Source organism: Corvus hawaiiensis, chromosome 2 (assembly GCF_020740725.1).
Source record: "Corvus hawaiiensis isolate bCorHaw1 chromosome 2, bCorHaw1.pri.cur, whole genome shotgun sequence".
NCBI lineage: Eukaryota > Metazoa > Chordata > Aves > Passeriformes > Corvidae > Corvus > Corvus hawaiiensis.
The window spans coordinates 49908316-49962972 of NC_063214.1; the positions used below are offsets into that span (position 1 = coordinate 49908316).

General features: G+C 44.1%; 1 protein-coding gene and 2 long non-coding RNA genes across 5 annotated transcripts in view; 1 reads left to right on the plus strand and 2 right to left on the minus strand.

Moving 5' to 3' along the window:
- Positions 1 to 10746, minus strand: part of LOC125322248 — a 14240-nt gene extending 3494 nt beyond the window's left edge. The window contains exons 1-2 of one of the 2 annotated variants that reach the window (XR_007201903.1): positions 10290 to 10746; positions 3494 to 3577 (exon numbers count right to left, since the gene is read on the minus strand). This is a non-coding gene — a long non-coding RNA (uncharacterized LOC125322248). Of the gene's footprint in view, positions 1 to 3493; positions 7952 to 10289 lie in introns of those variants that run through there. The other variant, XR_007201902.1, reaches the window with a different exon arrangement.
- A 5206-nt stretch (positions 10747 to 15952) lies between these two features.
- Positions 15953 to 32754, minus strand: AMER2 (APC membrane recruitment protein 2). 2 transcript variants are annotated; one of them, XR_007201648.1, is made up of 4 exons: positions 30428 to 32754; positions 20901 to 21105; positions 17629 to 17775; positions 15953 to 17545 (listed from the first exon to the last, which is right to left on the minus strand). XR_007201648.1 is itself a non-coding variant. In XM_048294908.1 (2 exons), the coding sequence occupies exons 1-2, from the start codon at positions 32654 to 32656 to the stop codon at positions 30800 to 30802; spliced, it is 1683 nt and encodes a 560-aa protein (XP_048150865.1). In that variant the 5' UTR covers positions 32657 to 32754; the 3' UTR covers positions 22445 to 30799. The 2 variants fall into 2 exon arrangements, 1 of the variants encoding a protein (XP_048150865.1); XM_048294908.1 differs by lacking the exons at positions 15953 to 17545; positions 17629 to 17775; positions 20901 to 21105 and having other exon boundaries at positions 22445 to 31677; positions 31852 to 32754.
- Positions 32755 to 32929: 175 nt separating this feature from the next.
- LOC125322158 lies at positions 32930 to 39419 on the plus strand. Its single transcript, XR_007201873.1, has 2 exons — positions 32930 to 33217; positions 35478 to 39419. It is a non-coding gene; the product is annotated as an uncharacterized LOC125322158 (long non-coding RNA).
- Positions 39420 to 54657: the final 15238 nt, after the last annotated feature.

Here is a 54657-nt window from a genome sequence, read left to right on the forward strand (position 1 = left end):
AACCCCATTGGTAGTTTTATATCTTATGTCATCAGGATCCATTGCATCTTCATTAGAGCAAGTAATAAGCAGAGCTTTGTAAAATTAGTTGAATCCTATTGTCTGAACTCTGGAGTAATTCAGTGATGGATCGGGTTACATGTTTGTGTTACCCAGGAGGAGTAAGTGCACAGCAGGGACTTGTAGCTGCCCTCTGAAGCACCCGTGTGCTGTGGGAAGATGCAACTCTCATCATTAGGAGCCCTGAGACTGGGACAGGCAGAAGAATCACAGCTATTCTTCTCCCTGTCTACCAACTGACACACCCCTCACAAATTATTATTTTGACTCGATTACTTAGGTCTTACATGGATTACTAGAGGTATACAGAGTAAGACCATATTAGCTGTGGTTATCGCACAGTTAATCACATGGGATTTGATCTTTGACTGATGTCAGCCTGCTCAGGCTCATTGAGGAAGTTAAGAAACTCTCCCTGGTAGCAGCTGAGCAGCATAAATGTGCTGCACAAGATAAATAACTTCTTATAGAAAATACTATGTGACTATACCAAACTGTTTTCATGTCACCGCCATGAATATAGTTCGAATGTATCAATGTTACAAAATAAAGGCAACACTGGCATGTTGTGCGATTACATATGTATTTTATATCCGGTGAAAACCAGAAATGACTCGGACTCCTGACCCTGTTAACTGAAGACATGTGAATCCTGTCTCTCAGACTAAAGCATATAGCTTAGCCCAGGGAGAAGAAATTGTGCAGAATTCATCCTTCTTAGGGAAGGGCACGCTGCAATGACGCACTGCACAACCAGAGCATTTGAGGAGTTCTGCCTAGAAAAAGGCACCTGGTTCTTCAGTAGTAGTTACAGAAGGTTGTCCCAGGGGAAGTCATCCTCACTGCAGTGAAGAGTGTGAGGTACATGGCTGATGGGAAAACACTGTCATCTACAGACATATTGCACTGGCTTTATACCACAGACAGTATCACACACTGTCAAAACCAGCATCTGGTTTGCTTCACACAGGAGTGCTTCCAGAACCGTCCCCTTAAAGTGACAGAAATGAGTAGATAGAATTGCTTCAAATCTCTCTGAAGTGAGAGTGAAATGCAATGACATTTGCAAGGATACAGCAAAGAGAAGGCAACTGGTTAGGTCAGAACTTGAAGAAGGGCAGGCCTTGTCATGCCAAGGCTCAGCAAGCATATTGACAGTCATGTCAGAGAGTAAACCTTGAGAATACGGTCTAGTAACCATATTAAGTTGTTATTATTGCAGAAGGGGACACAGACTCACTGACAGTGCCTCATTTCTTCGCTTTTCTTTCTGTGACAATGGCCTCAATCAAACACACTGTGTCTTGGCATCACTGTATCCTTTGATAGCTGGCACCCTGCTAAGCTGTGGGTGAAGCTGACAGACTCACAGCCGAAGACATAGAGAATATTCCCACTGCAGACCCTTTCTGCTTTTCCTGAGCTTTAAAGAAATGGGAGAAATGCTTGCAATACAAATAGGGGTTTTTTTAATTTAAAAAAAGAAAGATCCTTGAATTTCAGTAATGTTCACTCTATCGCATAATTATATGTATATGAATTTTACAGAAATATGGGGGGGGTATGGATAGGATGAAACACTAGTTTTCTGATGATATTAGGACAACACGATTTTTTTAAAAGCTCTTACATATAATAAGGTATATTCTGCTCCTGATGCTGGTTTCCATCAGGATGAAAGGCAGTCATGGATTCTCGTCTATTGGAAGGACGCCTGTCATACTTGATGGCACTGTTAAAAATTACACCTTTAAAAAAATCTGCCATTTTTTGGAACAAGAACATGGTTTGGAACAAAGGCCTGTGGACAAAAAAGGCCCTAACCGTGCTTTACTGCTGCCATCTTCCGACTTGCATGCTAAATTGCAGGGGTTTAGAAGAAACCAGCTCAGTGCTTTCCAGTAAATGTCATTACATCGGTGATAAAAGAAGAATAGGATTACGAATACGTGGGTTTGGCTTACAAAGGGACCATGGCTGCACCAAGTACACTCGTATGCTCCAGAGACTCCAAGATAGGAAAAGCAGGATTTGAATTTCATTCTGAATCGTGTTGGTTAGATGTACTCCAATAGGAGCATGAAGCTATAAGGAAAGAGAGACTCTTATGTCCTCTTTTACAACTCTTTTTGTTAATAATTTTCATCTAAAGTTACCTTCTTGGTCACATTTCTAAAAGAAACTGTGAATTCTAGTTGCTGATCATCCACCCTCAAAAGCTTTTTCAACTACACAGTAAAACCAGCTCATCAAACAGGGAAGGATTTAAAGGAGAAGAAAAAAAAGCTGAAAAACTGAAGCCCTCATACCACAAGAAGAGGAAAAATCCCTGGTCTAACTACACCTATGTACTAGAGTTTCCAAGTAGTATTGACTGTGTAGAGGGCTCAGATACCATCGTAAGAGATGATATGAAACCTTGAGATAGGAATAGTTGGTGTGAATTTCATATGAGTGGCATTACCTTGAAGTGTCTGTCACAATGAGATAATGCAGTGACGCAGATGGAGGCTTTCACAGTATCCACTTCCCATATCCTACTCAGATATTTGGGCTCCTAATACTTAGGCTCTAAGAAGATGTCAGGCGATGAATTCAGCAAAAATCTGGGCCAGAGGCTGTGGCCAGATTACTCTCACCCCAGAATATTCATTCCTCTCCTCAAGCAATGCTTGACTTGCAGCCACTTTGTATATGCCTGCCTTGCAGCAAGCTCAGTAAACGCACAGTTCAACGCAGTCTGCACTAATACTTTCCTTTGAACCATTTGTGCTGGAGCCTTGGAAGAAAGAGTGGCGGGGGATTAATCTGTGCTTCTTAGCAAAGCAAAGCCCAAGGCACATTCCACCATAGCTGTGACCAAAAATCTATACAGAGCAACTGATTTACAAAATAACATCTAAAATGTAATGTTTCCCTTGAATATAAGGGAAGATGGTTTAGTTTTCATTTTAAAAGTAATTACTTCAGATATATTGTCAATAAAGCTGTACCAGCCTCGGAAATGAGACAGGGCAGTACATCAGACATCCAGCAGACTCCAGTCAGAGAGAGACAGTACTTCTCCACTTCTAATTGCTCTTCAGTCCTGTTCTCCATGACAAAACCCAGTCTTCTCACTGCTTTGATGCTGTTGGGTATCAGTACATGTTTACCAGTGTTTTGCACAAATTTATTTCTCAGAGGATGTTGTTAAACATCTGTTGTCTTATGGTACCAGCTACAAGCTGTGGCTGGTTTCTGGCAAGTGGTCGAGACTGAAGCCTCCCGGGGAATGTGGTTAGAGGAGGATGCTTCATCTGGACACCTGACTACAGCAAGCACTGGTTCTGCATCATTCATCACACCCATCAGCCAGGTTATTTTAAGGACTGTTCTGACACTTCTGCTCCACTGTGTTTTTAAGGCTCTCTTTTATATCCTATTTTTTTACCATGTGTTCCTTACTCCTCGCCTCTTCTGCCTTTCTCCTCTAACAGGCCAAATGCTTGCTCTCCTTTGTGTTCACATTCAACGTCTGTATAAACACAAAAGGAAATTTTGTAGATAAGAAGTCTATTCACATTTGATTATTTCCTGTCCTTTGTATGTCGTTTTACAAACCTCATGGAGAAAAATAATCCCTTATGGAATGGTGCAGCCCTTGTCAGCCCCCAATCCTGTTTGGAAACAGTGGATTTAGAGCTTCATACATTGTTAATTTCACAGTTAAGAACTGTGTAGAGATTTTGCAGGATGAAGGCTTAGTTTTGCTGGAGATTCCTCTTAACTCCATCGTTTAGCAGAAATCGGTTTCTACTTTCTTTTCTTTGCACACCAGTAAAATCTCTAGTGAAGTAATAATCCCACGTGATTTACTGGCACCTTGGACTGATGCCAGCTTTGTTTTAATCTCAGCTGCTGTTTTATCCTCCGGGTATTTCAGTTCATGGCAAAGTGCACAATACAGTCCCCAGAATCTCGTGTGAGCACAGATTTTATTATTTTTATTCAGTCCCTTTGCTTTGTCCCTCATGGCAGAGCTCTGCTGGTCCTCAAACTTGACCAATTTGATTACATTTAAACTATCTTTAAACAGATGCATCCCCTGGGTGAAACTTCTTCCCTGATTAGTCTGGATGGAAAGCATTTGTTTTCCCTCTGGTAAAGAGAGTTCCTAAAATCAAAGCACAAAGACAGGCACTGGTCATGTCTCGTGGCATTGGCTGAAGTCCAGCAGGCATGTGGTGCAGCAGTGAAACTTGAATTTGGGCAGGTTGACCTAAAGACAATAGCACAACCATCCTAAAAATGAAAAAAAGCAAGAGTAACACACACAGTGATCTCAAGCTGCTGCAATGCTTTTGGCCTTGGTGATGGGGTTTGTAACAACACTGTGATAAATGTCGCAATCCAAAGCATATAAAATGTCTAAACCCAGAAGTATTATTAGTTGAGAGCTACTGCTACAGCAGTCCTGTGTTCTCTTCTATCCCCTTCCCTGCCCAGGGCCTGGGGGTTCCACTCCTTTCCCTTCTAGTGCTGAAATGTACCGCAGTGGGAATGGGTAGGGGATGCAGCCAGGTCCCACTCATCTCCTCCTGCCAATGCTGTGCCCTTCAGGACTCCCTTGGCATTCCTCCAAGGAAAGGCTAGAGCAGAGCAGAGGTGACTTGTGACCTGGAACCATGGGAGAAGTGGGAAGGGGAGACTTGGGGGTGTTCTGCCCTCCACGAGGGGAAAACAAGATCCTGATGCATGCTACAGGGCTCTGCTAGGTTTGCCACCACGAGGTGATACTGCCCAGGGGCAGGTCTTCCAAGGGAAATGGATGAGTCCAGCCAACCCTTGGGGTGCATTTCACCTTGGAGGGAACCTGTTGGCTTACTCTGGAGATGCGTCTGGAATTAGAGTCCCATATGTGTGATGTGAACCGTCTGTCATGGAGCTGTGCAGATATACCCTAAACCTACACAATACATTGAAGAGGACACTGAGCTGCAAACACTTCTTCTGACTCCAGCCTGTCCTTTCAAAATAACTTTTCCTCTTCACCTCTGGAAATAGGCCAGTCTTCTCTCTTGCAGTGATTTTGTGACCCACAAAATTGTCTCTTTGCTCCTCAAATTCTCCTGCTGTCAGGAGTGCACCCTCTCCCCAACCAGACAGAACAATTACCCCAAAATCAGCCCAGTTAGCTGATATGCTGGTGTGTTGCAAGCTGGTGGACACGGGAAGTGAGGAAGGGAGGTGGCCCTGCTGCTGTGCATAAGATGCTGTGTTGCTTATGAGCATGAGAACATGAGATAATCAGTCCATTAGCAGATTGACATCTTGATGTCCTAGTGACCTGCTCAGGACATGGACCCATGTGACTTCATGTGCATGACTGAAGCATCATGAGGGAGATTCTGGAGGGGCCTGAGATGCATTTTCCTCTCACCAAGAAAAATTCAAAGATTTATGGATAATAAAGCCTTGCAAGCTACAGGCTTGATTACAAACCAAATCCCTTGCTGGGTGTTGTAGCTAGGAAACTGTGAGCTGGGGATTCTCCAGGGCACATGTCTTCAAGGGCTGATTTTTCCCAGGAGAGATAGGCATCAGGAGAAGAACCCATACACACAGATGAAATTTCACCTGCTTTTCATTATTCTTAATAGCAAGGTGTGTTTCCTATTTGTTACTTACTTCATGCAGATCTACTCCCATTTTGGTGTGATCCCTCAGAGGCCTTTTTCACTTGCAAACTATTATTGCCTGGTATTTATCTCCTGTGCTAGTTCTTTTGGTCTCCTCTTGCATCCATTTCCCTCCAGTACTGAAGTAGTGGAGAGACAAGGTTAGCACAGACCTCAGTGACATGCAAACCTGGGAACCAACCAGCAGTGCCTTCCCTGGCAGGAGAGTGAGCTGCAATGAAATTTTCAACACAAAACAGTCATTTTGACATCCAGAACCATTCCAGAGTGTCTCCAGAGCAAAGACTTCAAAACTCTTTCAGTGAGGGAGCATTGTGCACACTTGAGGAAAGTCTGGGAGAAAAGAGGCGAGATGTTAGTATTTAATTTGCTGCAGAGCTTGGCCTTGGGGTCCTTCCCATCCTCTCAAAACATGAAAGTGAAATTCTAGGTATGGTGGAAACACACTGTGGTGGAGACAAACAATTTTTGGGAAAGAAACATGGTTTGTCCTTGTTGAAAGAAAGAGTTTTAAAGCAGCAGCAACTGCAAAAAAACTGTAAAGGGAAGCAAAAATGGTTTCAGTCAACTTAAAAGTGAACACATCCTCTTTCTTTTTGTCTGGATTGCTTTTTACAGAGTACCCCTGTGGGTTACATATTAGCAGGGAAAGCCTTAACATTGTCCAACAGGCATAATTTTGCTGGACAACTCTGCATATTTTCCTAATATCCAACATGCTGGACACTTCCAGGTTTTGCTACTAGTCCTCAGCCTTATGTGCCCCTATAGCTGTTCCCACATGAATGTAAACACCCAAAAATAGAAAATGTTTAGATTAAAAAAAAAATCCAGCAGCATCAGGCTCTGAGGAGCATGGGGAGAGTTTCCACTGTGCAAACAGATCCATGGACACATACACTGTAAGTATCTGATTAAATGCCTGCCACAATTAACCCAGAGCCATATGTTGCTGTGGTGGTGATGGGGCATGTCAGGTCCTCTAGTCCATTTGGATCAGATACCACAGATCTTTGTACATTTAAGTGAATCAAGATTATTTGGGAGAAAAATATGACAAAGTGTACACTAAAAAGGCCACACCACAAAGATAGTTTTTTCCAGTATTTGAGGTCTGATGGGGAAATCTGAGTGAAGAGTCAGACCTATGAACCAGAGCAGATCTGCTGGAAGCTGCCAGTGCTCCTGTGACAGGTAACAGAGGGCTGGATCCAGGAAGGCTCTGTTAGCGCTGGTGTGCTTGGACCCCTCCCCACAGCATCCCAACAAGCAGGACAGTTTCCCTTGGAGGTCTCCCTGTCTGAGCTGATGGTTGCCTCTTGTTTAGCTGTTGCTGAAGTCCTCAGGATGGAGAAACTTGGAGGATTGGCACCCATGTTCAGAGGCAAAGAGGCACTTCATGTGGTTTCTGGCCACAGCAAGGAATTATCACACTACTTCAGATGAGATTCTGGGATGAACCAAGCACCTGTAATTCCATTTACTGATATCCATCGCGTCTCAGAAACAGGCGCCATGGCCGAGAAGATGTACATTAAAGAGACACCCATTACATGACTCATACACAGAATCACATTAATTAAATCAGATGCTAAGAAAAAAAGCCAGAAATTATGCAAGGTTATTGTCTGTGCCTTACAGAGCAGCTCCCTGAGCCCATGCTCCCTGGCACCTAGGGCTCTCAGATTGGGGGACAGATGGATTATGTAGATGAAAACAAATCACATGCTGTGTAGCTGCAGGAAGACACAGAATTTTCCCTGGAGCTGCTAGAATTAATAGACCACTGACAACCATCATGGAAAACACACCAAGCAAGATTTTGAGCTGAGACATTCCAAAATGTCTGGGGAAAACAGCATAGGACTGCAGGCATGTGACCTGTTTGCTGGGATACAGCCCCTGAGTTTGAAATTATTGTGGTTCTTTAAAATCAGCTTCCCTTTCATGGCTCTAAAATATTATTCAGATGCTGAGTACATGATGACTTGTGGAAACCCCTCTGCAAGTATATTCTCACGTATGTATTTACCATCATGTGAGGATGAATCACTGAAGTGTGAATATCTTTTGAAATGTTCTTCAAGGCTGCTGCCCGGGATCAGGAGTTAGGAAAGAAGAGGCAGCAGTGCTTATACAAAAGGGAATGTGGATCTCCATGACACTCTGAGAGGGATGAATGTTTACATGTAATCTTTGACAGATGGGGATGTTAATGCTTTCATTTTATGGATAAAGAAGAGAGATATTAGATGATTGCTGTGTATTACAGAGTAGTAAAAGCTCTGTGATGAGGATAAAATTCTGGTCCTCCAGGGAGGAAATCTCTTTTCTCGAATTCTCTCTCTTGTAGAGCCTTTGTGTAATGGATGATTTGCAGAGGGGAGGCAACAGCAACACTGGCAGCATTCACTTTTGAGGATGAACCCAGGAGTGAAATACAGGAAGAGTATACAGAAATACAAAGAGAGCAGGTCATAGAATATTGATATTTTAGTGAGATCCATGATTTTAAAAAATACAAAAACTCTGGGTTTAGAGATGAAGGTTAGCAAGTGCAATAAAACTTAATATGCATCCCAAAACTACTTGAGATCACTTTCTGTGGTGCAACAAAATCCTGGAAGACATCCACACAAGCCCATGGTGTTAAATTAATCACTGTAATGATCTGTGCCTTGATCATCCATCCTTTTTCCTCCTTCCCCATCATTCCTCACTTCCTATCTGAATACAGCTTGCTTCATGTTTAAATGACAAACTCTGAAAAAAAAAAAGTTATAGAAATGTCAAGGGAGTTTACAGCCAGGATGCCTATGACTGTTCTCAGTGTCAGTTTATTTGCCCATTCACACCTTCTCTCCTGGAGTAATCGATCCTGCAAGAATGACTGACAAGTGAGTCTGGGGCCCTACTATGGGGGAAATATGGCAAATTTGCAGTGTCTGTGGCAAAAAGGAAGCCAGTTCCAAGGGCTTTCAAAAGAGCATCGAGTCCCCTTGAAATAACAGGCAGAAACGTGCAGAAGAGGAAACAAACACTAGGGAAAGTCAGTGCTGTGGGCACTAAAGGCGCACATAGGTGTTGGAAAGAGGAAACTCAAGGAAATGCTAAGAGGGAAACAAAAGGAGAAAAGGTGTTTCTGGAGGTCACTGCTCATGTAAAGCAATTGCTAATGCCATGGCCAACACATCAGCAATCTCAGGAAGTTTATAGGATTTGATGCTGCTGTTCCAGAGTACTGAAGTATTCTTGAAAGCAATGCTGGTGGCTGATCAGTTTGCTGGTGCTTCTCCTGCCCCTGTGGCAATCCCAGCTGAGATAACCAAAGGCAAACCAGTCTCTGAAATCAGCTTTGTCAACCTGGTTTTATTTGTGTGCTTTGGAAAGATTCCAAATCAGGTCAGGATTCAGTAGCACTTGCTGGGAATTTAAAAAATGCTCTGTTAGTAGTGACCTACCAAGGAAAACAACATAAAAAATTGGCTTGTGCTCTTGCTTGTGCTTTTATTTCTATATAAAAACAAGGCATAAGAGGATTGGGACTGCTTCTTATAGCTCTAAAGGAAAAATATATGTAAAATGCCAACTTTGGCATTCACTATTTTTGCTGAAGAATTTGCAGGATGTCTCATATAGTGCTTGCCCATCTCTTAGCTAAGATGGCAGAATTATCCAACCGTTTAACATGAGTATATTTTTTCCTACATATTTGTAGGCATTTCAATGAAACAGAATAAAAGTCCCCAAAGGACATTAACAGTCTTAATGAAAAACTGTTACTCCTCTCAGCAAAGCAGATTTCATATGTATCTGTATTATGCCAGTTAGCCAGCGAATCTATTAGACAAGCCCTGGAGTTACTATAAAAAGAAAGCAAGGGGATATTATTGGATAAAGAGGAAGAAACCTCTTAGGCCTGCTCCATGCAGCATAAACAAGGGAAGAAAGCAAACATAATTCTTGTTTCCCCTTGACAGGACACCCTTAGATGGAGCTCAAGACATTTACAAGAGATGAGATATAGGGGGAAAAGTGGGTCAGAGCCTGAGAAGAGAAGGAAAGAAAAAAGAAGATAATTTCCATTATGGTCTGAATTTAGACCTCTGTTGTCTTCACTTTTATACATGACTGACATAAACGATCCTATGGCCTATTTGCAGCTATTGTTGAAACAAGACATGGAGCCACAGTTGATGAACTGAGGTTGCACAGAGAGAAATTCAACAGGATGCTGGTCTTGCTGACAAATGGCAAGTAAAGCTGAATATTAAATGAAACGTTCATTAAAAAACTCCCAAAGCAAACAATAAATGCTCTATACATCTAGGCTGAATGTGATCAGAGCATGACAGCTGAAAGGCCACTGCACAAAAGATAGGCTGTAAATGCTGTGTATCAACTGACTAACAAAAGCTCAAGTGCAGAAGGCACAAAAGAAGAGAATTCAGAGGAAATCATAGATTTTAGTGTAAAATCTCTGTTCATGCATTTTAACTGAGAATTATGAGAGAATTATGTTTCAAAACATGAAGGTAATGCACTTACCCTGATGGAACTACTTCCACAGCTTTTCTGCACTTCCTGTGCCAGGACACAGAGGGCCAAATTCTGCCTGTGGGTACAGGACTAGGTTACATCACTGAAAGACCGCATGGTCTATGGTGCTCCTTTATAATGGAAATCAACAGATAATGGCCAGACTAGCCTCATTTCTCCATTTTTTTGTTTTTCAGGCAAGTTTACAGCCCATGAGCACAGCAAAGGGCAGTCTGTCTGCAGCAGGCTCACTGCAGCAGGATCACTGCAGCACTCCACAGCTCTAAAACCAGATAACCCAGGACCTGAGGGGCAAAAGAAAAATCCCAGACAAGCTCAGCACTTCTTGGAAGACTGTTGAGATTACAGGGGGAAAAAAGTAAGCCGTCTGAGGAATAATTGGACAAGAATGACCTAAGCTGAGAGAAGAATTTGGCCCAGCATGGATATTAAGTAAAATCCATGCTCCTGTTAGCCAAGAAGGGGCTGGCAGTGCCTGGGGTACCACCAGAGAGCTGCATTCTTCTGGATTTGCATTACAATTGATTTCTAAGCCTAACCCACTGATTCAAGCAGACTCTTCTTGGACAGACATAGCACTTAGGCAGACTGACTAGCAGTGGAGAGGTAAATAGTTGTATTTCCTCCACTCAGTAGTTGCATCCTCCTCTCTCCTGCTCCTGCATTGCACCCTTGGCAATACAAAAGGCTGCCTGTGGCTTGGCAGGGCAGTTTCCCTCCAGCAAGTTGGGGAGAAGCCACAGCTCTGCAGAGCAACCAGGCAGAGCTATCATCACGTCGGAGCCCATCACTCAGCCACCCTTGCAAACTACCCCAGAAAAGCCTTTCCCACTCATGAGGTGCTCTTGTCAGGGGGGCCAGCATGAGATGGGAGCTGCCCCCAGCTCCTCTGTGCACCGGGGCTGCCTATTCCTCTGCATGGCTTGCAAAGCACAAACAGCCAGGCAGGATCGTGGCAAATCATCCCATCCACTCCAGGCTGGACATCTCAAGGAACAACTGGAGAGTGTCATGACTCATTCCAGACTCTTCCTCAGCTGCTGCTGGAAGACAACGGCAAGAGCTCTCGTAATTAAAAGAACAAGTGGGAAGATCCAACTTGAAAGACTCAGTCTCTTCCCGGCCCCATGTTCAATACTGAACCTAAACACAAAACACACTGCACGGGACTGCTACCTGTACACAAACTGCAGGAGCGGGAATTTAGCTACAAGCAGCAGAAGAGCCCCAAACTAAGAAGGATTTAACTAGATGAGCATTTTTTTTTTTTTCCAGATTCAGAAACTCTTTTTCCCCGTTGCAAAATCCATTATTAATTCCCCATCACACCTCTCTCTGCAGCCCCTGCCCGACAAGCCTTTGAACTCCTCCCCCAGCCTCCGAAGATTTCTTCTCTGCCCACACCCCTTGGAGATGTGCGGGAACGGGCGCAGGGTTGCAGGGCTCTGGCAGCACTAGGAGAAGGCAGCGGCACGGCCAGGCCCTCGGGAGGAGCATCCTTCAGGCAGTGACCGGCTTAGCAAGGCAGGAGACGGCAGCTTGAGCAGAGTCGGTCTGCCCGCGTCTGCCATCCCTCCTGCCGTGCCAGCTGCCCAGAGTCAGCTCCCAGGGTCCGGCTCCTGGCTGCAGGGGAGGAGGGAAACGCTGCCAAAACCATTCCCTGACACTTCCTCCAGGGCTGTGGGTGCCCACCGCACTCTGCAGGGACACTTACTAATAAGTGTTCAGTGCTTAAACGTGTTTAGCAAATCAGCTACAAGTCAAAATAGTTTTATACGAAAGGATGTTTTTCTGCCTTTGACAAGTAGGAGACACGGTGGCATGTGTGCTAGTCCTGCCCAGCTCAGAAACAGCAGCAGGAGCAGAGCTGGTGCTGGCAGCATGGCAGGGCAGCATGGCACGGCAGCACGGCACGGCAGCACTGTGCTTCATTAACATGGCATTAATGAATTCTGTGTGAAATTCTCAAAAATGCACTTGAAATGCATCAAAACTTTAAAAGAGACCAGACCACCAGCAGGCAGTTGTGTGGATAAAGAAAGTATGTAGGATATAGGACAAACTAGAGTTGTGTAGGTGCCAGCCTAAGGGCTACCACTCCTCGCTCTTACACAAGGCACAGTTATGCCAGGAGCTACTGAGTCACCTCCCTCAGGTTGTCTGGGATGGAAGCTCCTATGCCCACAGGTCACCCCCAGCCAGATTCCTAATGCTGGCAAAGCTACTTTTGTCATACAACAGGGTCCTAATACCTGAGTTTTTGCAGCCTTTACATCTAATGCAGTTGCTCTTCAATGGCTTACAAGCTGGGTGAACATAGGTTCTCAGAAAAAACTACTTCGTTTGTGGAAATGAGAAACTGAAGTCATGGCTGACAAGTCAAACAGTGGATACCACTATTCCCTGGGTCTCTGGTGGGGCAGGTTAAATGGGGACATGCATTTTTGCATGACAGTATCATCACCTTTTTTGACCCAGGGCAAGTAGATTTGGCCTTTGCCCAAATGATATTTTCCTCGTCTCCTACATGTCTTGTGGAGGGTTTCTGCAGTGTTCAGGAGAATTAAGACCTGTTGTAGAAATAAGTGTGCTGTCTCAGGTGACATTTGTGATTTGCATTACAGGTGATCTGTCACCAGATGAGAGAAAAAAATTTAGACTGAATCTGGCTATGGTCCTTGGCTGGCTACTGGCAGCTGCCTTGCAATGGGCATCCCATGTACTGGGAGCTGCTTGAACAGACCACTAGTGCCACCTGTAAAACCAGCAGTGAAGCCCTTAGGTCAAGCTGCTTTACATCAGTCATAGCCCTGAGGAGAAAGTGGGTTTATACAAAGGCCAAAGAATGATGCATGTGGCAGGAGGGTGTTGAAAACCTGCCTCTGACCTGGCTGAATAGTAACTTCTATGGTCTTAGGGGTGCCAAAGACTGGTGACTTTTGTCCATGAAGAGAGGTCTCTGGAGAGGTATGGCAATGTTTTATATCATCTACAGCTGGCACTGATGTTAAAGAACAGACCTATCAGGGAACAATTTCCAAACCTGTGCACTGATTCCTCTTTAGCCCTCTTACAGAGAGATTGCAGAGCTCCCAGGCACAGGGGAATGGCTCACATCTCTCAAACTGCTTCTAATTCAGTCTCAAACTTTAATTTGAAGCAGCAGCAGAAGCTGTCCAGGTTCCCCTCATTTGTTGGGCTTACAGCTGTGAGTGTCATTAATGTATTATGTCCCTGCACATATTTACCCAAACCACCTGTGAGGGATGAGAGCAAAGTGAGACATCAGAGGAGATGCTGGTCAGCGCGGGATGCCCAGCTGCTTCCTTACGGACGAGTTGACCCATGACAGCGGCACGAGCTGACAGGAGAGCACAGCACTGGAGATTAATTGCTTCTAATGAGCACCACTGCAGCCCACAGAAAAGGCTGAACACAGGACTGCCTCAGAAACTACAGCACTTTAACCCTCTGTGGTATAAGACCCCATATCAGAGCTTTTTGGGCTGCACATTGACAGCCTGAAAGGGAGAGGGGATTTCTGCATGGTCTGTTGCCCACAGCAAGTGAAAAGGAGGGATCCCAGCTCAGCTTGCTCAGCCACAGCACCGTGATCCCTCCACAAGCTTCTAAACCCAGTGTGAATTTGTTTAAATCTCCCCTTGCAGGAGAGACTTATTTTCTAATCTTGCTGCAGCCTCCCTGTTCCCTCATTTATCCTGCTCTACTGCAGCAGCTCTGCCAGCTAGGACTGCTTGCACTCCAGTGTAAATTAAGGGTAACTCCATGGAACTTCAGAAGTGTACGCTGTATTTACAACTCTGAGAAGGAGCCTGGGGTTGGGTGTCTGTCATCTTTCTGGAAGAGCTCTATGAAGTGATTCTCTCTCCCCCAACCTTCCCCCCCCCCGCTTTTTTGCCTCTCCCTTTCTGTAGCGCTTTCTTTGTCAGTACATCTTTTAATAAAAAATTAAAAAACAAAACCCAGAAATAGAGCATTCCCACTTTCAGGCAGCTATCTGGGGCAGCCATGAAAATAGCAGCAACCACTGGGTAGCTCAGGGTTTAGATCAGGTCAGCAGCTCAAGGTCAGCTACCAGTTCTCTTTTAGGCAATTTCTGCAGGGTTCATCAAGTTTGCCATTGGGTCTGTGTGGGTTCATCAGGTCAGTGCACAGAAGCACACAAACTATTCCTGTGCCACCATCCCATTGAAAAATCTCCTCTAAACCTCCAGTGGGAGCAGGCAGAGGAGACAGCATGGCTTCATATACACAGGAGAAAACCTGTCAATCAGCAGGTATCAGATCCATTTGCAGTGCCCGTGCCCTGGCACACGTGTCCAGGCTGGGCTTGGCTGCCCAGGAGCTGGCACCTTGCTGCTGTGCTGACTGGAGCACGGCAAGAGCCCTGCTGGGACACAGGTGCCTGGGCTGGGAAGATCACCCCTCTCAGTGGCTGTCCATCCACACTGGCATGAAACAGAGGGAGATAAGAAAATGAGCTGTAGATTTCCCCAAAATTAGTATTTTCAGCTTCAGGGGGCAGAGGGAAAAACAAGCAACTTGATTATTTGAGTTAAACCCAGGGAACAGTCTTAGCTGGAAGAAGAAACTGTGGAAGAAAAAATCGGTCATTGGCTTGTGACAGTTTGGTGGAAAATCACTAAGGCTTTTCCAGGCTGTTTTCATGTCAGAACTGACCTAGATTTTAAAATGCTAAAGAGGTGGGGGCGTACTGAGCTACAGAAGAACCAAACTATCTCAGGCCAAGCAGAATCATAAGTTTGGAGAGTTTCTCTTAAGTCAGTCTGGACTGAATTTGTTGGGAAGCTGTAGCTGGTGGATCTTGCTTTGTCTTTAGGGCCACAGGCAGAAGATCTTTCCTGGAGAGCAGAGCAGGAATGGGTGATCCCTAGGAGCCCTAGGGAGAGAGAGAGGCTGGGCACTGCATGAGCCACCCGACAGCTGGTTGTGGGCAGATAGAGGTCACTTAGAGACTGGTGAAAACAGAGCCCACTAATTAGTACACCAAATCACTCACTAACCATGGAAAAGAGATCAATCTGCTTTGCGACATGGAAAAACCTGAAGGCTTGTGCTGTGCTGTTTATTTGGGCACATTCACCATTTCTATGATCAAAGACACAAGGCTAAGGAATGCTTTCCTAGAAACCCTCAAGTTACGACTGTTCCAAACAACTTCGCACGATTCAACAATTGCTCCATAAATCTTTCCTAAGGATTTCATCTTGGATAAGAGACTTGGTATTGTTGGTAATGTTTTTCTGAAAACGGGAGAGGATGCATTATTCTACCTGGTTGCTTTTGTACTCTGAGACCATTTTCATGGAATGACAGGAACTGCAGTTTAGCTATTCCTTAAGGGTTTCTACTGAACATACTCTAAACCATATAAGCTAAAAAAGTATTCCATTTGGAACATTTATTTTTAGAATAATTTAAATTGCACTTAAATCATAAAACATGAAAAAAATATTTTACTTATTTTGTGCACTTTTTTACAAACATAGGAATCCTGTTCACACATGTATAAGAACAATATTTTATAATTCGACTCCAAGGTGTAATTTATGTTTTAATAAGTAATATAATATAAAATTTTTCTTTAGTCAAATAAAATTATGTATAAAACTAGTGTTTTAAAATAGTTGGAGTCCTTCCTCTAGATAAAACCCGTATATCTTTGGGTCAATTTACAGGTGTTGTGTTTTTGTGCAAGAAACAGCCACTCTAGAGCATCCTAAGCTCATTCTTATTGTAGAAGGTGGTAGTAAAAACAAAGCATACTATTGCATACCATAGATTTCCTTAAAAAATATATCTTGTAATACAGTTTCCAAAGGAAAAAAAATGCATGAAAACGTTACTTGCGAGAGGAGCTGTGTAACAGAGCTTGTTTTGGTTTGAAGGGGTTTTTTTCCATGTATTACTGATAAAGAATGTGCTTTTAAGAAACTACAGGCTAACGTGTGGACACAGGAAAATGTCCTTCTACAATAAACAAGAATTCTCTCATTAGTAAACTGCTTGAGTACTACTATAAGGCCTTAGTGCAGCTGGCACAGTTCCTAAGAATAGAATTATTCATTGCCATGGTTACCCATGCTGGAAATATTACCCTTTGCAATCATTGTAAACAAAGATCCTTTCACAACAGTGTAAAAATTAGAGTGCTTCAAGAAATTAAAGGAAATTATAAATTGTACAGTGGTTGAAGTTATGCCTTGTAAGCACTGTAGCTTGTCTAACACACAAGGGGTTCAAAAACCCTCTGCAGAGAGCTGATCCTCTCCCAGCCTGAGCAACTTGTGAAGCTCGCACCTGTCACCACCAAGAGCGGGGTCAGAGCCTGAGAGCCAGAGTGCCTGTGCAGCACACAAGCCCTTCTCGTGGGGGACCCATGTCACGGGTCCTCGGTGGAAGTGTGCTGTAAAAGCCACTCCAAAGGCACTGGTCACAGCTGCAGCAGGGGAAGGTGAGAGCTGGGAACTTACCACACATGTCGCCCCTGGAGCTCTCCAGATGAAGAGTATCATGGAGCTAACTTGCGTCAAACCTTTGAGTCATGGAGGAGAGCGGTCCCTGGAGTTAGCACAAGCTTGGACAGAAACAGCAGACACTAACTGGGCTGCTCTCCTGCACCACGCTTGAGTAGCTGGAGCAGAAGACATTCCAACAAGTGACATTTACACTGTGCAAATGCCCAGCAAGGAGGGAGGTTGGTTCACATGCAAGCAGGCAGTAGGAGAGTGGGAGAAGCAGGACTAAAACTCAGGTGTTCTTTGGTCCTGCAAGTGCCTTTTCCACCTGCACACATTTCCTCAGGTTGGGCTCAGTTTCTTCAGATGCCCATGCCTTCCTTCTGTCTGGTGTGTTGGCACCGTGGGGCTGTGGCTCCAGCACACACAACCTGGAGAGGCTCTCCACTGGCGGTCCACAGCAGAGTATGAAGACATCCTAAATAAATCACTTGCAGTGGCACAAAATTTGAAGAATTTGGCCACATGAAACCTCTCCCCTGGAAGGCTGACAATCCCCATTTAGATGTGGAAAAAGCAAAGGGGTGTGGTTCTGCACTGAAGGTCACAGGAGGACATCTGTGAAAGGATATCACAGCCTGACTCCAATTCTCTGCCCTGTTCTGCAGCCATTCTCCTTCCTGAGCCATGTTAAACAGCCCCACAACAGCACCGGGGAGCCTGGAGAAGCCCTGCAGAAAAGCCCTAGGGAGGAAAGAGTAAGTTCAGTGATGCAGAACAAGACAAGGAAACAAGCAGCCTACAAACCTCAGCAAAGTGCTCCTTACCTCTGCTGGCAGCTGGGGCACAGCAGAGCATTAGCGATCCTTACTGCATGGGAGCACTTCTGCAGAGGGGAGGTCTGGCAGGCCATGGGAGCTGCAGGTTGGTAACCTCTAGAGGAAGCATAACTCGTGCTCCTGCACATCATCCAACTGGAAAAAAACAGATGTGACAAGATAACACTGAAATGGAGTCCCAAGGGGGAAAGAGAAATTGGGGAGCTTGTTAAGAACCCTGCTGCCATCTGGAAGGCAGGAAGAGGCAGGCAACTGTGAGAAAGTCACATCTCAGGGGGGAGCCTGGGTGCTCACAGCTGGCACTGCATGATGAAAGGATGGGGAGTAGCTGATGGGCCTGCCCTGCCCTGGAAATCGGATCAGAGGGTGGTTTTTATTTTCCCAAGACTTCAGGGTATGTAGCAGAATCTAAAATAATCACCCGTGCTGATTGTTGTCCTTGGCAGGAACAGTAACTTTGTGGCCCAAAGGGTTTAATTGAAGATACAAGGGGGGAAATGAGAACACATTGGGCTCTTGATTTGCTAATAGGAGTCTTTTGTGCTGTTTATTGGTTCAGAGCCATCTCTAGGTCTTAACCCTTTACTCCTTAGTTGCCATGAAAACATGTGGTCTTCCTCGACTATGTTTTTTTTTTCAGAGGTAAGAACTGTTCTTTTTGAGCTTTCTCTAAGCTCCCATCATTGGTGCTAAATCTGGGGCATGAAAAGGGAAGAGAAGGCCTATGCCATGGTAACAGATGCCTTTGAATTAGTAACTGGTTTTCTAGTAACTGATATTTTCTGTAACTCAGCCCAAGGAACACCAGCTTAACGCTGGCCTTCTCTTATGGAAATGAAGGACAAAAGGCTTTTGCTTTTGGTTAGTCATGTAAATCCTCCTATGAAGCCTATTCTACCAGAAGGGTAGGAAAAGGCTGTGCTATAAATAGTGCTGTGTGTTTGCCTGCGCTGAGGCAGAAATGTAAGGTTTCATAGCTCGGACTGAGGACCCTGGTCGTGTCAGAGCCAGGGGCTGGCATTTGCCTTTATGCTTGTGCTCTGATGTCTGGTTTGTTTTCCGATACAGTCATTTATTTTAAATCGGTCTGAATACGTTACATCTTGAGAAAGAATCAAGATTAACTTGTCTCTGTAATCTCGTCCTACTGTTTTTCCATAAAACATGTGTATTTATGTTATTTTCTGTCAGACCCTAGGAAAAAAACCAGGCAAATTTAACAGCATGTAGTGATGATAGACATAAATGTGTTAAGCCCCCAAGAAAGCAGCAATAGGCAGCTCAGAAAAGGATGCAGGCACCATTTCTGCAGTTGCTGCATAGGAGCATTTCTTACTGATTTGAATGAGGCTGTTCAGACGAAGCAGCTGCGTAATCAGACACTAAATCTGGCATGATAATGACTGGATGTGGTCTAATTGGGAGGATCAAAAACTTAATTAGTTAACAGGGGAAAAAAAGACATCTATAAGCAAAAGAGTAGCAGGAGTGATTTCTTCACTATAAGTGCTGCATTTTTGTGAAATTTGTTATCTGTCAGTAAACAAACTCTATTAGTGCAGAATGTGAAAGGTAGAAAGTCAGAAAAAGATGGATGTAGATTCAATATATCCCAAGTGTAAACATAGACCAAGACTAGCTAAATTCTTATCTGTCTTTACTTTTCCTTAAGAAATACTCAGAACAATCCTTTTGATTGTTTTCAACATTTTTCTGATCCTCTACATTACTTTAGAAGAGCAGATGATTTTTTCATGTCCTCTTTAGATTGTGATCAGTGTCTTCACAACCATAATCAAAAGGAGGTTTTTCCCTACTCATATTTACTAAGACGCATTTGCCTTTATTTATTCAAATGGATTTCCTTGTAAAATTAGGCTGTATTTTTGTCTTTTCAGGTGAACAAATGAAGCCGGACAGGAGTGGGACAGATTTGCTTTACATGACATACATAATCTCTGTCCTTAAAAAACTGTTTGGTCATGGGATTTTTGCTTTCTTTGCATTCCACATATCACCCTGGATGTTCCTAGCTCCATGCAAGGAGCTCAGCACCATTTGTTCCCACGCTAGCCTACAACTGAATATGCTCTTGAAGCACGTTGAGCCACATTGGTGTCCTGGAGGCAACCATCTCCCTGTGAAGCAAAAGAGGACACTGCTGCCTGCAAGGCTTCTGGCTGCCCCAGGTTTCACAGCCTCAGCCTCTCCCACCACCTCCACGATTCTACCCAGGCTCTGGTATTCAATTTTTTCAGAGGTTCTCTCTTTTTCAGAGGTACTCTGCTCATTCAAGACGCTGGAGAATCTTTATTCAAGTCTCTTCTCTGTCCAAGGGACTTAAGGGTTTCAAGTGACACCAAAAGAAGGGTGATGAGGACAGAGGAAGAGCCATCCGCGACTCCCACTGTGACACGTGGGACAGCAGACCCAGCCATGCAATGCTTTTGAGCCTGCTCAGTGCAAGCACTTAAATGATAGTGAAATTTGATCATAAAACTTCAGACCACAGGTTCTGAGCAGCAACACTGCTGGGTGCAGCTGATTTTGTGGATCTGACTTTAAAATGTGGCACCTGCAGACTTCTCTAAGTCAGGAAAGGAAGCAGTGGAAGAAGGACCTGGACCACCCTGCTCCAGGACAGTGCTCCATCAGAAGGCACAAGCCCTCCCTCCCCTCTCTGGTGGCACCCTTGGCTCTAGGTCACCTCTCCCCTGGCATTCACATGGGAGTGCTGTACAGAGGCACTTTGTGAAGGGACTTTGCATAAGGACGAAGCCTCAGCATGGGTAATTTGTTAGTCTTTGGAGTAGCTGCAGGGAATTGTACTTAAGAGACTCATTGCATTTGTCTTAAGCTGGAAAATATACACATAATGATCAAGGACAAGTCTCCTTCATTAGTCAGAATAGGAGACCTCCTGTTCCCAAGGTCTAAGTGAATACCTGATCCAAGTGCTAAGGGTCTTTGCAGAGCATAAACAGGGATGTCATTAGAGATGAAGCAGTTTCTTGGTCCTCAGCTGCCATAGGAGCATCCATGGCTGCTGAAATAACCCTTTGAAGAATTTTGGAGCCTCCTCCCCATCCCCCTCAGGGCACTGTGGAATGGTTTTAATTGGAAGCAGATGTGCAATGTGGTAGGTAGGAGCAGGCATCTGCTCAATGTGAGCTCCTAGTAAACAACTCCTGTACAATGACTTTGAAAGGCAAAAATACCATGATTCAAAGGAAAGGATTTAAAATTAGACTAGTACTCACTCATGGTCAGTTGACTGGTCCATTACACTTGCCAACACTCCTTACCAATTATTCAGAGTCAAGAATATTATCTTCTCTTTGTTGCTTGATAGATTTTGGATGGAACATTCACCTTCAATGTATAGGTCACGGAGAGATTTCCAGGTCCTCACTCCCATTGCAAACACTTTTCCAGTAAGGTGGCCTTGAAAGTCGTAGAGATGTACTGTTGGGAATGATCGATTTTGGTTTGAATCAGGAAGGGACTTTTAGCTCAATATTAGAAAATTCATTTTGATTTCAAAAAGAATACTTGGGCCAAGTCTGGTTTCAGGAGATTTTTCAATTTTTTTCTGTCACATTGGATCCGCCAGGTTACAGTCATCTGGGTTTGTGGAAGGTGTTAACAGCTGCATCATGAAATCTACAGTTATCAAGGTTCATGAGGTTGCCATACATTTGCCCCACACTTCACTGAAACCCCTTTGTCCCCCAATATGCCAGTACCTATACTTGGACTCAAGCGAGGCAATCACTAGGCAATCTGTGTGGCAGAGAATTTAAACCTTCTCTGGCAGAGAAATTAAACTCTTCTGCTTTCAGATGCATGGGATAAAAGACAGGAACGTGCAATAGCGGACTCAGACTGAGAGGGCCTGAATGCAAAACTGTTTGTGCACTAAACCACTGGGAAAACATTTCTTCAGCCTCATTCCAACTACTGGAAAGAGGAGTTACGCTTTTGTGAGCATAGGATCGATTGTGTCACCATGTCCTGCTCCTAACTAGCATTAATGAACTTTTCATGCCTTTTGCTTTGTTGTTCTTTGAAAACTATTGAGCAGATTTTATTCCAGTTCTCACTCTGGCTGGCTCAGTATATTCCATGGGAGAACCTTTAACTAGGCAGTGCTACTAAGCTCAGCGAAGTAAATAAACATAAGGATTAAAACTCAACTCGAAAGCAGATGCTTTATGCATGTTCAACTTGCAAAAAATTTAGAGAAAGTTGCAAACCAGAGGTTCTAATAAATGTAATTTAATAGTCATAGAAAGGAAGTGACTTTTAAAGGTGGGAAATGTAGCTTACTGCAGACTACATTTTCTAACCGTCACGCCAAAACTGCAACTCCAAAGTCAATTTGTGCCAAAAGAACAAGATTCCCTGCTTGCTTCTCAACCAGGAAAATCAGAAAACAAAGTTGATTTGAAAAACAAAATGAAACTCAGTCCATTTCATTGTGTAAGTGGTTTAAAGGAAAAAAAATCCAAAACCAAACAAAAACCACATGCTGATGAAACAGAAGACCAGAAGACCAAAACTCTCATTTCTGAAAATCCTCCTTTAAGTAACAAATTAAGTTTCGCTCTTCTATGATGTTATTAGTAAAACTGCTAAAAGCATTTCTACATGAAAATGAAATTGCACACATGCCCAGATATTCTCTTTTATGCTGTTTTGGAGACATAACTCCCTAATGTCTTGCTTTGAAAAGCCTAGTATTTTCCAGTGCACTGAATAGATTGGCTCTAACTTGAACATCAAAAAGCAACCTTCACATTCATCGATGAAAAGTGACAACTGATTTTATTGACTGTTTTCATTATAACACATGACAGTGGGAATATTTTTCACTGTTAAGATTTTTGAATGGAAGAAAAGTGCAGTTAGTCTGAGTTCCTTACATTCATTAGAAGCAAGACTATTGAAACCATCAACATTTACAGTGACACATAAGCAAACACCAGAATCAGTGCTAATAAATACAGAGAGTACCAAAATAAATATTTACAGAATTAAAAATATAACAAACACTGATTAGTATATCCTTGTGAACTGCCCGGGAAGAAAGACACCTATTGCTATCAGTTAGGTTGTAAATACATTAAGAATACAGTGATTCGAGGAGACATGTACTCATCAAAGTTTGTAGAGGTGGAAAGGAGCAGAGTGTGTCTAACAGTCTGTTATAAAAACACCCCTTGGAATGTTGTGAGCTTTCATTATGAAAAAGTTGGTGCACCCAGACTCACCAGATTATTACCAAACCTTTTAGATGAGAAGAGTGGGGAGTTCTGGCTTTACTCACTCGTTATCTCAAATAGGTCGTATGCTACCTTACAGGAGGTGGCTGACACAAAAAATACAAGGAAATATTGTAATTAACCATGATCTGTCAGCTATATCTCATCCTATAGAAACAGGCTGAGTGACTTCTAACAGGACACACGTGTCCCCTTCAGCATGCAGGAAACACTGAGTTGGTTTGTCCGATGCAGCCCCTGCTACCCTTTCCTCAGGCACACCAGGATGTTTAAGCAGAGTTGGGTTGTCATAAAAGTCTAAAGCCATGCTGTATTTTCTGGGTTTATTGAATCTGTATTTTCCATCACCCGTATTCATACCTTCATACTTCATGCCCCATTTTAACAGGACCCCAAGCTTCACCACCAGAACTTTTCTGAGACAGTCTATTAAAAAACAGAGCAGGGAAAATTCAGATGGAGCCAAGTTATGGGCTCTTCACTCAATAAAAACCAACAGCACTAACAGATCCACTGATTTCAGAGAGAATACTGGTGGAATGAGATATTGTCTATATTACATAGACAAATTACAATTTCACTCATGGCAGAGGATTTATTTTAATTTTATGAAAAAGCAACCACTTTAGTCTTGCTCCCCCTTTTGAAATGCAGGATGATGTTGCTTAGTACTTGTTGGTGCTGCTGCACAATGTGTCTTACACTCCCTCCCCACTTCTCCTCCTCCTGCTGCAAGGGAGCAGTCAGAGCTCACCACTCTGCCTATGGCTTGGGTCTTTGCATCTTCCTGGCAAAATGAGGATGGGAGAGCAGTGAGATGCCACAGTGATGGGCTACAGGGGACTTGTGGATGCTTCTGTGCTGAAACTGCCTTTAGAAACCAAGACACTGGGCACTGCTCAGGTGTGGATGAGAGCAGTCACACAGTAGTCCACCTGCAGGAGTGCTGGCTTCAGTACGCCCGAACTCACGCTGGCTCCTAACCCAGTGTAACACAGCAACCCCAGCAAGCAACAGTGCAAGAAAAAAAGGATACAGATTTTTTAGGCATACGCACAACTTTCTTTTTCCACAAGGCTTTCATCCCATCTCCCAGATGCCCTATCAGCACTCCCACCCCAGCACAGCACCCCCACCCTGCCTTTTCCTGCTGCTGTCCAGGGCTGACACCTCCACATGGCAACACCTTGCACCCCTCTGCTGGCACCACATGGCAAGGTCAGACAGCAAATTCTGCCGGTGACTTAGGGTGCCTTGCTCCCCCAGTCCACAGGGTGCAGGTGAGTTGGGACACACCTTCCCCCCTGCTGTCATTAACCGAGAATCACATTTTAAGGTCAGCCTTAATTCAAAGCAGATATAACCAATTTTCTTTTACGAGCACATTATGTTCAAAGCTTCCAATGCATCTGCATAAAAAGCCCATGGAAACAACCTGATACTGATTTAGCAACTGTTTTGATGCAACATCATCCAAAATAATAAAAAGCTGTTAAAGATCTTACCATTCAGTCCCCACATACCTTCTCCCTAATGACATATTTAAAATGTGGCTGTGCAATAATTAAAGGGAGGCTTCATTAGTTACCATATCAAAAACATGAACAATGACAAAATAAGCAGGGGGTTTAGAGCTCTGGAAAGAATCTGGTCCTGTTTTTGCCATCAAGAGTTAAATTAAGGAAGGCAGTGATTGTGTTAGCTGTAATTTAAACATGCTGAGCACTGGAGTTATGTGCAGGAGTGCAGCTTGTTAAGATGAAAAACAATGGAAAGACATGTTTTGCATTCAGATCAGTGAAAACACTACCACAGTTATATAAAAGACTGCACAAACACCTGAAAAATGTTAATCTTAAAAAAAAAAAAAGGAAGACTTGTTTAAGAAACACTTTCTATTTCCTTACAATTAAGAGATTAACAACCTCTGCCAGTTCATATTGGAGTCAGTGGCAGCTTTGCCACAGCAGAACTGGACCATAGAAAGAGATTGTCCTGTTGGCAAATGCCAGTTTTCTCACTTCGTGGCCATAGCTGGATTAGCTTTTATTGCAGAGCATTGCTTGGATGTGATATCAAAGTAGGCAAAGCAATCTTCTGTTAGCCATTGCTACCAGAAGCCTTTCAGCCTGGCAGTTTAAACTTCTTGCCCTGTGAGGTGCATAACCTTTTCCTCTCTGTACTAAAACTTTGGCTCTATTTTTTTAAGTATGTACAGAAAGGAAAAAGGAAAGCAGTTCTTACCAAAGATAAAGAAAATCTGGGCACAGTCTCCATAACAAACAGCTCCTGGGCTTTCCTACAAGAGTGACCTGCTTCCCTGCTACATTCACTAAATTGTCCACAACAGGAAAATACCACTCAACATCCTCACTCGTGTATGAGATCACATAGCAGGTATCTTTCCCTCTTATTCTGAGGAGGATATAATTTTTTTCAAGACCAAGAAGTTGAAACAAAGACCTCCTGAAGAGGAGGCATACTGGCAGCAGCTCCTCTTTTCTAGCTGGAAGGCTAGATCAAAAATCTCAGTTTCCCAAGCAACTGCAGTATGGCTGAGAAGGAATGAGAGATATAGAGGGGAAAAAAAGGGTCCTAGGCAATAGTACTCACTGTTTCGGGGGAAAAGCCTTCTAAGGCAAGAAGAGTTTTAACAACCTGCTTTTGCAGGGATAAAGGCCCCTATGATGTGGCTCAAGTGGTTATAGCTATTATTCCTTTGCATATGACAAGTTCTTCCATTTCTCTCTACGTGAAATGGACCTAGGAAACATCAAATCAGTGCTGAATGTTCCCACCCGAGATGCTCACAAGGAAGACAAGATATGAACTAATGATGAGTAAAAAATTCCTGTGAGTTAAATTAAAAATAAACTGTCCCCTGAAAACAAACAGCAAGACAGACTGAGATACCTCCTGCTCACAGTAAACAGCACGTGGACTCAATGACAAGGGAATCTTATCATCCCATCCCTCCCATCCCTCAGTGGAAGGGAGGGATGTTCAGCAGGAACCAGTCCCAGGCCACTGGGGACAGCTGACAGGGTATTCTCAGCACTGACTCTCAGAAGAGTCAGTTGTTGTGCAGTTCTGCTCGGACACGTGGGGTTATGTCACCATAATAAAAACATAAACAAAGCGGGGGGGGGAAGAAAAGCCAAAATAAAAACGAAAAAGAAACCCTGCAGAAGCTGTCATGTGTAAACTCTGCCAAGACTAATTTCTGCAGTGTCTTTGAGTTGGTGTCAATTTGTTTTTCCAAGACAGAAGCCCCAGCCTTTCATATCAGTAACTATGAAAATACATTTTCAGGCCACCTTGCCTAGAATTCCCCGTTGCGGCTGTTGGGTAACCATCTGTCTTGTAAGTGGCTATTGTTACTGTGATCTGTCCCTTTCATACCATTATCTTCCTGAAAAGCCTTTGCTGAACGTAGTCCATTAGCACAGGGAAAGAAAAACCTCGGTGCATGGCCACATAGCAGAATCAATGGCTCCCTTTGATCTGCAAGCTCAGTCAGTACTACAAATTTAAGAAACAACAAGGTTTTGCTTTGCTAAGCAAAGCCTGTTAATTTGGCTCATCTGCACTCATAGCATCTTACTGAAAATGCCATCTGTATCAGATGTTTTAAGACTTTGGTGCAATATTCGCTTAGCTTAGATAAATAATTTAGTAAGAGTCATTAAAAAATAATCAGTGAATTAATTTTCATAGTGTACATCTATGCACGTAATTTTTGAAATTCAGTCCTCTACTACCCTGAGTGGCAGTGAGGATATTCACAGTGGAGGAAGAAAATGCTGGTTATTGATGGAATAAGACTGAACATAGTTTTTTCTTATTCTAGTCATGAAATTTCGTCTGAAATATACTACAAGCGTTTGAGTCCTATTACTGGCGAGAGCAAAATGCATACACGCTACATGGAAAATGAGACCTTTTATGTCTGTTGCAGGCCACACATTTAGTACAAGAAACTTAGCTCCTATCATGACAAAACAAGTCCACAAAAACATAACTTCATGCTACTGAAAGAAATCTTTTGTGCTGATATACAGGAGTGTATACCACTGAAATCACTGTAGATAGCTATAAAACACTACGCAATATATAGAAAAATCCTAAGAACATACAAAATTTACCAGTAGGGACCTGAAAGTGCAAAGAATACACATAACTAAATACCAAGTCCTGATCTATAAAATCCTTTGTGAACGACATACAGCTGATAATTACAAAGCATCATTCAGACAACCAAATAACAAATGAAACAAATAAAAAACAATATTCTTTAAGAAAATCAAAACAATGACAGCGTTGGGAATGTTATCTTTGGGGCTCAGAACACCATTTCTACCTCAATACCTACCAAAGCCAAGGAAAATATATGCTTGAACAGAGTAACATAAATAAGAATGCAAGCTACCACAAAATGCCTCAGGACCATTACCTCTTTATGTCTCAGCCTTTAAACCCAGCAAGCCATTAACTGTTTGTTCTTAGGCATCTCACAGTATTTTACAGGGATCTTTCAGGAATTATATATAGGTCTAAAGAAAGCCTTTGAACCTCCTTTCAATGATTGTTTTAGGCATTGTGTGAAGTTACACAAATATATTTGTATGAAAATTGAAAGCCTTAGTAAATATTGGATCTTCTATTACCTTTCAAAATAAAAAACATAGATGGCTTGAAGACAAAAGTGATTTTCAGAAATACAAAGTTAATTTGAACATTAAATTGTATCTTTACTCTCACACAGCCATTGCCCTGAATCGACGTCAGTATGTCACAATGATTCAAAACACTGACACCCTACTACCAGCTACTTTCCCATTTTCCTTTTAAGGATATGATTGTCCTTAAAATATGTACATAGCAAGCAGCCAAACAAACCGCCAAGAGATTTGCAAAATGTACTTTCACTGGGTATGTGACAGAAAGCTTGAGGGAGCGGCTGGGGAGCACCTGGGCTGAGCAGCTGCCCTCCCACCCACGCTCCGCTGCCAGCCCAGGGCTCCTCGCTCCAGGGGTTAGCACTGAGGAGGAGGCCACCCGCCACCATGCAGAGGATGGAGGAAATATGTGGCAGAAAACAAAGGAGAGAGAGAAGAATGAAGGGAAGCCAAAGCATTTTAATGATGATTCGTGTTAGTGGTTAAGTGAGAGGGAGTTAAGCTTAGTGTCACACTATTGATTTCTCAATACAGACATGCCACAATGCAAACAAAACACATATGATGAATAATTTGACACACACAAGTCCTGTAGAGATGGCAGCTGGTATCTCCTAGTGGGTTTAAAGACCCACCACTCCTATTACCTGTACTCAGTGTTTCCAGTTTTTATGGTACTACCACCACATCCTCCCTCCCTCTCAACTTCCAGTACCCTATAGAATTTCTCAGCACAATTTGTCCTTAGAACAAAATGGGGAATTATGATTTTTCTGCAGAGCTGTTGTGCAAGGAAAGATGCATCCCTTACAGTCAAACAAAAACAAAAGGACGGGAAAAGGAATGTCATGTTTAGGGCTGAGGAGCAGGACAATATTCTGTGTTCTGTACATACATCCTTTTGAGGGTGTTTCAGCTTTGACTTTCTAAAATGCACAAGTGGAGTCAGACCAAATGCAAATCCCTTTCTCAGGCAAAGAAAACCATTGCCAGCATGTTTGGAGGCAGATCTCGAGCACAGCCCCCAGCCTGTGCGTGGGAGTGCTCACACGAGTGTGAGTGTGCACAGGGAGCGCCTTCGCGGGCGCACAGACCCTGCCAGGAGCTGTGTGCTCGCCGCACATGCATAGGTACAACACGTCTGTGTGAGTGGGCACACAGGGAACCACACACGGACACGTCAGAAAGAAAACACAAAATTCTCCTCTTTGAAGTGTATTAAGGTTCTTAAACCATGAAAACAGGGGATGGTCAGGGAAACTAACACTTTCACTGGGGTGCTGCAACTCGGTATTAAATTCTGCAGCAATTTCAAAACTGGATGCCAATTTCACCTTCATGACTTTAAGGTCATTTCCCCAGTGAACCATGAATCATGCATATACATATATACAATTTGTATTATGGTATTTCCTAGCTTTTTATGGTTTGCCTATAACCTTAATATCCTTCAAATGTATATTCTGTATATTTATTTTCCTTTTTTTTCCTTTAAATTTAAGAGACAATAAAACCAACTGCTATGTAAGATCAGACCCATTAGCTTCAATGATGTGAATTTAGGATTCTCTGCATAATATAGACATGTATATTTTTAAAATGTATATTATTTTTTGGATACACTGGAGCATATATTTTATATTAACTGTGGTCTGATGATTAAATACTTATATCAAAATATTTTGTAAATACATAACATTTACCTTTAGATTTCAGTGATTTTTAGAGCTTTTTCAGTGTATCATAAAAATATGTCCTCAGGCACATTAAAACCCTATTATATTTCTTTGAAATGTTGCCAATGCCCATGTACAGTAGCCACCATTCAAAAATGTCATGGCCATTAATACATTTCTCCTAAGATCCAAGCTCATCAGACCTTTTTATGTACCACTAGCTTACCATATTTTTTCTCTCTTAAAGTAAAATTATTCTGACATTATTGAGAATGAAAATAAAAAGCAACAAGAACCCAAACTTTCTTTAAATAGTCAAAAACTAATTTTATATATTTTAAAAAATAATACTTAAAAAACACATTTCTTTGCTGGGTTCCTTCTCGGTAAGGTTTAAGCCCAGAGCAACTTTGTCTAAACCCCTGAAAATAGAGGTTTGCAGTGGCAGTGCTGTCAGAACATCAGCTCTGAGCCATGGAATGTGCCACTGGAATAAGATCAGCACTTCAGACTTACTTATCTGGGGATGCATGAGCCCATACAAACCAGAGTTTTTCTCTAATTTAAGGTACTTACACAAAGTTCTATCCTTTTAGAATTGTAAAATTATCTACCTATAAAAACTAACTCTTGCTTAAACTCTAGGTAATAAGGACAGGTGATTTTTTTTTATATATAAAAAATCTGCTAAAACACATATATATTTACACACGGCGAGCAAGTTATTGTATAAATTTGGACAGTGTGTATATATTGGCATTTAGTAAAATGTTTCCCTGAACCTGATTGTATGCATTATCGGACGAGTAGTGATGTAAACATCTGAACCTATGTCAGGTGTCTCTGTTATCCATTTACATCAGACCAGATCAAAACCAACCAGACAGACAGACAAACAAAAATATGTTTTCCTGTTAGACAAGTCCACTTAATTCCTTAGTTTTATCTCCTGCACACAAGTCAATCAAGTCTGCTGCTGAGCAGTGTTCTCGTTCCTACAGCAGGTAAAATACCTGTTAGGTGGGTTGTTTTCTGCTTGGCATTTTTTCCAATATCTTGTAGAGCAAACATCATTTCCAGAGCCAGCCAGGCACCCACCCTCTACTCCTCCCCGAGAAATGATTAAAAGATAAGTGTATTGGAGAACCTCTCATGTCGCTCCTCTTGTAACTCTGTTCCCTTGAAGAACTCATGACGCTGCTTTGCAAGAGGAAGAATCGTCATAATCCAAGTCCTGCTTCCAGAAAGGCATGTAAAAATGAACCTCCCCAGTGTTTAGTGTTGCAGAAAAAAGATACAAATGTAAAAAAAAGTGCTCAAAAAGAAGTTGACTTTTTATATTTAGCCATACAGTCTAGTAAGAAGAGACTCAGAAGTGCAGGCCCATGGAGTACAGCGAAGGAAGCCTTTTAGGTGACTTTCTTCAGGTGATGCAAAATTAATTCATTTTCTGTGGTCTCCTATGCAGACTTTCCCACAATGACTTTGTTCTCTGTCTTTGTCTCCACCTCTTACCCAGCTACTTTTTGGCACTGTCCTGGTACATGGCAGTTTTCACCGTTGTCCCTGCTACGCCCCTGTTACTGACCCGGCGTACTAGTACTTTGGAGACGGGGATTTTTGTTCTGTGCATCTCACTTTTGGCCAGGTGATGGTGTGCGACGTGATGGCTGTTACTGGCATCTGCTCCATGGCTGGCGGGATGCGACGAAAGGTGTTTAATGCTGATGGGTATCTTGGAGTCCTTGGCTGTGCTTGAGGGTGTTTTCAGTGAGCTCACAGTCGTTATTGGAGACACGGGCTTGGAGCGTGGCACACTGGGGACTTCTTCATTCGTAGGCCCCGCTGGTGGGTTCTCATCCGGCTCAGCATAGAGGTCGTAAAGAGCATCCCCACTGTAGATATCCCTGGGAATGGTCTCCTTCTGGATGCTTGTAGAACTATCTTCCTCGGGACCAGGGGTGGTGGAATCCCAGTAGCCCTCATCACTGTTTGGGATGCCCTCGTGCTGCTCCTTTTCCCTGCCCTTCTGCTCCTCTTTGTGGTTCAGGTGAATGGTTATCTGGTGGAGGCCACCACGTTTCACCACGACCCTATTCTGGGCCCCGTCAGTACCTCGGGTTTCCTTCAACCCCTCGGGCTTCTTTGTCCCTCCTCCACTTCCTCCTCCTTGTGTCTGAGTCTCGTCTGCCTGCGACAGCATATCCCAGAACTCCTGCAGGCAGGTATCATCCACCTGGTCGGGGCTGGCCATCTCCTCCCCTCCTCCCTGGTAGGCCACCATGGTGGGGTGCTTCTTGGTGGCACCCAGCTTGCTGGGCCCGGGGGTGCTCTTCTCGCAGACGCCACTCCCGCCGCCCACATCCTCCTCATGGTCCGCAATAATATCTCCGCAGCCTGTAAGAGAGTCAAAGCTTTTCAGTGAAGTCACGTCAGCAAACATCAAACAAATACGATCAATCGATTGCTCTGAGGGTGGATCAACAGAGGAAGGGTCAGGGGCGGCTGCCGTCTCTTGACCGCTATCACAGTGAGGTTCAACAGGGGGGATAGTCGTTATTGGAATGTCACCTGTTATCGCCGCATCCTTGGCAGTCCCAACCTCTCCGGCGGCCGGCTCCGGTCGCTCCCGGCTGAGCTCCTCGGGTGGCCGCACGGCGGCGGGCGGCTCCTCCCGGGGCGGGGGGCTGCTGGCCCGCGGCTCCGCGCCGCCCGCCTCGGGCTCCTGGGCCGCGGCGGGCGCCTCGCCGCTGCGCTTCTCCCGCGGCGGCTCCGGCCCGGCGTCTCCCGCGCCGCTCGGGCTCTCAGACAAAGGTTTCGGCGTCTCCTCCTTGATGCACTCCAGGCTGGCGGTCAGGGACCCCGGCATGATAAGGCCGGACGGGATGTCCGAGGTTTCCCCCCTCTCCTCCTTGCCGATTTTGTCCTTTCTGTGCCACCGCATGCTGCTGAAGATCCCCTTCAGCCCCTTCTTTTGTCTGCCGCCGGCCCGCGGCTCCGCGCCCTCCGCCTGCCTGCCGTTCTTCCTCAGCAGCGAGAAGAAGCTGTGCGACTTGGCCACCGCGCTGCCGGCGGGGCCGCCGAGGCTGCCGGCCGGCCGCTCCTGCGCCTCGCGGCTCTGCGGGTCGCCGCCGCCCGGTTCCTCCTTCTTGCTGCTCTCCAGCACGGCGTCGGCCAAGCCGTCGTGCGTCCGGCTCCGCACCATTCCCGGCTTGCCGGCGCCCTTCCCCTCCCCGCCTCTGCTCCGCACCCCGAAGATGCTCGGCATGGTGCCCCCGGACTTCCTCCTCCTGAAAAGCTTGAAGGCGGTTTTGTTAATCCTCCCCGACGGCTGCTCGGCGGCCGGGGGCTCGGCACAGTCGCAGTGCGAGTCCATTTCTGCCTCTGCCGCTGCTGCCGCTGCCGCTGCCGCCGCCGCCGCGGCTTCCCCTCCGCCGCGGAGCGCGGTGCGATCCCTCAGTGACAGCCCCGCCGCCGCCGCCCGCCCGTCTCCATGGCAACCCGGCGGAGGGAGGGAGGGAGCGGGATAAGCCGCTTTGCCCCCGCCGCCGCGGGCCCGCGCCAGGCGGCCGCCGCCGCTCGTTCCGAGCCGCCCCGCGCCGCCGCAGCGCCCCCGCCCCGCGGCCCTTACATAACGCGGCCCCTGCCCACCGCCCGCCGCCTCTCCTACGTACAGCCGGGCTCTCGGGTGCCCCGGGAGAGTGCCGCGCCCGGGCGGGCAGAGCTCGGCTTTTATTTATGAGAGCGTTCTGCATCGCCGCTGTGTCCTGCCGGCACGGTCGCACCGCGCTCTGGACCGCGGGCATTGCGTGACTGAAGCCATGGGCTGGGGGATGCAGCGAAGAGCTCGCAGCGCTGACAGAAAGCGGGGGACGGGGGCGCTGGGGGCTGGTGGCGGTCTACAGGTGCCAGTGCACCACACGGCAGGGACAGGCGGGTGGGTAGATGGAACACAGACCGAACCCGGTACGTAAATACTCCCGGGGGCAGAAGTAAAGGATGCTAAGTTCTCCCTTCTCCCCCTGCTTTCCCATCTCCCACCTCACCAGGACGACTCGCACCGTCCCCGTGTCCCTCTTTCTCCTCAGTGCCCGGGGCCACATGTGCCCACTGCCGACGACCAGAGGGGAGCAGTGGTACAAGCTGGGGCACAGCCCAGCCCTCACCCCAGTCGCCTCCCCTGCCATGGAGGGGGAGGACGGTGGCAGCCCCCACACCAACCTTTTCCCGGCCCCTGCATCCACTGCACACAGTCGTGGCACCCAAATCATGCCCATGTCGAATTGCTACCAGGGATGATGGCCAGCCGTCCAGTCACATCAGGGTGGCTGGTGTCACCCTGAGCACAAAACTCCTAACTGGCTGCAAATCTATCCCAAGTAAGAATGGAATGGAACGGAACAGAACAGAATAGAATAGAGCAGTTCAGCTGGAAGGAACCTATAGCGATCATCCTGACCAAGTGCCTGACCTAATGGCTGAAAGCACATTATTAGGGGTATTGTCCAAATACCTATGAAACACTGACAGGCTTGGGGCATCAACCACCCCTTTAGAAAGTCTGTTTCAGTGTTTACCACCCTCTCACTAAAGAAAGGCTTCCTAATGTCCAGTCTGAACCTCCCTTGGTGCAGCTTTGAATCATTCCCATGCATCCTGTCACTGGATACCAGGGAAAAGAGCTCAACACCTCCCTCTCTGCTTTCCCTTCTTAGGGAGCGGTGGAGAGCAGAGAGGTGGCCTCTTACTCTCATTTTCTCCAAACTAGACAAACCTGGCCAAAACAACTCATCCTGGGCTCCAGGATTATTTTAGCTTGGGGCAGTTCTCTGCACTAGAGCTGCAGAGAAGACCTGCTTTCACCCAGAGCTCTAATAGTGCCCGTGCCCTGGCAGCCCAGCTGTGCCATACAGCACTAGTATGGGCTCCTCAATACAGAACCACTTGTCTGGGTTTAAGCTCTAAATGCAAGTGAGAACCACTAAAGAGAAGTCATGTGTGGGCCCACTGCCATTGGGCTCCCTTTGAAATCAGTAAAAGGCTTTGCCATTGACTTCACTGGCTGGAAGAATTAGTTGTGGGTTTGGGTGTTTTTTAAACATCATCAGACATTCACTGCGCTCTCCCATGAGAGCAGGTTGAATTATCTGTTGTGAATAATTTATCCAGTGAATTTAGTCCTGTTCATGTATTAAAAGTGCCATTTGCATACAGAATTAGAAGTGTTCAGTAAGAGCAATATGAGCGAGCACAGCATTCAACTTACAGGTCTCTTCTGTCTTCTGCAAGAGACAGAGGAAAGGACAGATGAGGCAGAAGCCAAAATATTGGCTGGAGGAGGAGGAGTGAGTTACATTTTGCAGAGTACAGTTTGTAAACGTGCCCAGCACCCAGAAGCCACAGAGACAGGAGACAGACCAGAACTTTGACCCAGAGGTGCAAGCTCCTCACCTTGACTGTGCCTCCATCAATTGTACCAAGTCATGAGTTTCCCCATTACGTGGTCATATTTCTGCTCTTTACACAGATGAAGGAAACTTGATAAAAAAGAGAGAATACTAAATGCTCTTGAGAAAATGCTAATACAAAGAGCAAGGCGTAGTTTTGAAATTTGAAAGAACAAACCCTGATCATGTATCTTGGGGAAAAAATGGGTGAAAATACTAACAAGTAAGACTTGGCCACATGACTGAAATTCTCAGTTTTTGCACTTTCATCCTGGTGCTTTGCCAGATTTCACCAACCCTTTATATGTGGCCAGTTCTTCTTACAAGCATTGGGTCCAATGGAAGGAGACTAAGAGATACAAAAGGCAGAGGAGAGATGACTTAATGCATCACAGCTGTATGGAACAGACAACTTATTGTGCCTTCTTTCTTTTTGTGTCAATATTTGTGGCTGTGACAGAAAGGGCAGACTTTCAGCTTGTTTTCAGCCAGCTTAAAATCCAGCTGTTAAGGGAGGAAAATGACTTGAAGTCAACCTGAAATTACAACTTGGGAAATGTTTTGACAAATTGATTTTTTTTTCTACACATTTGGTTTCAATACTTTTTGCACTTTAAAAAATATTATTTAAATAACCTTGAAGTACCTCTGGAAATGGATAGTCATTCTAAAATGAAATGGTAAAGCACTGAATTTTGAAAGTGACAAATTAAATATTCCCATTTTTTATCTTTTAACATTTTGTTTTAGCCTGAAGACATCCATGGATTCATCATGAACTTATGACATGCTTTTCAGTCCCCTGAATTACGGCAGGGATTTCTTTATGGCTTCCCTTCATCTCTGTAAGTCTGAAATGGAAGTGTGCTTCTGACAGTGAAAAATGTCATAACTCTGCATGCCTGGCAAGGGGGAAGAACAACTGACAGACACCTTGCAAAGTGAAAACAAACGAGGAGCTCTAATTTAAAAGCACAGAGAGACTCGGAGCCAGCAGGGAGCTCCTGATGACATGCAGAAGAGGGGCAGCTGAGCCGCTGTGGATGGAAGAGCTGTTTCTACTGCATTCCCCTGTCTTAGCCTGAGGGCCATCAGCTATGGTGGAAGAGCTCCCATGCTGAGCTGCATGGCACAGCCACACCAGCAGGTTTTGTTCTAGCTGAAGGGGATACCAAAAGGGTCTGTTCTCCAAGGTGGATTTTTTTCATGTTTAGATTGAGTATGAATGAAGAAAACCAGATAAGAAACACTATATAAAAAACTATGCAAAAAAGCGTAATACAAAAAATGTAGCATTTATAGGTATACATTTCTTTACAGAGATTAAGGACTTTGTCATGAAGGCTAGCCTCTCCTTGTTTCCTGGACATACCCTACAGCTATTTTGGGCTGCTGATTGAAGGTTACTGTCACAGAGTGCTGGTCCAGCTCTCCTTCCTGGCTCCATCACTGACCTGTGCCGTGATCCTCAGGAAGCTACGGCTTTACTCATTTCTCACCACGGTACCTTCTCCAGTGACTCACGGGTGCCGCAGTCCTGTCCCAGCCTCAATCCCTATGGAGTGGTGAAGCTGCAGGGGCAACTCTGCAGCAGAGCCTCACCCTGCTTTCTCCCCAGTCATTATACCACACAGATGCTCTCAGTTGCCCCAAAGACTGCAGTCTGTGGCACAGAATGAATACTGAATAACATCCTAGGATTCATCATGTATGAATTAGTGATGGGAGTGACAGGTAGCAAACCATCTTGTACCTCATTTTGACAGAAGCCCCAGTTTTTTGGTATTTCAAAGCTGCCTCACATGCTGAATGGGAGCACTGGGCACAGGGTGACAGGACAGAGGTATTAGAACGCCTCTGCAGGAGTTTTTCACTTCACGCTTCATTCCTGTGAAGCTTCAGTGACTCCAGAGAGTCAGGAGCAGCCCTCTCAACATAAGCTCAGTTTTAAGCCAGCGTTTGCCTGGTTTTTTGCTGAAGTGCTTTACATATTTTTTTTAGTTAGCATTCTCTGTGGTTGTATTTCACCCACCACATATACTATAGGATCATAGAATTGTTCCAGTCAGAAAAGACCTTTAAAACCATTGAGTACCACTGTTAATTGTACATATGCATATATAATTCATGGGGCTCAAAGATGCTACATCAATTTAAAACTTGTAGGTCTTCTTAATGATAAGCAGTGAATTTAAATCACAGAATGTGAATTGCAAGACTTTGGCTGGCACAGTGCCTGCATCTAGGCCCCAGCTGGTAATGGGAGAAAGTCAGCAGGCTTTTAGAAAGCAATAAATAATTACCTTGCCAGGATCTAGAATTTAAGGATGAGTGCAGGGAGGCCCGGAGCAATAACATGTCCATGGGGAAAACAGGCCCACTACCTGAAAAGTTACTTTGAACACAGCAGTTACTTTTTACATGATTAGGTGTGCTACTGCACAGTTAAACTCTTCAATGCATTACAGTGCCAGAAAATGGAGGAGTGCTGTTTTCTGGATTACTAAATCAATGGGCTCATTAAGAGAGACGTAAGTAGTGTCAGATCTCCACTGATACCTTAAAATCTGCTTAGGGAGCCACTGGGACTGGAAAAAGAGAAGAATGAAAACCAGTAAAAAAATTCAGAAAAAGAAATGGGGAATTAAAGAATCCCTCTTTATTTTCCATGTGAGCATTCTTGCTGTAACACGTATCAGTGGCTTGTACAGGTAAAGGGGAAAAGTGTCTGGATCTCTAACATTTGCCACTTGTTTGTATTTGTCTCCCAACAGGTCCATGTCCTCTAATACCACATATTTCCTTCCTCCCTCTCCAGCTCATGCAGCAGCAGCAGCTAAGACCTCTTTGGAACCATTTGCTTTGTTACTTCTACCTCTGTTTTTCCAGGTCAGACCATTTTCCATATCCTTTCCTCAAACCAAACTTTCCCCAGCTACCGAGGCATAAAGACCAGAGATGTGCAGTTCAGCATGATCAGAGTCTGGCCAGCCCTCACTCAAGACAGCCCAAATTTGGGGATATCTCAGGGAAAAAAGTTCTTAAAGGTATCAAAAAAATGCAATATATGAAAGGAAGAGTAAAGAGCAGCAAGTAGAAGATGAGGGATAAAGTGAAGAAACTCTATCAGACTGTCATCTCCACACAGGCTTCATGCTCTCCAGAAACTGCCCGATTAACACATGCAAAACTGTCACCAGCAAAATCTGGTATCAGTGAAATGTACAGACAGCAAAGTTCATCATGACTAGGAGATGGGCATGTCCCTGTAATGTATATCTCCAGCCTCCTGGGAGATAATAAACTGTCATTACTGTATTTTATTGGATGAAGAGCTGCAGTACTGGGAAGTGTTCAGTGAGCAGAACAAGACCTGTTTCCCAAAATAGAGACCTGGACTCTATTTTCAGAAAATTATGTCTAAACTCCCCAAATTTATAGAATTTGAAAGTGCCTGCTGCAAAGCTGTATAATTTAAGTAACCAGAACGTCCTCTAAATCTCCAAGAAACTGCACCAAACGAGCTGAGGTACAGAATCTTGAATAGGTAACAATCATGCCCTTCCATGGCACAGAAGTGGAGGAAAGAAGAAAACAGCCACTAACTTTTCATATGTTTAAACACTGGCTCAGTCTAGCCAAAACAGGAAGAAGTGTCATTTCAAGAGCCTGGAAGACCGTGTGTTAGACCTGAGACCTCCTAAGTGAGGACTTCATGAGGAGGAATACTTGTCCTCACTGGTAACATCCTTGCAGCAAAGGCCGACAACTTCTCTGCATGTGAAAGGAATCCTGTGGCCACTGTGAGGTTTGCTTTTATCACTGTCCCTCAGCCCCAGCATCCCTTCTGGGTGCAACTTCAGAGAGGAAAAAAAAGAAATTCAGCAAGAAATGGATGTTCGGGTTGGGCAAAACAATCATGGGGTTTCTGAAATCAAATAAACCATCTGAACTCAGAAAGGATGAGGATAGAGTAGCTCCTGCAAGATTTTTGTAGAGTTTTTTGTTGTCAAAACAACTTTTCTGTATAAATGGCTTATATTTTGCTGTTTTAAAGAGCAAAATAGGAAAATAACAGTAACCCTCCCAAAATGAAGCAGAACATGATCTACACCCCAAAGAAAATTATTGAATGTTTTCCAGTTCAGTCAACAGATTGAAAAAAATCAATTCTCTGCACACTTTCTCTGTGTTATCCAACTGTTCTTCCTAATGCAAAACAAAAGGATTACAGCAAAATAAGGAAACAACTGAGAAACTGAAAGAGGGGAAATATCCATCATTTGTCTTAAAGCTAAATACAAATTAAAAATGAAAGCACTGCATGTAGTCCCCCAAGGGACAGATTTACTTCTAATTAATAATATGTTAGTGCCCTAGCCCTCTGCATTTAAAACCCAAAACCTTTTAATCCTGCTGGAACAGTATAGCTAGAACCTCTAAGAATTAACCCAGTCCAATCCCAGCTTTACTTGCACTGTAATTACTGGAAATGTTTAGAGTTTATTTTCTACCATATACTGAACTGAAGAGGAAGGTAAAAAAAAAAATCCCATAAACAGGATAGATGGACATACAATCATTTTTCTTTGGTTATTTGCAGTATCTGAGGCATAATAAAAACTCAAATTTTATTTCTAATTGTACTAGTTAAGTTTTTCTACTTCAAAAATAAATGAAAATAAAATCTTGGCTGTGCAGACTCAGCAGACCTGACAGACAATGGTACCACAGGAGGGATGGGTCTTCCCCACTATCTTTAATTAAAAGCCCAAACAGGAGTATAAGCAGATTAAGGGGGACCATGGGGAATACTGGGTCAGAATATGTTTTTCAAACAGCTGAGATGCAGTTGAGCATGATTTTTGGAGAAAAATTCTGCTGAGACACTTTTATTGAGAGGTAAGCATTTAGAAAACTTTAATCACGTTGGGGATGCCTGAGTTTTTTCCTCACCTTTGTACTATCTCTGATCTTTCCATTGATTTCAGCAGAAATACTTCTGATTAGTGTCAGTAGGTAAAAAAGTCAGAATTGGGACCTTAATTAAACATTCAGCTTCCCTAAATAGGATACCTAGATAGATGTGATCTTTTTTTTAAAGTAAGAATTCCTTATCCAATTTGCTAACAAGGTGAGATTTTGTGAGATTCAGCTGACAGATAAATTTTTTTAAAGTCCTTTCATTACAATTATGGATAGATACATTATTTGATTTAAGGAGTGTTCTGTCTCACTTCCCTCCTCTCCCCTCATTTCACTTTGTATAAAGCAGCCAGGCCCTGAGCAGAACATGGGTCAGGGCAGTTGGGTGCCAGCACCGTGGTAACATGTGGAAGTCTTTGGGCTCAGATGAAAGGACTCAGAGGCCAAGTGTGAAAGAAAAAAGACACCTGAGCATGTGTGAAATACACAGGCTGCAAGGGAATTACTGAAATGCTTTGGGACCAAATCTGTGTCTTGGAACATGGTGGGAAAGGAGAGAAAGAATTGTGATTTTTATTATGACAGATTCTCAAAGCTAATGATAAAATTCACTCACAGGATTATTTTAGGAGCCCCAAAACTGCAACTACTCCTGTATGCAGATACACACTATTTATTTTGTGTTTAAAATAGGGTATGTCTCAGCAACTTACAAAAGGGTTGGCTATAAGATGCCACACAAAACCAGGCCATGCCTTGCAAACCTGTAGGAACCAGTGGCTTCCATCTGTCTCAAACCAAAACGTAGGTTTTGTCTCCCCATGCTTTAACCAGCTGCAGAGTAAACAGCTGCATCTCACATAGTTAGCCTAAATCCCCTTTCTTTAATGTACCAAAAGATAGGTATTCTTAGGGTGCAGTTTATGTGACCTGTTTCACCTGTTTTTTTATGGGTGGATGAAGTGAATCTTATCCTAAAAGCTCTGAGCTCGAGTTAAATGTTCAGAGAAAAACACCTAAGTTTGCTCAAATCAGCCCCTCTCTAAATGTTTTGATACTCATGGTATTTATTTCCTCACTTTCCCAAACATATCAACTAACATTTTTCAGTTTTCAGATTTTCCATTTGGGAAAAACATTGTTATGCAGAAATAAGACATTTTCCATCATCTCTAAAGCAAGCATGTGCGTTGCTCAATGTATGTGCACATGGCAGTGCCTTTTTCTTGCACTGGAGGAGCTACTAAGGTGGTCATGAGTTTGCAGGACTGGGACTCTGGCCAAGGTCACACCATGGGAAAGGCTTGATGCAACCTGAATTTTGGTTGTGTTGGTCCCTGAGCTGTGAGGGTTTCTAAAGCAATCCAACCCCACTTGTTCTTTCTAGAAACTCTGCCTCGATGCGCATCGGTGAGCTCGTTAGTTGGAGGCAGTGGCGGGGGTGCTGGTGGCTTGTGGGGAAGCACACGATTAATTTTGCACACAGCACTTCCACTGATCCCATTTCAATGCCGGTCCCTGACGCCCGGCTCTCACCAAGGAGCATTGTGTGGGACACGCGATACAAATAACACCAGAGGTTTTTTTCCATAGGGCTATTTTTGACAAGTGCTGGTGCTTTGACAGCAGATCACTCGATCAATTCTAACTGAATGTCAGCTAAAGGACGGCTTTTCAGTTGTCTCTTTTTCCTTTTTTTTTTCACCACTAAGAAAAACGAAGCAGTGGGTGTTGATTTATGACAGTTTTACTGAAATATCTAAAGAGTACAGTGCAGTTTAAGAATAGTTTAGTACCAAGGGGAATAATCACTGGGGCTTCCACTCCTGCTCTTTTTCTTGCTCGGACAAAATAGGCTTCCAGAGAAGCACCATTTGAACAAGAACCATGTAAGAAACATAGGATTAGGCCCTCTGAGTTGGCTGGTAGGGTACCTGGTAGGCAGAGCAAGCATCCCTCAGCCTCTTGGAACCTGGAAGGCTCTCCTCAGTGGTGTTTCCACACACAATAGCTGGATTCAGCATCTACCAAGGATAACTGCAAAACTCCCACCCAACTCCACAGTCCTGGATCAGGGCCAGGGACAAGCAAACTGGAAACCAGTAGTACCTGTTTTCCCAGTGTCTCTGGCTGATTGGGAAAAGCCCATTTCTTTTGATTTCTGGCCAGGGCGTATCATCTCCTGCTTCCAGCAAAACCCAATGGGAAAATTATGTACCAATACAAAAGACGTTGTATCTATCAAATGGGACAGTCAAGATCATCCACTCATTTTTGTGGAGTTTTTCCATGGAGCTTCACAAAAATAGGCTGACAGGTGGTCACAGAGCTTTGCCTGAACTCGTGGATTACCAGGACAGAAGGAAGCATCCTGTGGCTGTTAGATCTGCAGACTTGGAAGAAACAAGCTGGAGAAAATGACCTGATTTTTTTGAAAACACATGACTATGGCTTGTCTCTTTTTGGACTTTCTTGCTTCATGATGCACGTGCACATATACATGTGCATATCTAAACACACAGAAGTCCCAGAGCATTTTTTTCAGAGAGATTCTTTTTCACACTGGTCTTAAACATGCCTAACAGTTTTTTCTCTCTCAAAGTAACTCTCAGTATTAGTTTTCTTATCTGTAATTGTATCTATGAAATAGTAAAGGGGATAAACAGACTACAATCTGCATCCTTCACTAACACTTATCTCAGATCAATTGATAATCCCTTGTCAGGCTGATTGCTGTCAAAACCAGGACAAGCAAAGGCATTTTTCATTCCCACCATTGCAGCTGTTGTCTTTTTCTGTTAGCCCAATTAAGCAAAGCAAAAAGGAAGAGCACCATATCAGAGCCAGTTTGCCTTAGGATATAAATTGTCGTCTTTTATTTGTTCATAGCCAATGCTGCAAGAATAACAAAGCAATGCCATAAAACTCAACCACTGCGCTGAAAACACAAAGGAGCCATTTTTTGTCCTCCAACTCTTGATGGCATCCAGCCATGCTGCCCCATGGCAGGCGCCAGCCCTCCCTCAGCCTTGCTGATGGCAGGGCTGTGCACAGACACCCTGTGCTGTCTGTGGCCAGCCCTGTGCCCCTGCTGCTGGGCACCAGGGCTCAGCCTCCCTCAGCCTGAGCCCAGCAGAGCTGGACTTGCCCCCACCACTGCAGAGTCAAGGGGTTTTGCTGGGTGCCTCCATGAAAGCTGCTTCCCCTCCTCCACTGCTCCTCCACACTTGGCAGGAGAGAGCCCTACACCTTTCATCTTGGAAAACAAGAGGGAGCCAGTAATTTTCTCTAGCACTGTTAGCCAGAGCCCTCCTGGAAAGTAGCTGATGCTATTATTGTAGAAGTGTAGATGACTTATGGCAACAAATGCCAAAGAAGTGCATCACCCTTGTGGCTTGTTGTCTGCATGGCAGGACACCCTGTTGTGTGCTGGATTGTCACATGTAATCTATGCAAACGCAGTCATTAGCTTTAGCAGATGTTTTTTTATAATGCTGTTTCAAAACTGAAAAAGAGATCAGCAGGCATTTTTTTCTTACCTAGATTTTGAGGAACAAGAATAAATTGCAATGGCCTGTTGCTAATGTGAATGCACCCTTCCTGATACATAAGGCTCTGTACCTACTTCCACTCTATATAAGAACATTTTAATTACTGCTTTTCACTTTCTTGATCTAATTTTCAACAAAAATCCTTGTAACAGCCTTAAGAAAGTAGGTTTGTGTTTAGTGCCTGCCTGTGACACAGGGAGACAAACAGACACCTTAGCAAGGTATCAAAGCAGAGCATCAGCAGCAAATTGAAGTTCTTCATTCCTGGTCTTTGCTGCCAGGCAGTGCCCCTCATCACAAAATACACTTTTTGCTCTCCTTGGGCTTGTGCATCTCTGTTAGGTGCCTATGACAGCTACTAGAGCAGCAGGCAAGGTAGTTTGTATACAGCCACTGGGTCTGAGGGTCAAAATGGTTTAATGGTATGAATGCAGACTATTTTGTGCCTGGTGTCTCACTACCAGACAGAACCCCGTGCAGAGAGCAGATATAACCTCAATGTTCCATCCTCGAGCTGTGGTCGGGCGCCATGAGAGCGCCAGGGGCGCAACCACAGTCTGACAGCGAGAGTTTGCAGTGGGAATTGGGACTGCAGCAGGGACCAAGGCAAGGCCAACATCAAAGAGGCAAGAAAGAGGGTGAAGCTGAACTAAGAGGATTTGCTGGGGGCTGTGCCAGGGAGCCCCTGGAGCAGCCATATGGCTGCAGGCAGTGCCGGGCACCACCAGGCTCCATCACTCCTGTGACCATACAATCAGCTTCTTCTCAGCAGCAGAGCAGTGGCGTGCTGGGGTGGCCCTGGGCTCCTTGCCTGCCTTCCCTACGCTCTGCAGCTGCTAGTCCAGGGCCACCAGGCTCACCAGGATGTGGAGAGAGGGTAGAGAGGGCTCAGGAATTGTGAGTAAGTGAAGCAGGGAGTGGGGGGCTGGAAGAGCCCAGCAGAGCTCTGCACCCCACAGCCCTTCCCGGCAGCCCCTGAGCATGAGCCCACCGCCCCTGGGCACAGAAGAGGGCATTAGGCTGTGCTGCGGTAATTAAGTGTGGATCGTTCGTGTATCTCCAGGATATTTAAATGTGAACCAGTTTAACTGAGGTTTAATTAAAGCTGTTGTGGATCGGCTTAAATCTGTGCTCCTTCAGTTCTCTGGGAAGATTTTAGCTGCAGAGGTGGGATGCTATCTCCCAGAGGCAGGAGGGTTTGAGCTGGTTAATTATTAGAGGCGTGTGAAAACCTAAATGTGCTGACCCAAATGCAGCTCTCAGAAAGGGTTCAGCTCAGTGTTCTTGGAAATCAGTGAGTCCAGTTGCTCTGGGAATGGAGTCTCACAGGGACTGGAGACATTCAGCCTTTCACCTCTCAGTCCCAAATATAAGGTACACTTTCTGTTTTCTCCAATATGAATAGGTTTGTGTATCCTAAAGAAAACCAACCTTACCAAAATATTCAGTTGCACCAATAAAAGGGAAAGGGTAACAAAAAGACCAAATAACACTGACTAGCTCCCTTACTAAACAATTGGAAAGCACTTAGTGATAAGAAGGCATATAAAATAATAATAATAATGAACAGAACACAGTAGCACGGAGCCCTAATAGAAATTTGGTGTGACTCCAGCATCTGACTTGCCTTTTGCACTTCAAATATGGTGAAGCATTTAAAGGGAATGATGCTTTTCTATTAATCATTTATAATATCAATAGCTTCTTTTAAGAGTACTTTTTTTCCTACACTGGATATTATTGATGTTCAATTATAATAAAGTGTTGCAAACAATTTGCTTCTAGCTAAGGAGAAAGATTTTCAGAGGAGTTTCTCTTAACATCAAAAACAAAAAGTCATTTCCGTAAAGGAAGTACATTAACCTGCTACCAGTGAAGAGAGTACAGTATTCTCGAAAGGTTCCTGAAAATTTTAAGTAGCATCAGATGGTAAATTATTATCTTATAATACAGTGTTTGTGCATAGTTTGTTGTGTTTCTTTAATACTTAGTAAGATTTGAAAAGAACAAGAATGACACAGGATACTCCTAAAAAGGCAGGAAACAATAATCAAACACTTTTATCCACCTTCATTTCACACTGGGAGCATGTTTGTCTTTCTTTGAAAGAGAGAGTACTACAACATGCCACTACAAATCGCTGTCCAGCGTGTTGCTCTTTACTGGGGGTTTCCTGCTATAAGCCATGGCTGGACAATCAGGCTACTGGGCTAAATTACAAAGGCAGGGCTCCAAAGTGTAGTTATTTTTATACTACATCTGTAACACTAGGATCAAGCAGAACCCTGGGGCCCTGGTTGTGTAAGGTAGCACTATCAGAGATGTAGAAAGCTGCGCTTGACAGTAATTTACATTAACACATTTCCAAGTGAGAAGTACAGATCTAGACATTGTATAAACCACAACCTGAGTGCCTACATTTGCATTTAAGCATCTTAATGCACAGCTAAATGAAAGTACCAAAAATCAAAGTTGTAATGCAAGAATAGCAGCTGACTTAACTCAGAGCTCAGCCAGGCCCTGCAAAACCGGAGCCAAAGACCAAGCAGAGTCGTGAGGATACTGGAGAGGGCAGCTGGATGCACCGGGGCCAGCCCTGGGGCCGGTAAGGATTTGGTTCCCAAAGTCCTGGTTCCCTGCTCTCCCATTTCCTGGGTCTGGAGACACCTGAGGAACAGCAAGGAGATTTCTCTTGCACAGAGTCAAGGAAGTACGGGGTTGGAGGTGCCACACAGAGACAGAAGAGGATTTCCCTTTCCCGTAGGTCTCGTGAGGACTGAGGAAGAGCTGAACGCTTCTAATTCCAGCTCCTCAGACATCTCCAAGGGGAAGCAGTCATGGGAAGAGGAGAACTGTGGACAGCATGGAGGGCAATGCCAAGTGCCTCCTTCCTAGTAAGGCACAGTGTGCCCAAGTTACACTCAATGCCCCCAGGAGCCTCCTGGGCCACGTTTGATACACCTCACATTCAACAGTTTTGGATCTTCACCCCACACTCATACTGTCTGTCAGTAACAAGATGAAGAGTAGGTTTGTCTAACACATAAAAAAAGAATTAATATTACTGAACTGTAGAAAGTACTGACCTCATATGTATCACAAAATTTTTTCTCTTAATGTGTGAGATGGCATCACTATTAGAGATATACAGGCTCCATACAGTAGACAGTAATTGTCAAAAAGGTTTTTTTTTTCCTGTCCCTGTGCTCATTTAAGCAGTTTTCTGTAAAATTCAACTGGGACTTTCCTAAAGATACTAAAACTACTAGACCAGTTTAATCCCTGCTTGCTTTATCTGCATTTCCAAGTCTCAGAATGATTTAATTAGTAACCAGCATTACAGCATATGTGCATTACAGTCCTTTCAAGACAAAAATATTTTTAGCAGGATTTAATAAAAAAAATTTGCAAATGTCCATCACTCTGGCCCAGTCCCCAGCCATCCAGCTGGACAAATGGGAGCTCATATGTTTGTGGAACAGTTCTGGTTTTGGGCAGATTTATTGAGTTTTTGCACCAGGGAACTGCAGACTTTTGAAGCTCTTTCTGTGGCTCCTCTGGAACACAAAGTATGTCGTAGATCACTGTTATCAAAATAGAAATGGCTATGCAGGGCCAGGAGTTTGATTTGATGATCCTTGCGGGTCCCTTCCAACTCAGCTTATTCTTTGACTCTGTGATTCTGTGATTTTTTTTCTTTTTCCGTAAATATGGAAATAACTTTATTGAAAACTGGGTTAGACAGTAATCTCTCAGGCAAAAGCAGCTTGTACATGCTGGGGTTGGTCTGTGTGAGTGGATACAGCCCCACACTCCAGAGAGCAGCTGGGCTAAGGAATGGAGAATTGTTTAAAAAGCAGCAAGGGATGAGGACAGAAAAATTTTAAGGCCATGCCATATAGAAAATACAGCATGCAGACCTTGTCTTCTGTCTCCCACATATCACACAGACTCCAGTTCAACTGGGAAATACCCTGGGCTGCTGCAGCACAAGCTGACACAGAGGCTAACACGTGTGGAAATGATGCCCAGGAGCAGTTCTCAGGCACCAGCAGAGCCCAGCGCTGGCATTTCTGTGATGGTCTCAGAGTATCAGTTGCACTGGAAAGCAATCTGGTGAAAAGCAAAGCTGGAGACATGGCTGGAGTGCAGGCAATACTGGCTGGCAGAGCAGCCAGCAGTCCAACACCTTGTTTTGAGGGCAAGAACAGCAATGAATGCTGAAACAGAAAGCCCCAAAACTGGCAGCTCTGGAGCTGTCACCAGAACTGACACAGGTAGGACCTGGTGGGGCAGTCAAGGAGTGAACACCCACTGATGGTCACACAGGAAACTCCTGGCCACAGATACTGCCCATCCTCTGCTGCTTTCCAGACAGAGAAAGCACCTGCTGCATGGCTGGAGGAGAGGATCCTTCAGGCTACTTTGTCCTGTTGGAAGTGACTGAGACCCTTGCTCCACACCCATTTCCATACGTGACTGAAAACCAAGGAAATGAAATGTCTCTGAACTTGCAGGCAGTGTTGCATAGAGATAAGAGGAAGATAAAAACCACACATGCCTTTCTTTTTTGCCCTTTCCAGGCAAGGGCAAACAAATCTGGCCAAGATAGTAGTTTTATAACTGAATTAAACTTGAAAAATGTGCCTACTTTTGCATGAACTAAGACTGCTTGAGCTCTCTCTAACACCTGAAAGATTGCTGGGTTTGCCTGCCATGAGCCAAATTCCAGCCAGCTGGTGTCCTTATTGCCATGTCAGACCACAAAGGCATCATTACTGGTGTGAACGAGTTCAACTCACCAATCACTGATCTTCTGGCCCTTCCAGATTTTCATCTCATAGTTTCCTCTCACTGTTAAAGGGCAACATCCTCAAGAGAGGAATGTGGCAGTGTGGGAAGTGGCTGAGCTTCACAAGAAGTCCCAGACAAGATCTGATTTCTGTTTCTGATCACTTATTTCCGGCCATTTCTCAGCTGTGTCCTCTAAAAATTCCTTGAGGGAAACATATACCCCATGGAATTTGAGTTATCCTTGATACCCTTCAAAGGCTGAATGTTACACAGGTGATTTGTTCTCTTCTTTTCTTCCCGTGCATGCAAATGAGAGACATTGTGTTCAACAGTACATTCAAAAAGACGCTTCATATTCTTGCCCTCAAAAGTAGCACACACATTCAGTTCTTTATTGCTTTGAGGCAGTAGAGAAAAAACAGTAAAGGACAAGGTTTTTTGAGGACCACCTCCAGGAGCAGAGGATAAAATACAGTGCCCAAAATGGGCCAGTTAGAAAAAAAGAAACACGAGAAAGGAAAAAACAGGAGTAACAAACGAAGGGCAGGGGAGAACAAGTTGGTGTGCAACAGAAGACTGACTAGACTTCTTGCTGGGCCTGATGAAAGGCACACAAAACAGAGAGACTGGAAAGCCAAATGAGAGGCCAAAACGTCCACTCTGCAGTGCTGTATCCTGAGACATGCCCCAGTGCCTCGGGCGACTCCAAGGAGAGGAGCCAGGATGTCTGCAACCAAAGCCAGCACACACACTCATGGAAAAGTCACCACCACCGCCATGCCCACACTGCAAAGGCAGCCATAACAGTTCTCTCTGGAGCTGAAAAGGGCATCAAAGCCCCTCTGAAAAGAAATAGCTAATGTGTGACACACAGAGGGGCATTCCCAGATGTGTGTCCCTCCCCTGTTTAAGGGGATCATTGATTCAACGGACATGTGTGGTTTGAGTAACTGTAGAATTTAGAGAGTCAAACTGATGTGTCTGTGACAAACAATTTCATTAAAAAACCCCAAAAACCAGAATTGCCAGTTTTTAAGTGGCAAAGACTTGGAGAGACAACAAGGTATTCCCAAGAGCTCAGTGGAAAATGAACCCTCAAACACGAGACCTGCCAGCTGACAAGAACAGCCTGGCATTATTTGTCTCAATTGGCTAAACCTGTGATTTCACTTCCTCCAGGGTGGGTTTTTTTTGTATGTTTACAAATAAATTCCTTAAATCCTTAAATCTTGACACAACAAGCTGAATGTCAAGACTCTCAATTTACATTACCTTTCCTTTCACCAATGTTGTGGAAGAACACAGGCACATTATTTTAGTAATCAGGTTTCTGTTTCTCCAGCTATTCAACAAATTAGTAATATGGTGAAATAATGTTTTAATGTTAGTTTAGGTTACTTAAATTTATGATGCTGTGCAAGCGGAAAATAATTAGCATGAGACCTCCGAGTATCTACAAAACTTACTGCAATTGTGCTTGTAGAAGGTCATTAGTCTTTCTTCAACATAAAATTTGTCAATTAATCAAGACTTTTTTCTTGCTGTTTTTATCTCTGTGAGAGCTGTAAGAAACTGTGGCAGTTTCTTGCTTTCCAAGTATAGAAATTCAGTCTGTTCCAGCAGAATTTTGATATTTCTGTTAGTTGGTATAAGGCTGTGCCTATTTGCCCTTGATTTTATGTTTAATTAAATCTACAATATTCCATAATTAATCTCTTAAACAAGATCTGAAATGGAGATTAGCTCTTGTTAGAATTCTCAGCTTAGTCATCTCTTTTTACTACATGAAAAAGCCGATGCATTTATCTCAAACATTATGTTAACTCTTCACGCTGTTGCCCTAGTCCAAATATTCCAACCCTTCCAATCAATACGGACAAAAAGAAGCAAGCAGCTAACAGCATTCTGAGATGGGTTGGATTTTCCCTCTAGCCAGGCTCCCACCTATAAAATTTTCACCAGCAGGTCTCCGGCCTGCCATTCACTCCTACTGAAGCAAAAGTAAAACCAGCCTGCATGACTGCTCTGCTGCAAAGTTTCCCTCTTTCCACCCCAGCTCCCAGCCTGAATGTTCTTTGTCTGGGCTGGTGCTTTGATGTTGCATCAGGCAGTTTTGGAACAATAATTTGAAGACAGCATTAAAGCCAGCCAAGGGGAAAACATCCAGCCACTACTGTGCAAATGTGCAGATAATATGCCATGGCTTTGCTGGGAACCTGGAGATGGCCATAGAAGTCCCCGAATTTGAGACCAGGGGTTGACTGGCTGCCTCTCACAAGGAGCTCCACAAAAGCCAGGCCAAAAGCTCCATCCTCCCATTTTGAACCGGTCGCTACTTTGAGTGCAAACAGGACGGATCCAGCCTTGCCAGAGCTGTTGTCCTGTGTTGTTTTCTAACAATGGAGGATTGAGAGGGGAAAAATAAGTTGTTTGTGTGTGTGTGTGCATCTTTCAATAAGGGAGCTTAAGTTAGGGATGAGAGACGAGTGCTGGAGAGGTACTTAGGGAGATTAAGTGCAGCAGATTTATAGGTGAAATCTGGTTAGTGTTGATGCAAAAGGTTGTGGGGGAGATTTTCAAAAGCACATGTGGGAGGAGAGTGCTTGCATACTATTGATTTTCTATTTTGGTGCCTAGCTCTCATCACTGTATGACAGCCTTGTGAAGCACCGGAGCTTCTGGAGACACTGGAAGAGGTCTGTGAAGCAAGCAGGTGATGAGTCAACACTGACACCATCACCCACTGCAGAAAGGGAGGGAGGAAACCACGTGAAAGAGGCCCCCTCCCCCCACACCGCCAAGTGAAAGCAGTGCAATGGTCCTGATTCCCAGTGTGTTCCAAATAGCTGGTGGAACAGGCAGAGGTCAGAGAGCAGGAGCACGATATAGAGCACACATTCATGAGCTGTGGGCATGTTTCCAGCTTTGTGAGCAGGAGTCATCCCTACATCAGGGAGCACTGACAGAGGGCAGCCCATGAGTCCACTTTCCCTGTAATTAACCCACCCTCATGTGGAGGCAATCCCTTCTGTTTTATCCAGACCTGTGTGATGGCATCCGAGCACCAGAGGTAGGACTGCAGCAAGTGCCCACACACAGGAGCAGGGAGAGGAGGATGTGAACACAGGAATGGGTTTAGCAAAGCTCTGAATCAGGGGCTTTACAGCTCTTCACTCACTGTCAGGAAACAGCAGCTGCTGCTCCACCACGTGCACTTTGTTTTTCCTCTGAAGGCAGAAAATAAAGTAGGTCACTATTTTGTTTTCCAGAAGCCGAGATTAAGGATATTAGGAAAGGGCACAGTATAGTGTAAGCTGCTGATGAAAACACCAGAGACTCAAGCTGCATGTGTTTATACATGACATGAATGAGAAACTCAGTTGTTGACATGAAAAACAGAGATCATGTGTAGATACTACATAAAGAAGAGATGTAAGGTGCATTAATTAGAGGCTATTAAGGCAAAAATGTAAGGTTTCTGGCTCTTGAAAAAAACAGGAGACAAAGTAGAAAAAAATATTAGCTGTCACATGAATAGGAGAGTGCTAGTCAAGTACCTGTTTATTTTCCTTAAGAAGGCTCAGTTTTTGTAGGTGTGCTGTGTTTTAAAGCCTCTCCAAACCACTGTGGGTAACCAACAGTGTTTAAGATGATTAAACCAGTGCTGGGAGCAGCAGGACATCAGCTGTAGGACCACATAGCCATTAGGCACAACAAGCATTATCACATGAAGAATTTGAGTGTTTTTCCATTAAATCTTACACCCTGAGATGATAATTGTTCACGCTCTCAACTCAGGCATGTTCCATCCAGGAAGAAACAGGGAACATGATATGTAAGACAAGTCCAATTACAAACAATTGGTAAATTCAAGGAAAGTGAGAGAACAAAAAATGTTGGGTTGGTTTTTTTTTAATTAAGAAAAAGAATGAAGACATTCAGTGGAGAACTACAGGAGATCATCTGCAGAAATTACACAATGCAACAAGAATTTGTGCACAATTCTCATAAGTATTGTACATTTCAGTGGAGCGTGCAATTTGAATCTTCAAAGTTCTCTCTGCCTTAGACCCCTCTCTTGCGACTCTGCCCACACAGATGTGTCCTTGCACAAGCAAGGAGGCAGTCGCCCTTGTTAAAAGCAGTGAAGGTTTTCAGAATCAGCCCCTTCACGCCAGCATGTCACTAATGCAATCTCTCCTGAGCAAGCATGTCACAGAAGAACTGAAGTTTTTGCAAGTGGTCGAAAGGCATCAAGACTGCAAGACTCACTTCTATCTGTGATAAAGCAGGAAGTTTAAGGTTAGACATTATTATAATGTATATTGCCTTGGAAACAGACAACATCTGAAAGGAAGGAAGAGCAGAGACAGGGCAGATTTATCCATAAGTCATTATATGAGATTAGCTCAGTTGTTTAGAGCATGGTGCTAATAATGAGCAAGGGTGTGGGTTTGATCCCTGTGTGGGCCATTCACCTGGGAGCTGGTCTTGATGATCCTTGTGGGTCCCTTCCAGCTCAGAATATTCTGTGGTTTCTTCCTTTTTTCTTTTTCCCCTTTTAATTAAATAATTAACTTATTTCTAAATCCCCTTTCTTTCACTATATGAGGAAGAGCTCCTGGAAAAAGCTAGCAATGAAGTCTCAGCCTGGATCCTCGTTTATGTTTCTGCCTAAACCCTTCCAGTACAGATAAAGGTTTATTTGCCATATAAACCCAAACCAGGGCTTTCACAGTGTCCAGGACTCAGCCCAGGTCCTGAAAGCTGAGAGACCCTTGCCTTTCCCGCAAACAGACAGGGAGTCCCAGACCGTGGCAGTAGGGGCAGGTTGGGGATGCCCCAGCAGGAAAAGCAAAGGCAGAATTACTGAGGCAGTCAGTAAAGGCAGGCATCAGCCCAAGCCACAGCCTGGACATGGGCTTTGTGCTGCCCTCTATGTCACAGCAGAAGAGCCTGGAGCTGGTCTAGCCCCTGGGGATCCACTGGTGACACGCTTATCCCACAGAAGGGAGGGAAAGTTATTTCAGACATGATTCATCCTTCTCAGTCAGGCAAGAGAAACCCAGAGTTAGAGGTCTAAAACAGGATACATGGATGGCTACCTAGAAAAATTTTTCTTGATTGTCTACAGGGGAGTCCAGAGGAGTTTCAAGTGCTGTCACCTGACACTCGGACATAAGCACTCAGACATATACTCTGCACCCTTGTCCCAGCTCCTCCGTGCCACCCAGGAGGGACAACTCAAGCCATGCTGACAGGTGAGGGAAAGACTCAGCCCACCAGGAGGAGCTGGCAGCTCCCATGAGCAGGGCAATCAATTCAGATGTTTGGACCTGCTTCACCAAAGGCAAAGAAATCTGGATCCTTGATGTTATTTATCTGATTCTGAACAGCTTTATGGAAAGAATTTTGTTGTTCACATCTTCATTAACTATTGCTTAATTCTGTACTTCCCAGTTTCTCAAGGCCTCCAGATGTAACAATTTTAATTCTTCTCTTTACAGAGGAAAGCTAATGCATTAAAACAAGTCACTTCAGACTTTCATTTTGCATGTTGTTCTTAAGTTGTCCTTATTCTTCCTCAGTTTTGCCTCACAAGCTAATGGAAAAGAAAGATTTACTGTCTTCATTTTCACTGGTACTTATCTTCAGCACTTTTTCTTGCCCAATAGATCTGTTGCAACTGGTAATAAGGAGAATTGCTACTGTCTGACTTCCACAGAACTTACTTTCTCTCCTTTACAAGCTTTTATGACATTATGGAAATACCAGCCATCTGAGATTAAGAACAGCATTTTAGCATAAAATATTCAGACTGTACCAACACTGGGGACCTTCATGCAGCAGCTTTATGCTGTTGTTCCAGTCACCTAGATACAATATTGTGTTTCTGCAATTTGATAGAAGTTTTAAGCAGTTGGGGAGGAATTGTTATTCATTGTGATTTTACTGGATTAATAGATTAATTGTAGATATTTTCTAGATAATACTATTAGAAAATAGAATTATCTGTAGATCCAGCTTCAGGGCCCTCAGTGAAATTGGTCCATATAAATAATATAATGCTAAATCTTTGACCTGAATAGATTGCAATCTAAGCAAACCAAAGAGAGAACTGATGAAAAGAGGATATTATCGTAGTTTTCCACAGGCAAACAGGAGTAACATTGAGATTAAAATACTTATCTGAGGTCAGAGATAGCCTGCAGCAGACCCTGCTGTTCAATTCACATCTCTCAGAGTTCCACATTTAACTGTGAAGCCATCTTCCTACTCTCATACACTCATACAAGGTAATTTTAAAAGCTGGATGATTAAATCTTGGTTTATTGCTGTCTGGAAATTATTACAATGTCTCAAAGAGAAATAAAATATCTTTCTTTGCATCATGTATCTGTTAGTAATTTAGCTGTTTTTCCAGAGAGCAAAGGTACAATCAAAGTTCTTGTTCCACCTAAAGAATCTGGCATATGGGAATATTTACAAAGTATCTAAGATGCCTTGGTGAAAGCAAGTTGCATAATTCACATCATGGATTTTGTTAGACTTGCCACATGGAAAGGAAATATTGCCTTCTGTAGCAATTGCTACATTATTCCCCACTTACCTTGAAGTGAATCTCCTTCAGAGAGAGTAAAATAAGAGATAAGAAATTA

Coding starts and splice junctions, on each gene's coding strand:
- AMER2 (XM_048294908.1), bottom strand. CDS start 32,656: ATGGACTCGCACTGCGACTGTGCCGAGCCCCCGGCCGCCGAGCAGCCG. Junction 31,678..31,851: donor CAAGGATGCGGCGATAACAG/GTGACATTCCAA, acceptor ACTCTCTTACAG/GCTGCGGAGATATTATTGCG.